Source organism: Eublepharis macularius, chromosome 12 (assembly GCF_028583425.1).
Source record: "Eublepharis macularius isolate TG4126 chromosome 12, MPM_Emac_v1.0, whole genome shotgun sequence".
In the NCBI taxonomy this organism is placed as follows: Eukaryota; Metazoa; Chordata; class Lepidosauria; order Squamata; family Eublepharidae; genus Eublepharis; species Eublepharis macularius.
Window position 1 is genome coordinate 74,567,441 of NC_072801.1, and position 65,114 is coordinate 74,632,554.

The following is a 65,114-nucleotide window of genomic DNA, read 5'->3' on the forward strand; positions in this document are numbered from 1 at the left end:
GAAAAATCTCTCCAACAGCCATGCATATAATTCAGCATTTTATAACTTTGCTCAATTTCTTTTAAAAATTATTTCTCCCCCTTCTGCTAGGTGTATTCTCTGAAATTCGCTTGACTGAGTCTGGCCCTGCAACAATTAAACCTGGGGAGTCCATCCGACTGACCTGCACCGTCGCTGGTTACGCCATCACCGCCAGTGTTATTTGGGGATGGATCCGCCAGCCTCCCCGGAAAGGGCTCGAATGGCTAAGAAGGGCATATTATAGTGGCTCCACCTGGGTCACTGATTATAACTCAGGCTACTGAAACAGGGTCTCCATCACTCCAGATGCCTCCAAGAATGAGTTTTCTCTCCGCCTGAACTCCCTGATAGTTGCAGACACGGCCACCTATTCCTGTGTACGAGAACTACAGTAACCACAGTGACACAGAGCCAAGCTGGCACCTGAACAAAAAGGGAAGGACTGCTTCTTAAGCAGAGAGTTGGCTGGTGCTGCAAGTTCCTCCTCTGAGGCACAGCTTTTGTTTTTGTTCAGGCTACATTCCATAATGGCCTTTTAAACCATTTGTGACATTTGGCTGAGCTGCTGTAGCACAGTGGTTAAGTGGTTGGGCTGTGAATTGGCACTCTACTGGTTTGAATCCCACTACTGCCATGAGCTCAGCAGGTGGCCTTGGGTTAGCCCCTCCTCTCAGCCCCAGCTCCCCAGCTGTATTGTGGGGATAATAATAACGCTAGGCTAACTTGTTCACCACTCAGGGTGAGGCACTGATCTGTCTAGAAGAAAGGCATAGAAAAGCTATTATTATTTTATTCTTATTCTTATTCTTATTCTTATTCTTATTCTTATTCTTATTCTTATTCTTATTCTTATTCTTATTCTTATTCTTATTCTTATTCTTATTCTTATTCTTATTCTTATTCTTATTCTTATTCTTATTATTTAAGCAGGGATTTACTTTTGCTTTGGTATTGATCTGAAATGTAAAATTCTGCCTTATCTCCTTGTAGGGTTCCCAGGTCCCCTTACCCTCCCGATAGGAGGAGAGGACCAGCGCTTAACTTCATTGTTCTTCTTGGATTACACATGCATGCTCCCCAGCCTTGTGCAATGATGTCACTTCCTGGAAGTGACATCATCACAAAAGGCTGGGGAGCACATACACACTTTGCAGTGAGCCATTTGGGGCCCCTGCAAAGCACGGGAGTGCTGTCAGGGTGTCATGATGACATCACTGACGTCATTGCACCAGCCCAGTTAGTGCACCTGGGAGGCCCGTACTCTGCCTTTCTCCCCACCGGCCAGGTAAGCGGTGGCAGGGGGTGAAAGGTGAGAGTGGGAGATCTGAAATGAAACATAGAACAGACTGGGCACACTGAAGCAAAGAGCAATGAAACCTTGTATACATTGCTAGCTAATTGCCACCCAATAAACAGCCTCATCCAATAGACATTCCTAGATTCCCTCATTAAGACTAAAGACTCTCACTTTCTCTGGCGGGAACTTTTGCTTGACGTCTAAGTGGCCCTATGCTAGCTAGCTATCTGACTAAACAAACAGAATAACAATATAACTATTTCATGACTGAACAAAGGACGCTTGCAAACGAAACCCTAACAGATATACTTTTACTTAAGTATTTATTTAGACTGTTTAGCTGCTGCCTTATCTCCTTGAATTCATAGTTACTAAAAATGCAAGAGTAAGTCAGAAGGACACCAAACATCATAATAATCCATTAGCAAAGTTTTTTTAAAAAAGCACATTAAAACACAGTTAAATTTGCCAAGGAACACCTCTGCCTTCACCACATATGCTCTGAAATAAAGCTCTCTTGTGCACTTTCCTAAAGGCAACATGAAAAGTCTCTGTCTGTTAAGCCATCCTGGAAATCTGGACCTGCCAAAATGCACCAATAACCTAACTACTACCACAGACCATCTTAACTTGATAACCCACCCCCCCAATACTGTGGCACAGAATCCCAAAAGCTAATTGCATGCTGAGTATGAAGAAGTCAGGTCTTTTCTGTTCACTGAATACAACAACTGTGTGTGGGGGACTCATCATAAGAAAATAAAAAGAGATGGGAAGGAGTAAATGAGGTGTGCATTCAACAGTCCTCCTTATATCTGAACACCAAGTTAAAGTGGAATATGCAAAGCAGCCTTTTTTTGCCAGTCCCTCTTTAAATAGAAGTCTCATTCACTGCAGGGGCCACCTTGGGAAACACAATGGAGATCTTACTCCTCTTTCTTTGCATCTTTTCAACACTTAAGCAGGGTAAATATATGTTCCTAATAGGGATTTCATTTACTTTAAAGAAAGATGGAGTGATGGGAGAAAATACTATCTGCCTCCTTTCATGGATGCTTAGAAGCCCATTGCAGAATTTTAGATGTTAAAAACATTTACTAGTTTCATGAAAATTAAAGTTCTTATCTATAACACCTACCAGTTAAGGGGAAAATTCAGCAACTACAGTACAATTCTGTAAATTATTGGGAAATCTCTTCAACAACCAAGCATATAATTCAGCACCGTATAACGTAGTGAAATTCTTTTTTAAAGGTTTTGTTTTTCTTTCTATCTATCAGGGGTCCTTTCTGAAATTCATCTGACTGAGTCGGGTGCTGCAACAGTCAAACCTGGAGAGTCCATCCAACTGACCTGCAAAGTGTCTGGTACTTCCGTCACAGATGGATGGGCGTACAGCTGGACCCGCCAAGCTCCCAACAAAGGGCTGGAATGGATTGGAAGGAGACACTATGGCAGCTCTACCTGGTACACTTACTATGCCTCTGCCTTCCAGAGCAGGGTCTCCATCACTCCCGATACCTCCAAGAATGAATATTATCTTCAACTGAGCTCTCTAACAGCAGCAGACACGGCCACCTATTACTGTGCACGAGAAACACAGTGATACAAGATCAATCTGATACTAAAGAAAAAGGGGAAACTGGATTCTTAAGCAGAGAGTTGGCTGGTACAGCAAGCTCTTCCTTTAAGTCATGACCTTGTTTGTTTGTTTTTTTCCAGGCTAGAATCCAAAATGTCATTTTAAACCCCACGATAATGTGACATTCACAAAACATAGACTTATTTTCACTTATTTATTTAAAGTTTCAGATACTTCCTTTTTTCTTTCAATTTAAAGTGCCTAACAGCACAACAATAAGTCTAATAACACGTAAACATTGTAACAATTCATTAGGGTGGTTGTTGTGGATTTTCTGGGCTGTATTGCCGTGGTCTTGGCATTGTAGTTCCTGACGTTTCGCCAGCAGCTGTGACTGGCATCTTCAGAGGTATAGCACCAAACGACAGAGATCTCTCAGTGTCAAACTGTGGATTTTTTTTTTAAGTTTGCCAAATCTGCCCTAAAACAGCCCAGCCTCCACCACATCTTCTATAACTTAAAAATGTCTTGCTAAGGTTGCCAACTTCCAGGTGGGTCTGGAGATCTCACAAAATGTCAACAAATTTCTAGAGTACAGAGATCAGTTTCCCAGAAGAAAATGCCTGCTTTGGAAAGAGGACTCTATGACCTCATGCTCAGCTGAGGTCCCAAATGTAAACTTACCACAAAAACATAAATTCTTGACACTGTAGAAAGGAACCAAACATTTCCATAGAGAAGAAGGAAACTCAGGCTGATAATTTCTCACATTGACCAGCAGGGGGAAGCAGTTTCACACAGCCCTACTCTTCTGTTGAGGAATCATGCTTGATTTCATACTGCAGCAATTTATTTTATCTTCTAATTTCGCCACCTACCCAGTGATTCAGCTGATTTTATTTTTAACTTTGTAATCTTGTAGACTCATACATTGTGATGTATTTAGCTGTTAAACCAGAGAAGTATGAACAGACTTATAAGGTGTCAACCTAGAGATATTTCGCACTCACAGTTTAAAGCGCCTTTTTTTTAGCAACCGCAGTGGCATCGGCTTGGCACTGATCCTTTCACACTTCTCAGCAGTTTCGATTTGGCCTCTTGTGATTCTGCCTGGAAGCCTCTGTTCAGTTTCGGACTTTCGGGGCATCGCAGTGCACGTCAGCTTTTTTTTTTTTTAACTTTGAGCATGCGTGGTAATGACCCTGCCTTACGTCTTAGGACAGACAAGCCTCCTCCCATGGTGCCCCTTCAACCACCCCCTCCCACCTTACTCTTCCTGGGGTAAGGCAGGACTTGCCTCCCCAGTGGTTTTGCATGGTGTGTGGGGGGGAGCACACTCATACCTGCCTCTGGCTCTGCTGAGACGCGTTGAGCCAGCGCTTGGCGTGCTTTCTGAGGGGCTGGAAATTCTCTCGTGTGGGGATTGCATGTGCACACTCCAGAGAGGAGAGGCTGCAGCAGCTCTTGAGCCCAGAACAATTTGGCTGAGCTTAGCAAGTTGGCTGCGAGAAGTTGAGAGCCTGTGTGTGTGTGTGTGTGTGTGTGTGTGTGTGTGTGTGTGTGTACACCTCTCTCTCTTTCCCTTTCCCTCACACCAGTAATGTAACTTTAACATCCCCGCCACCCAATCCTCCGCCCCCACTTCACGCTCTCTCGCTGGCTTGAAAGGATGGAGAGGGGACATGAAAGAAAAGCCTCGCCACTCTGACTGACAGCATTTTGAGAGACGCTTTTGAGGGAGGGAGAGAAAAGAAAATTGATCCACGCTGAGGAGAAGGGGAAGAAAACAACCCGGCTTAAAGAGTAAACAGGCAGCGCTCGCATGAAACGCGCTGGGGCACAGAGATAGCACATAAAGCGGAGAAAGGGGAATGAAGTTAAAACAACGCCCCCCCCTCGTCCCTTGCAGGTCCCACCCAAAGGAAAAGTATCTGAGGGCCAAGCTACACATGACGAATGACACTTGAACAGCAAGTGTATTTCTCCCTGTTCACTTGCCCTCCACTCAATCCACTTGCTGTTCAAGTGTCATTCGTCATGTGTAGCTTGGCCCTCTCTTCCTATCAACTCTGGGCCAAGCTACACGTGACAAATGACACTTGAACGGCAAGTGTATTTCTCCCTGTTCACTTGCCCTCCACTCAATCCACTTGCTGTTCAAGTGTCATTCGTCATGTGTAGCTTGGCCCTCAGAGTCGTAAGAGAGACGTGCAGCCAAAAAAATGGTGGAAAAGAGGAGTTCAGAGAGCTATTATGTGGGTGTGGTTAATTTCACACAATCCAATCAGCAACCAAGGAAAAGAAGAGGAGGGGGGAGCGCCGCAGAATGTTCACATTGGCATTAATCGCGTCTGCCCCGACTGGGCAGCTGATTAAAAATTAACATCGGGCTATATCAGCAGGGAGAAAAATCGAAGTAATGGGGGGAAAGAGCGGCACTGCGTCCTATGAGCTGCTTGCAAATGTGAAAGCCCTGAAAACATAGGATGTGGAACAGGTACAGACACGCTTTAAAACCCGAGTGCGAAAAGTCTCCTAGACTCACAATCGTATGGGAAGGCATCAGAAGCCATAGCAAGAAACATGGTGAAATTCTGTGCCATGTACATTAAAGAAGCTGATGCTTGGCTCTCTCCCTCTTTCACAAAACTGAGAAATCCTTTATACAGTGGGTTGATTTTGTTATAGAGTACCATGCAGTCTGGCTGGCACTGTCTCAACGGCTCGTCTACCTTTCTACATGCTTTAGCCACTTCAATTTCACACAAGCTGAGACAAGAACTTACTAAGAAAGAACGGGATGTAGGCAGTCAGAAGCAGTCTTAGTGATTGTGGGTCAGAGAAAAAGCTAAAAATGGGGGCCCAGAATCACTGGGCATGGAAGGCAAGGTAGCGCCATCACCCAACTGCTGCCTGATTGCCTTGCGGGTGTCAGCCTCATCCCCACACAGCCTCCATTGGGGGAATGGCCTGTAGTGGCTGCAGAGCATGGAAGCATGACGGAGCAGGTAAGGCCCTGCGGCACCAACCCTGAACTGCCCACGGCTCGTGTCATGTGTCCTGTATGCCCCATGGCTAAGAACTCCCTTGAGGAGCAGGATAATCTGAGACCTACTTTGCCCAATTCATCTCTTTTGGTGTTGCCAACTCCAGGTTGGGCAAGCCCTGGAGATTTGGGGGTTGTAGCCTGGGGAGGACAGGCTTTGGGGAGGGGAGGGAACTCAGCAAGGTATAATGTCATCGAGTCCACACACACGCCCCAGCAGCCATTTTCTCCACAGAAGAATCTCTGGAGATAAGTTGTAATTTGAGAACAGTTACAGGGCTCAAATGGAATCTGGTAATTCTATCCTGTTATATTGTGCACTCAAAACCAGACACAAGCAATCACTCACAATGACGCTTAATGGAGATTATTTTGGAGGGGGGAGAGTCAAATTCTATCTGGTATTTCACACAAGGAATGAGGATGGGTGTGATAACTACCTTCCAACATACAGTTTAAACCAACTCTAAGCTGCAATATATTAGAAATTGTGTGTGGACGGGCCTGTAGTAATGGATCGTATAGCCCAGGAATTGGAAATTTCCCTCTAATGACTGAAGGAGCAGAAGGTGGAAAGACTCTGGGGTTAGTTAGTTGTATTTCTCAACATAGCATTGTCTGGGAAAGAGCCCAGGTAGAAAGATAATACAAGAAAAAGTTAGAATAGACAGAGTAAATGAGGTGTATGTTCCACAATCCTCCATATATCTGAGCACCAAGCCAGAATGGAAATATGCAAAGCAGCCTTTTGGCCTCTCCCTGTTTAAATGCAAGTCTCATGAGCTGTAGGGGCCATATTGGGAAACACAATGGAGCTCTTACTCCTCTTTCTTTGCGTCTTTTCAATGCTTAAGCAAGGTACGTATTCCTAACTTCCTTCTAAAGAAAATACGAGTAAGTGGAAGAAAATATTTGCCTCCCTTACATAGAAGCCTCTTACAAAATTTCAGATGTTAAACCATTTATCAGTTACACTGAAAATTTAAAAACAAAATCTTTTGAGGAAAATAGTAACTGCGGTTAGTTCTGTCAATTATTGTAGGGAAAACGAGAATCTCTTCAACAGCCAAGCATATAACATTGTTTTTTAGCCCTAAAAAATTCTTTTTAAAAGAACACTTTTCTTTTTTTTCACCAGGGGTCCTCCTCCTGAAATTCAATTGACTCAGTCTGGCACAGGAACAGTCAGACCTGGGGAGTCCATCCGACTGACCTGCACAGTTTCTGGTGCTGTCATCACTGATGGATACGGTTACCACTGGATCCGCCAGCCCCCAAACAAAGGGCTGAAATGGATTGGATGGGGATACTACAGCAGCTCTACGTGGCGCACTAATTATGCCTCAGCCTTCCAGAGCAGGGTCTCCATCACTCCTGATGCTGCCAAGAATGAGTTTTACCTCCAGCTGAGTTCCCTAACAGCTGCAGACACAGCCACTTATTACTGTGCACGACAACCACAGTGACACAGAGCCAAGCTGGCGCCTGAACAAAAAGGGGAAGCTTGCTTCTTAACCTGACAGTTTAATGGTGCTGCAAGTTCTGTCTCTCAAGCACAGCTTTGTCTTTGTTCGGGCAAGAATCCAACAAGACATTTTAAACCAGTGTTCCATTCATGAAATAGAGACTTACTTTTACTTATGTACTCATTTTGATCCTCCCTTATCATGAGTTTTAGCCCCATAGTGCGAGCAAGCAAAGGGTAGCTATGCATGCACAGATACACCCTGTTCTTTGCAAGGGCTTTGGGAAATCAAGCTTCTAGAGCAGTTGCTTTTGCACATAATAGCACCAAAATTACACATAACACAGTCTTCCCTCTCAACCATTGACCAAGTTTCAGAGCACATCACAATGGGGGTGGTGTTTACAGACCCTGAAAAATGCTTTGGAAAGATGCACACCAAGACAGAACACGGTCCTCCCTGTGTAATAAGAAAAACAGCAACAACAGTGTACTTACATATCGCTCTTCTAGGCAAATGAATGCCCCACTTAGAGCAGTGAACAAAGTCTGTGTTATTATTATTGCCACAATAGAGCAGGGCAGCTGGGGCTGAGAAAAGTGGCTTACCCAAGGTCACCTGCAGAGCTCATGGAAGAAGTGGGAATCAAACTAGCAGAGTGCTGACTCACAACCCAACCACTTATGGCTCCACTCAGAGCAAACAAAGTCAGTGTTATTGTTATCCCCATAATACAGCTGGGACTGAGAGGAGCAGCTTAGCCAATGCCACCTGCTGAGTTCATGGCAGTAGTGCACATCAAACTAGCAGAGTGCTAACTCACAACCCAACCAGTTACCTACTGCACTACAGCAACTGGGCACAGCCCTTCTATCTCCACTCTCTCCTCTCCTTAACTTTGGGTTAACAGTTTTAATCTGAAATTCCTAAAACAGATTGGAAGTCCTTCTGGGCAAGCTGAAATTTCTCCTGGTGCTCCTGGACCCATCATCTTATGAAGACTTCTTTCATCACAGTACCAGATCTCGTACCTAAAGAAACAACAGCAGTGGGAAGCCACAGGGTAATCATCTCAGCCCCCATGCGAGTCACAGTGTGAACTGTAACAACTGTTCTTCCCCCCACCAAGTGCTTAGGATTACACTATTAGTCCGGCAGCAAGCAGGTGTCAGGTACACATGCTAACATGCCATGAAGGTGTTTTGTATTTGATGCTGATCCTCTGAGAATATGCTAAATGTATGTTACATTCTGGACTGATGATATATGTGTGTGCCATGGTTTTTGCAGCTAAGCTTGTAGCTATTTCATGGATCTCGCAGTTGGCCACTGTCACTCTTGGAACAGACTGGAGAATGGAATTGAAAGCCGGACGAAGCCTCAGAGCTAAAAATGACTTCATTCTTTCTTTCTCAGGCTCCTTACTTCCCCCGCCCCCCACTCCTTTGCACCAGAATCTGAACCATCCCTATCCTAAAAGACTGGAAATTTCCCTATATCTAACCTGACCCTTCATACTCACGTCCTGCCAATGCTGTAGGTTGTAGTCAAGTGTGCACTGAACTGATAGATCCTGAATAAAGCAACTTTAACTCAGGGCCAAGCTACACATGACGAATGACACTTGAACAGCAAGTGTATTTCTCCCTGTTCACTTGCCCTCCACTCAATTCACTTGCCGTTCAAGTGTCATTCGTCATGTGTAGCTTGGCCCTCAGTCACAAATCATTAACTTTCCCAACTTGCCACTTGGGTTGATTTCATCCCCAAAGTGAAACAGAGCTCTTCCACCATCCCTTCTCTCACTGTCTCCTCTCACAGTTACAGATACCAACTGTTTCCCTCAGAACACTCTCAAAAAGCTTTCAGGGCCAAGCTACACATGACGAATGACACTTGAACAGCAAGTGTATTTCTCCTTGTTCACTTGCCCTCCACTCAATCCACTTGCCGTTCAAGTGTCATTCGTCATGTGTAGCTTGGCCCTCAGGCACTGAAGTGTTTGATGTGAAGTAATATTTGGGTCTAACTGCCAGAACCTGACTGCAAGAGGTGAGAAAGCCCTCTCAAGTTTGGAACACAAGGCCCAAAAGAAGTCTTTCCCATTTATTTCCCCTTTTTTCCCCTATCACTGCACTGATAAGTGGAAGAAGGTCTGACTGTGCACCTTCCACTGTGAGTTAACTGAAGGTTAGAGTGCAGAGACTTAAGAGTGGAAAACATGAAAGAAGATTAGTAGAGAGACTGGAGCTATACATACATTTGCTGCCCTGCTCCTTCTCCCAAAAGACCAGAATTAAAAAAAAATCCAAAAATCATGGCTTGCAAAAATTTCCATTCAAAGAAGGAACTGTGGGTAGGCTCTGGGGGTGTCTGACTGCTTCACTGGGTTGATGTAGACATGATACTTATGGGTAGTTTCCCATGAGTACCATGTCTACATGTTTCCCATGTTCAATTAATTGTGATTTGCTTCATCTCTCTATTCTTGTATAGCTACATTCAGGACTTTTTTTCTGGGAAAAGAGGTGGTGGAACTCAGGACTGCACAATGACGTCACTTTGGGTCATCTGGAACAAAGGAGGAGTTTTTAAAAGTTTAAATCGCCCTCGGCGAAAATGGTCACATGGCCGGTGGCCCCGCCCCCTGATCTCCAGACAGAGGGGAGTTTAGATTGCCGTCCATGCTGAGCAGCCATGTGATCATTTTTGAGAGGTGCCAGAACTCCGTTCCACCGTGTTCCAGCTGAAAAAAGCCCAGTATTAGAATGTATGCTTCTGTATTCTCTTATTTCAATGGAATGCTGCTTTTCAAATTTCATTCATGTCTGTGTGGCCAACCCTCCCTTCTGGCCTGTGGTAGTGGAAGGTAAAGAGCAGGATTTAGACAACTTGCCTCTGGTAGGAGGAGAACGAAAGAGCTGAAAGTGGACTACAGGGAGAGCTGAATATTTCTCTACCCGGCATTGCGTGGCAAAGAGGCCTGATGAAAATAAAAGAAATCAGATGTAAGAAGAAGCAAATGAGGTGTGTGTTCCATGGTCCTCCTTATATTTGAGCACCAATCCGAATATGCAAAGCAGCCATTTTCGCCAGTCCCTGTTTAAATAGAAGTCGCATGAGATGTGGGGGCCACCTTGGGAGGCACAATGGAGAACTTACTCCTCTTTCTTTGCGTCTTTTCAACTCTTGAACAAGGTACGTGTTCCTAACAGGGATTTCCTTTCTTCTAAAGAAAATTGGAGAGGGTGGAAGAAACTACTATCTGCCCTCTTTACTGGACATGGAGAAGCCCATTGAAGAATATCGATGTTTAACCGTTTAACAGTTACGGTTACATCTAAAGTTTTTTTTTTTTATCTGTTTAGGAAAATAATCAGCAAGTACAATAAATTCTGTCAATTATTATACAGACAACTGGAAAATCTCTGCAGCAGCCAGGCATATAACATCGTTTTTTAACTCTGCAAAATTCTTACTAAAGGAATATTTTTCATTCTTTCTACCAGGAGTCCTCTCTCAAATTCAGCTAACTCAGTCTGGGACAGGAACAGTCAAACCTGGGGAGTCCATCCGACTGACATGCATTGTATCTGGTACTGTCATCACTGACGGATATGATTACCACTGGATCCGACAGCCTCCCAACAAAGGGCTGGAATGGATTGGGAAAGGATACTACAGCAGCTCTACCTGGTACACTAATTATGCCTCAGCCTTCCAGAGCAGGGTCTCCATCACTCCTGATACCTCCAAGAATGAGTTTTACCTTCAGCTGAGCTCCGTGACAGCTACAGACACTGCCACCTATTACTGTGCACGACAACCACAGTGACACAGAGCCGATCTGGCACCTGGACAAAAAGGGGAAGCTCATTTCTTAAGCAGACACTTGGCTGGTGCAGCAAGCTTTTCTTGTGGAGTATGACTTTGTTTTTCTTTTGGCTAGGATCCAAAGTGGCATTTTCAACCACGTGACAATATGGCATTCATAAAACAGAATTCTTTTTACTGATTTATTTATATTTTCAGATACTTCCTTTCACCCATCAATTCAAGATGTCTAACAATGCAACAGTAAGTCTCTAAGGCACAAACCCCCATAACAATCTATTAGCAAAGTAAAACAAACTAGCGAATGAACACATTAAAAACTCAGCTAAAACTGCCAAAAAAAAAGCCACCACATCCCCTCTGAAATAAACCTGGCTTACTAAGGTTGCTGATTTCCAGATCGGACCTGGCGATCCCCCCAAATAACAACTACTCTCCAGACTACAGTTATCTACCCCTCCCCCAATGACTGCTTTACAGGGTATTGTACCCCACTGAGGTCCCAAATATAAACTCACCATAACTATTATGGGGCAGGAAAGAAACAAACCCCTTTGTGGAGACTGAAACTCCTGTTGACAATTTGTCACATTGGCCAGCAGGGGGAAACAGATTCACACAGCTGTAGAATTCTGTCCCAGAACCATGCTTGATCTCACACCATGATGATATTTTTATCTTCTCATTTCTCTATCTACCCAGTGACTTGGCTGATTTAATTTATGAATGTTTAAAATCCGCTTGAAACTTGAAAACTGATAAACTATGATGTGTTCAGCTGATAAAAGGGGAGAAGTTTGACCTGGACAATAAGGTGTGAACTCAAGATCTCAGGTTCCCTGGTAGGCTTGGGGGATCCCTCGCTCCCACCCTCTGACCCTCAGCACTACTCACCTGGTCAGAAGGGGGAGGGGAGGCAGAGGAATAGGGTAAAAGTACCTGGCAATCTTACTGTCAACCTAGACTTGCAATTCTATGGTATAGTATCAGAAGCAACATTTATTTGGGGAACGTGGGGAAATACTGTGCCTTGTATACAGTGGCGTAGTGTGCCCGGGGCAAGAGGGGCAGTCACCCCGGGTGAAGAATTTGGAGGAGCGCAAGACATGTGCCCTTTGGGAGGGCGGCCATGCTGCCTGCACGTTGCCAGGCAGCCAGTTCACTGGGCACCCAGTCAGCCAAGCTCACTTTGGTGATGCGGCGGCAGCAGCGGCATCTTTGCATGATGGTGTCGCTGGAAGTGATGTCATCATGTAGGCCTGGGAGTACAGGGACAAGATGTCCCTGCCCCAGGCGAACTGCAGACACGCTACGCTGCTGTTTGTATAACAAAGGGCCAAGCTACACATGACGAATGACACTTGAACGGCAAGTGGATTGAGTGGAGGGCAAGTGAACAGGGAGAAATACACTTGCCGTTCAAGTGTCATTCGTCATGTGTAGCTTGGCCCATAGAAGCTAATGGTTGGTTCCCTCTCTTTTTCTCAGAGCAGAGGAAGTCTTTCTTAGGTTGGATGATTTTGTTGTGGAGTATAGAGAGATGGCTGAGGATGCAGTCTAGCCTAGATTTGGGCACCTCCTCTCCAAGACAATGGCACAGGGTACATTATTAGGAAAATAGAACTCAGGAAGGAAGCCAGAGGCAGTCTTAGGGCCAAGCTACACATGACGAATGACACTTGAACGGCAAGTGGATTGAGTGGAGGGCAAGTGAACAGGGAGAAATACACTTGCTGTTCAAGTGTCATTCGTCATGTGTAGCTTGGCCCTTACTTATTCTAGAGCCTTAGGCAGAAGTGAAGAATTTAGCCTAGTGTCACTGCAAATAGCAGTGCCAGTCTCAACTGCCATCTGATTACCTAGCTGGCAGCATCCTTCTTGTCTGCCCAGGTGGATACCTGGTCCCTGCCTAGCCTCATTTGAGAGACCTGCCTGTAATGGCTGCAAAGCATGGACGGAGCAGACAGGAGCAGGGATATTGTATATTGTGATGGAACAAGTGAGGAACCCGTGGCACCAAGCCAGACCACAGCAACCACGTTGCCTCCTAGCTTGAGTCACAGCATCGCTGACAGAGTTAGCAAGCCATATGGGGGCTACCAGAAGCATGCCGACACCTGCAGTTTGATCTCTGGGTTGCAGTGCCCTGGAGTTGTCCTTATATCTGAACACCAATCCAGAGCGGAATATGCAAAGCAGCCTTTGAGATCTGCAATTGTTTAAATAGAAGTTTCTTGACTTGTAGGGCCCACCTTGGGAGACACAATGGAGACCTTACTCCTCTCTCTTTGCATCTTTTCAATGCTTAAGCAGGGTACGTGTTCCTAACAAGGATTTTGTTTCTTCTAAAAAAAAAAATGGGGTGTGTGTGAGAAAATACTAGCCACCTCCTTTACTGGATATCTACAAGCCAGTTGTAGAATTTCATATATTAAATCATTTAATAATCCCCTATAATTAAAGTTTTTATCTAGAACACATATCTTTTAAGGAAAAATCACCCGCTTCAGTCAAGTTCTCTCAATTATTATTCCAGGCAGCTGGACAATCTCTTCAACAGCCAAGTACATAATTTAGCAATTTGTAAATTTGTTCTGTTTCCTTTTAAAAGGATGTTTTTTCCCCCTTTCTATCAGGGATCCTCTCCAAAATTCAGCTGACTGGGGGCCAAGCTACACATGACGAATGACACTTGAACGGCAAGTGTATTTCTCCCTGTTCACTTGCCCTCCACTCAATCCACTTGCCGTTCAAGTGTCATTCGTCATGTATAGCTTGGCCCTTAGTCTGGCACAGGATTAGCCAGACCTGGGCAGTCTATCTGACTGACCTGCACAGTATCTGGCGTGGCCATCACTGATGGAAATACTAACAGTTGGATCCACCAGCCACCCAACAAGGGGATAGAATGGATTGGGATGGGTTACTACAGTGGCTCTACCTGGAGCACGAATTATGCCTCAGCTTTCCACAGCAGGTTCTCCATCTCTCTTGATGCCTCCAAGAATGCCTTTTATCTCCAGCTGAGTTCCCTGACAGCGGCAGACACTGCTAGTTATTACTGTGCCCGAGACGCATAATGGCACAAGGCAAATCTGGCTTCTGAACAAAAAAGAGAACTGTGCTTCTTAAGCAGAGAGTTGTCTGGTGTTCAATTTCTTCCTCCGAGGCACGACTTTCTTTCTTTTTTCCAGGCTTGAACACAAAAATGGCATTTTAAACCACATTACATTATGACATTCATGAAGCAGAGACTTCGGCAAAGGGCTGGGAGGTGCGCCTTCCCGTCTTGCTGCCTGCCTTCTGCACTCTGTGGCTGGAGGCTGAGCAAGTGGATGAGCCTTTCCCTCTACCACCAGGAGCAGCCAGGAGTGAAGGGAAGGGAGGCTTGCCTGCCCATTGGGCCTTCTTGTCGCCTGATTCAGGGCCAGCAGCTTGACAGGCAGGTCGGTCCTTCCCTTCACCAGCCTGTTGCAGTGGTGAAGGGATGTGAGGCAGCCCTTCCTTCCCGCAGGTGTGCAGACTGCATAAAAGGGTGGGTCATCTGGAACACAGCTTCCCTTTTATGTTTAAGGATAAATCCCCAAAGCAGGGAGAGCAGGGGGAGAGATTGGTGGGTGAGATCACAGCCCTTTGCCTCCATGAATGTCTGGGAGGCACATTTGCCTGCCCAGCCTCCATCCCCAGAGCATGAAGGGCAGGGGGCAAGGTGTGCCCATCCACCTGCCAAGCCAATCCATGGAGGGCTGGGAGACACAGCCACCTGCCAAGCCTCCAGCCCTGGAGCAGGGAGGGGGGGGCAAGGTGTGCCTGCTTGACTGCCAAGCTTCCATCCCTGGAGTGCAAATGGCAGGTGGAAGGATGGTACCGGAGAGGGGGCAATGCCTCGCCCAGCTGCCTTGCCCTCCCCCATCTTGATTGGGACACCAGGGAAGGGGCAATGCCTGGCTTGGTCCATCCGCCCTGCCCTGCCCTCCTCTCACCCCATTTGGAAAGATCCCTTTGCCTAAGTCCAAACTCTTTTGAGAGTGAGTCATGGAGTACAGCTTCACTCTAAACATGGGTCTTTTTTGTTTTCCCATTTAATTGAAGTTTACAGACACACACGCCCTCACACACGCACACGCACACACACTCACACCCAGTGGAGGGAAAGGAGGGTGCCCGGTGAGAGCCCGATGCATGCACTCCCCTTCTGACCGTATGTTCTCCCAACCCATAGATTACCACTCTGTAAACTTCAATTAAATGGAGAGCCAAGCTGCAAGACCAGGACACCTTCATTTCCCTTGAGGGAAGCTGACAAGGGTCCAACCTGTGTCAGGCGTCACTTGTAGCTTGGCTCTCAGACACAAACACTAACTAGCAAAGAAACATAAATGGAGAGGGTGGTGTGTGTGTGTGTGTGTTTGCTAAACCTTGTCTGGTGCTTCGTACAAGGCACAAAGAGGGGCGGAAAGATCACTTTGCCTAGGTCTAAACTCTTTGGAGAGTGAGGGCCAAGCTACACATGACGAATGACACTTGAACAGCAAGTGGATTGAGTGGAGGGCAAGTGAACAGGGAGAAATACACTTGCCGTTCAAGTGTCATTCGTCATGTGTAGCTTGGCCCTCAGTCAATGAGCATGGCTTCACTCTAAACATGGGTCTTTTTTGTTTTCTTTTGTTTTAAAATAATAACCAGGGTAGCGGATCATGCTAGAGACTTCCGCTTTTCCAGTCAGTCCAAAAGTAACTTGAAAATATGCACAGGCAGAGAAGGGACAATCTCAGGTCCAGACTCTGCAAGGCCTTCCTCAGCTTAGAAGGAAAGCTTTAGGCTGATACATACCTTCCTTCAGTTGTATGAACACCCTGCTCTTCAGCCACACGTCGCTCTCAATGTGGCTTAAAAGAACCCAACATTCTCGTCATACCAAAGCAAAGCTGTAATGCATTAGGAAGCTACAGAGCAGAATTTAGACAACTTGCCTCCAGTGGGAGGAGAATGAAGGAGCGGAAAGCGGACTACAGGGAGTGCTGATTGTATTTCTCTGCATGGCATTGTGTGGCAAAGAGCCCTAGTGAAAATAAAAGAAAAACAGTCATAAGAAGGAGCAAATGAGATGCGTGTTCCACTGTCCTCCTTATATTTGAACACCGATCCAAAGCGGAATATGCAAAGCAGCCCTTTTCGCCAGTCTCTGTTTAAATAGAAGTCTCATGAATTGTAGGGACCACCTTGGGAGACACAATGAAGACTTTACTCCTCTTTCTTTTCATGTTTACAACTCTTGAGAAAGGTACGAGTTCCTAACAGGGATTTCATTTCTTCTAAAGAAAATTGGAGAGTGGAAGAAAATACTATCTACTTCCTTTATTGTATATGTAGACGCTCATTGCAGAATATTCAATGTTTAACTATTTAACAGTTACAGATAAGTCTAAGGTTTTTATAATAAGTTTTAAGGAAAATAATCAGCAAGTACAATGATTATACAGACAACTAGAAAATCTCTTCAGCAGCCAGGCATATAACATCATTTTTTAATTCTGCAAAATTCATACTAAAGGAACATTTTTCTTCCTTTCTACCAGGGGTCCTCTCTCAAATTCAGCTGACTCAGTCTGGCACAGGAACAGTCAGACATGGAGAGTCCATCCAACTGACCTGCAAAGTGTCTGGTTCTGCCATCACCAATGGACATGCTTTCCATTGGATCCGCCAGCCTCCAAACAAAGGGCTGGAATGGATTGGATTGAGATACTACAGCAGGCCTACGTGGCAAACTGCTTATGCCTCAGCCTTCCAGAGCAGGGTCTCCATCTCTCCCAATGCCAACAAGAATGAGCATTATCTCCAGTTGAGCTCCCTGGCAATAGAAGATACGGCCATGTATTACTGTGTACAGGATGGATCCACAGTGACACAGAGCCAAGCTGGCACCTGAACAAAATGGGGAAGCTTGCTTCTTAAGCAGACAGTTGGCTGGTGCGCCAAGCTCTTCCTCTAAGCCATGGCCTTGTTTTTGTTCAGGCAGTAATCCAAAAAAGGCATTTTAAACTACTTGGCAATGTGAAATTCAAATATCAGAGACTTCCTTTTACTTATGCATTTGATTTATTTAAAATGTTTTGATCCTGCCTTCTTTCCTTGGATTCACTGTAGCTTAACAATGCACCTATATGTAACAAGGATACAAAACAAGGGGTGGGAGTCAACTTCAACGTATCCTGTTTTCCATAGACTGAGGGCCAAGCTACAAGTGATGAATGACACTTGAATGGCAAGTGGATTGAGTGGAGGGCAAGTGAACAGGGAGAAATACACTTGCCGTTCAAGTGTCATTCGTCATGTGTAGCTTGGCCCTGACACTCATGTTGACAATTTCTCATCAGCAGGGGGAAGCAGTTTCACACAGCTGTACTATTCTGCTCAAGAATCATGCTTGATTTCATTCTGTTGCCAAATCTTTTCACATTTCTCCATCTGCCAAGTGACACCTGGTTTTATTTATGACTTTTTGAATCACAGAGACAGATACATTCTGATGTGTTCAGCTGTTAAAAGCTGGAGTAGGATCAAGAAAATAAGGTGTCAAATCAGAGTATCTCTAGATATGCAGTTTTCTACCACAGGCTGAGGGCCAAGCTACAAGTGACGAATGACACTTGAGCGGCAAGTGGATCGAGTGGAGGGCAAGTGAACAGGGAGAAATACACTTGCCGTTCAAGTGTCATTCATCACTTGTAGCTTGGCCCTAAGAGAACATGCAGATGCCCAAATGATAAAATTGAAAGCACTGAACGTATGATTATAGTGTGTTTCATATTTAATGAGCTGAAGGCTAGCTTATTAAAAATATGGAACTACCTAATATGAGAGTCCAGGTGACGTGGTTACTATTGAATAAAAATGATTCCATTACTCTTTCTGTGGCAGAATATATAGGGACAATAATTAAACATCAGAGACGTGATATCAAGTAAGGCTTTTCCCATTCTAATTTCTGCTTAAGACAATAGCCGTACAAGCGGTACTAAGACAGACAGACAGACAGACAGACAGACAGACAGACAGACAGACAGACAGACAGACAGACAGACAGACAGACAGACAGACAGACAGATAGATAGATAGATAGATAGATAGATAGATAGATAGATAGATGATATGCAATTTTTAAAAAGTTGGGTTGAAGTTCCCCAGACCCAGGGCCAATTCCAGACGGCCCTCCCCATCCCGAAACGTTGCGCGTCGTCGCACGGAAAATGCAAAATATCGCGTTTTCCGTGCGACGACGTGCGACGTTTCGGGATGGGGAGGGCCGTCTGGAATCGGCCCAGCTCAGGTTATCTGCAGCCACACAGCAGATGTGGGGAATGGCTCTTAAAAAATAAAGGGGAACCCAAATGGCCTCAGAATGACACAGCAGGAGGAGAAGGTGTTCCTCCCTCCCCTCTCAATCCATTTTGCAAAATAGCGATCAGCTTTTGCTGCTCCACATGGAGAATTCTGTGCATGTAAAACAGCAAAAAGAGGAGAAGCCCTTCTCCTGTGCAATTTTGACATTGAGAAACATCTCAGGACAGAAGGTAGGATCTCTCCTCTATTTACCAGCCATTCCTCACAGCTCCTGTGTGGTTGTAGGGAACCTGAGCTGGGTTTGGACAACCTGGATGCAACTCTTTTCAAACTAAGTCGGGGCTCCACCCTACAACTGATTGCCTGAGTAAAGCTGCAGAGACTTCAGAGCCTGTAAAGTTGGCCGTGGCTTCAGGGAGTGCCTGGGACAGCTAACTGCATTGCGGTTCAGCCCCAACTGCACAGGCCCTGGGACAGCTACCACATATATACAGTTGCCACTCTTCTGGTGTGGGCAGGGGAGCCCCCATTCCCAGTCTCCTCCTCCCAGGATCCCTCATCTGGCCAGTGGAGGAAAAAAACACAGAAACGGGCCTCCAGGTGTACCCAGGAGTGATGTCGTCGCACAGGAATGCTCTCAGGCATTGTGTCAGCTTATTCAACCCATTTGGGGGATAAAATTGGCCCAGTACAAAGCCCAGGAGCACTCTCAGTGCCTGCGTGATGACATCATGCCTGGAAGTGATGGGAAGTGATGGGAAGTCAACCCCGGAAGTGATGTCATTGTGCCTCACTGAGGACATCCACTAGGTAAGTACCGAGTCCCCTCCTCCCACTGGGAAGGTAAGGGGACCTAGAAACCCTACCCAGATGCACATATCTAGGACTTTTCTTGCGGGGAGAAGGCAAATAAGAGACTTTATCTGTCCAATTCATCTCCTAACTAGGGTCACCAGCTCCAAGTTGAGAAAGTCTGTGGCATTTGGGGGAGGAGCCTGGGGAAGTCTGGAATTGGGAGGGGAGGGACTTCAGCAAGGTATAATGCCAAGATCCCCCCTCCACCCCAAAGCAGCCATTTTCCCCATGGGAACTCATCCCTGTAGTCTAGCAATCACTTGTAATTTGAGGCAAACTCCCAGGAGCAAGTGGAGGCTGGCAACACTTTCCTCTTATGGAACCAAGTGGCTCATTCAAAACCATACACAAGCAATAATGAGCAAAGATAGATAGATGGAGATTTTTCTTCCCAAATCCTGCCTGGCGGTTTTCACGGGGCAAAAGCAGCAGCCTGAAAAATCCCTTTCCCTGGATTGAAACTCTTTTGGGAGTGAGTCAATGAATGTAGCCTGAATCAAACTATGGGTCCTATTTTTGTTGTTTTAATATGAAAGAGATAGCAGAGCATGCTGGAGACTTCTGGCTTTACAGGAAATCCACTGGATATTTGGAAATCTGATTAGGCATAGAAAGCCCCAACTCAAATTCCCATAATGTCCGCACCATTCATTCCTTGCCTTATATTACATGCAATATTAAATCAAAGCTGCAATATTTTAGAAATACTTGGCTGTGTGGCTGACCCTTTCTTCTGGCCTATAATAGTTGATGGTACAGAGAAGGAACTAGCTACGTCCCTCCAGAGGGAGGGAACTGAAGGACATGAGGGTTGACTCTGGTGGCTGACTGTATTACTGTGCACTACCTATTAATGTAGAAATGATTCCCCTCTGTACTTTCCACTTTGCTTAATAGGTCATGTTCAAATTAATTATTCTTTTTATTTTCACCAATGTCTCTTCTTTCTCTATATTCCATTAATTTATGGTTCTGTATTCCTGTATTTGAAATTATGTTTCTTTTCAAATTTTAGTCATACATACCCTAATGGATGGTTTATTGAATGTCTTACCTGGTGATCATATGGACTTACCCTTTGTAATCCACCTTGAATCTCAGAGCCAAACTACAAGTGATGCCTGATATTGTTGGACACTTGTCAGCTTCCCTCAAGTTTTGATGGGAAATGTAGGCATCCTGGTTTTGCAGCTTGGCTCTCTGACTGCTGTCCAATGGACTTCAACTCTTACTTGTCCAACATTCCACAAAGCTGCCTACATTTCCCATCAAACTTGAGGGAAGCTGACAAGTGTCCAACTAGTGTCAGGCATCACTTGTAGTTTGGCTCTCAGTGAGAAAAACAGGTTATAAATAACATGGATAACTTAAGTAATTATAAAGTGTTATTGCATAGTAAAGTGCTCTAGTGATAATAAAAGAAAAAAATAGAGATGAGGAGGATTAAATGTGGTGTGTATTCCGCAGTCCTCCTTATATCTGATTGCCAATACAGAGTGGAATATGCAAAACAGGTTTGGGTTTTTTTTTGTCTTCTCTTGCTTTAAACAGAAGGCTCAGTTGGAGTAGGGGTCACCTTGGGAAACACAATGGAGATCTTGCTCTTCCTGCTTTGCATCTTTTCAACACTTAAGCAGGGTACGTAATCCTAACGGGGATTTGTTTTCTTCTGTACAAATTGGGTGGGTCAGAGAAAAGAATATGTCTCCTTTGTTTGATATGTAGAAATACACTTCAGAATTCCCAGTGTTAAGCCCAGGCTGATTCTGCACATGTTGGATAATGCACTTTCAATGTGCTTAATCAATAATCTGAGGTGGATTTTTTGTTCCGCACACAAAAAAATCTGTTCCAAATGATCTATAAAGAGGATTGGAAGCGCATTATCCAACGTGTGCGGAATCACTCCCAGTGTTAAATCTCAACAACAGCCTTGAATAAAGTTTCATATTTTATACCTTGGTTCAATTTCTTTTAAAAAGACCCCCCCCCTTTTTTTTTACCAGGGTTCCTCTCTAAAATACATCTGACTGAGTCTGGTGAGGAAACAGAAAAACTTGGGGAGTCTATCCGATTGACCTGCACAGTATCTGGTACTTCCATCACTGATGGATATGCTTACCACTGGATCCGCCAGCCTCCGAACAGAAGGCTGGAATGGATTGGAGTGAGATACTACAGCAGCTCTATGTGGCAAAGTGCTTATGGCTCAGCCTTCCAAGGCAGGGTCGCCATCTCTCCTGATACCGCCAAGAATCAATTTTACCTGCAACTGAACTCCCTGATAGATGCAGACACGGCCACCTATTTCTGTGCACAAGAACCACTGTGACACAGAGCCAAGCTGGCACCTGAACAAAAAGCAGAAGGAAGCCAGCTGGGTGGTACTGCAAATCCTTTATCTGGGGCATGGCTTTGTTGTTATTCAGGCTAGGATCCAAAAATGGCATTTCAAACTGAAGGTGGCAGTGATGAAACAGAGACTTAATTTATTTATTCAAAATATTTTTATCCTGTCCTATCTCCTTGAGTTGAAGGGGGGGGGTAGCAATGCAACTATAAGTGGCAATGTTATAATGTCCTAAAATAGTGTAACAATCCACTATGAAAGTGGAGTTAAAAAGCACACCTTACAGACACAGCCAAACCTGACAAAAATAGCTCAGCCTCCCACATCTTCCTAAATGCAGAATACAAAATCTCCTTGTCTGTTAGGCCACCTTCTAAATCTGGGCCTGTCACTGAGACACCTTTGATGTAACTATTGCCATATGGACCATCTTAAGTGAGGGCCCCACAAAGAGAAGGCTGTCTGAACAACATAGCTGATGGAATGTACTTGAGAGGCCCTGGGTGTCGGTAATAAGCCAGACTTGAATCTATCTCCATGTCAAGGTTGCCCGGAAGCAATTGTTGTGAGGCTATGGACAAGGAATGTATGCGTGTGTGTGTTGTGTTGTCAGCATCAGTGTTACATCACTTGTGGTTAAAAATCAGAAATGAGAAATGAGTAGTTCAAGGAATCACAGGAAAGGGTATGGTTTTACCAGAGTTTCCAGTGATTCCTAGAGCTACCCCTGAAGTGACCAAGAGTAGCTATAGGAGTTGCAGGAGACTTTCTGGTAAAGCTAACATTGCAGATATTGTTGTTTTCTCCCTCCTCATTTCTACTCTTAGCAGCAGCCAACTGGAGCAAGAGGTGGAGTATTCCCCGCCTCGACTAGTGACATGGTAATCCCATCCCACAGAAGCAGAGATATAATTATCAATTAGCACAGTTCTGGAGTTATGGGTTATGAGCTGCTGAGGTAACCTAAGAAGGGTGGTGTTTGGGGAGAGGAGAGACCTCAGCTGAAAATAACACTATAGAGCCCACCCTCCAAAGCAGCTATTTTCTTTGGGGCAACTGATTTCTGTCATCTCGATAGCAGTTCTCATTCTTGGAACAATTGTGATTTCCCCCCCAATTCCTGTCTGGCATTTCACACAAGGTCACCCAGCTGGCTTTAAGTGGAGGAGTGAGAAATCAAACCCAGCTCTCCTGATTAGAGTCCTGTCATTCATAATACACCAAACTGGCTTGGTATAGAGAAGGTTCTAGACTTTTCCCACCAGAGGGAGTCGAGCGAAAGAACTGAGGGTCAACTCTGCTGGCTGACTGTATAACTGGGTACTGTCTGTAGATTTTATACTCCTGATTAGAGATGGGCACGATCCGCATTACAATCTATAAAAACCACGATAATGGCGATCGCGCAATCATGACCCGGCGGATCATGATCGGCCAAGGCAAACGATCCAGCAATCGGGAGAGGCCTGGATCAGTGCGTCCGGGCTCGGATCAGGGATCCAGACACTCAGGCGCCATCAATCTATTCCCCTGGCAACGGAGCCAGGGGAATGCCTGAGCTCTGTTTGCCCTCATTCTGTCACCCTGGAAACCCGAATGGAAGCCCAGCTTTCCTTGATCAGCAGGGCTTCCTTCCAACCACGAAGCAGCAAAACAGTCACAAGTTGGGAGAAGACATCCAGGGGATGGAGGGGGAAGGGGGTGTTCTGTAGCCATGGGCACCCCAATCTCATCCCTGCAAACCCTGATAGGCAGCTCTGACAGCCAAACACAGCAGTGGAGTGGGACAGAGCTCTTTCTTGCCCTTGCTAGCCTTTGGGGAGAGAGACTGAGAGTACAATTGAACTTGGCATCACCCACCGTTCCTGTATCGCTGGGAACAGCGGGGCGCCCCTCCGCTGCGTTTTCCATGAGCCACAGCTTGGGAACAGGAGATGGCGTGGATTGTTAATTCAGGATCATTGTCTGCACCGATCCACAATCCACTGGATCATTAAAATATTTTGGATCGTGCCCATCTCTACTCCTGACTGAGAAGTTTCCACTTTGTTTAATATGGCATGTTCTAATTAATTGTTCTTTGATTTCAGCAGTTTTTTCCCTCTATATTCTGTGGTGTAATTATGGCTCTGAAATTATTCTGCTTTTCAAATTTTAGCCATTTGTACCATATTGTATTATTTATTGAATTTTTCACTTGGTTATCATAATGACTAACACTGTGTAATCCGCCTTGACTCTCAATGAGAAAAGCAGACTATATATAACATGAATACATGAGTAAATAATTTTTTAAAATGTTATTGCATGATAAAAAGCCCTGGTGAAAATGCAACAGAGCTGAGGATGAGTGAATGTGGTGTGTGTTCCACAGTGCTCTTTATATCTATACACCAAGCTGGAGTGGAATATGCAAAGCAGCTTTTTTGTCTTGTCCCTCTTTATATAGAAATCTCATGAGTTCGAGGGCTATCCTAGAAAACACCATGGAGACCTTACTCCTCTTTCTTTGCGTCTTTTCAACTCTTGAACAAGGTACGTGTTCCTAACAGGGATTTCCATTCTTCTAAAGAAAATTGGAGAGGGTGGAAGAAACTACTATCTGCCCTCTTTACTGGACACGGAGAAGCCCATTGAAGAATATCTGATGTTTAACCATTTAACAGTTACAGTTATGTCTAAAGTTATTTTTTTTATCTGTTAAGGAAAATAATCAGCAAGTACAGTAAATTCTGTCAATTATTATACAGACAACTGGAAAATCTTTGCAGCAGTCAGGCATATAACATTGTTTTTTAACTCTACAAAATTCTTACTAAAGGAATGTTTTTCATTCTTTCTACCAGGGGCCCTCTCTCAAATTCAGTTGACTCAGTCTGGGACAGGAACAGTCAAACTCGGGGAGTCCATCCGGCTGACATGCGCTGTATCTGGTACTGTCATCACTGATAGATATGGTTACCACTGGATCCGACAGCCTCCCAACAAAGGGCTGGAATGGATTGGGAGAGGATACTACAGCAGCTCTACCTGGTACACTAATTATGCCTCAGCCTTCCAGAGCAGGGTCTCCATCACTCCTGATACCTCCAAGAATGAGTTTTACCTTCAGCTGAGCTCCGTGACAGCTACAGACACGGCCACCTATTACTGTGCACGAGAAGCACAGTGACGCAGAGCTGATCTGGTGCCCGAACAAAAAGGGGAAGCTCATTTCTTAAGCAGACACTTGGCTGGTATGGCAAGTTCTTCCTCTAAGTCGTGGTCTTGTTTTTGTTCAGTCTGTAAACCAAAAAGACATTTTAAACCACACGGCAATGTGAAATTCATACAAGAGAGACTTGCTTTTACTTATACATTTACTGAACATGTTTTGATCCTGCCTTCTCTCCTTGAATTCAAGGTAGCTTAACAGTGCACCTATATGTAACAAGTATACAAGACATTACAATAATCCATTAAAAATAAATTATACACACATTACAAGCACAGTCAAATCTACCGAAATACAGCTCAGCCCCCACATGTCTTCTGAAATAAAACTGTGGCCCACGTTCCTAAATACAGCATGCAAAGTCTCCCTGTCTGTTAGTTCATCCCAGAAGACTGGACCTGCTACAGAGATACCCAGGACTAATTGCCACATGGGGCCAAGCTACACATGACGAATGACACTTGAACAGCAAGTGTATTTCTCCCTGTTCACTTGCCCTCCACTCAATCCACTTGCCGTTCAAGTGTCATTCGTCATGTGTAGCTTGGCCCATGGACAATAATAAGTGAGGGATTCTCAAGGAGAAGGCTGCCTGAACACCATGACTGAAGAGATGTGCATGAGAGACCCTGAGTGTGAAGGGCTTTTTAGGTAATAAAGCACACCTGGGCCGTTTCGTAACACGCCGGAAGATCGCGAAAAAAATGCGGAAGATCGCGTTTATTTATTTAAATTTATTTATAGTCTACCTTTCTCTCTAAGACTCAAGGTGGATTACAGTGTGAGTTAGTGGAGTGACTGCAGAATGGGATTAATATTAATTCTTCTAGCTCCCGATAGTAACTGAGCTGCAGTGCTCTGCACCAACTGGGGTCTCTGAGTTAACTTAAAGGGGAGACCCATGTACAGTACATCGCAGTAGTCAAACCTCAATGTTACCAGGGCATGGATCCAGGTGGCCAAACTGGTCCTGTAGAAGTAGGATGCCATCTTCCAGGCTAGACTGAGTTTGTAGAAAGTCTTTTTTGCAACTGCCTTAACTTGCTATTCTAGCAGTAGTGTTGGATCCAGTATAACCCCCTGACCCTTAACTGCGTCTGCAAGGGTCAGATAAATTCCATCCAAAATTAGAGAATAAGGTTGTCCAGCACCGCCTGTCAAGTATCATGCAGCTATGCGTAGGGATGCCATCCTCAGTGTTACGTATCTTCCAGTTCAAAGTCGAAAGTGACAAAGGGTAGAACTTGGGATAATTGGAAAATATATGGTTTTACCATAGAGTTTCCAATGATTCCTACAGATACCCCAGAAATGTCAAACAGTAGCTCTAAAAATTATTAGAAACTCTATGGTAAAGCTAGGATCATAGATTTTGTTGTTTCCAACCCCACCACCACTCTGAGTAGGAGTGGGCAAAAGGAGCAGGGGGCGAGGGGATTAGTGACTCAGCACTTCAGTTATGTGTTCCAAGTAGCTGACCCAGGAAGGAATCTTGCTCTTACATTTTGGACCAGCTGAAGCATCTGTGATTTCTGCAATGCAACTGCAATGTATAGCACATTACAGTAGTCCAATCTGTAGGTTACAGTAGCATGAATGAGTATGGATACATGGGCATGTTTTAAATAAAGAGGGCAATTTATGTAGCAGCAGCAGCTTGTTTATTCTTCATCAAAGCTAGCTCCAAGAGCGCCTGCAAGCTCTTAACTTGATCCTCTAAAGAGAGATCCCATCTGTGTCTTATGCATTTATCTAAAATATTTAGATTCTGCCTTATCTCCTTCAATTGAAGGTACCTAACAAAGCAACAATAAGTGACAAGGGCATGGAGCATCATAAAGTTGTTCTGTGTCCACATCTCTTCTGAAATAAATCTGTCTTGCTAGTGTTGCCAACTTTCAGATGGGGTCTGGGGTTCTCCTGGAATGAGAACTGATCTCCAAACTACTGAGGGCCAAGCTACAAGTGACGAATGACACTTGAACACCAAGTGTATTTCTCCCTGTTCACTTGCCCTCCACTCAATCCACTTGCTGTTCAAGTGTTATTCGTCACTTGTAGCTTGGCCCTGAGATTGGCTCCCCTCGAGAAAAAAAATGGCTACTTTGGAAGGTGGCCTCTAAGGCATTATGCCCCACTCAGGGCCAAGCTACACATGACGAAAGACACTTGCCTGGAAACAGATTGAGTGGAGGGCAAGTGAACAGGGAGAAATACACTTGTCGTTCAAGTGTCATTTGTCACTTGTAGCTTGGCCCTGAGTCCCAAATATAAATGCATTATAAGAATATAAGTCCTTGACAGGTAGGGTCGCGCTACAAGTGACGAATGACACTTGCCTGGCAAGTGAACAGACTCACGTGTATTCCTCCCTGTTCACTTGCCATTTACTTGCGCTCCATTTGATCAAGTGGAGAGCAAGTGAATGGCAAGTGAACAGGGTGGAATACACATGAGTCTGTTCACTTGCCAGGCAAGTGTCATTCGTCACTTGTAGTGCGACCCATAGAAAGGAATGGAATGTTTCCTTTGAGGAGATTGAAATGCATGTTGACAATTTCTCACCACCAGGGGGAAGCAGTTCTATGGGCCAAGCTACACATGACGAATGACACTTGAACGGCAAGTGGATTGAGTGGAGGGCAAGTGAACAGGGAGAAATACACTTGCTGTTCAAGTGTCATTCGTCATGTGTAGCTTGGCCCTACACCTCCGTACTATTCTGCTCAGGAATCATGCTTGATCTCATTCTTCTACAAAATCTTTTCACATTTCTCCATCTACCAAGTGACAGCTGATTTTAGTTATGACTTTTTGGAACTCTCTTGATTCTCCTAGACTGATACATTCTGACGTGTTCAGCTGTTCAAAGCAGAGAAGTAGGACCAAGAAAATAAGAAATCAAATCAGGGTATCTCTAGATATGTAGCAGCTTTGGGGAACGGCTGTTAAAAAGTGAAGAGGAGGCCAAACAGCCTCAGAATGCCATGGCAGCGGGAGAAATAACTCCCCCACCCCCTCAATCCATTTTGCAAATTAGCGACCAGCTTTTTCTGCTCCACATGGAGTATTCAGTGCATGCAGAACAGTAAAAATGGGAAAACCTTCTCCTGTTCTATTTTGCCATGGGGATAGCAGTTTTCATTCTTGGAACAGCTGTGATCCCCCCTCCCCAGTTCCTGTCTGGCAATTCACACAGGGAAGAAGACTGAAAAAACCCTTTGCCTAGATCTGAACTCCCTTGGAGGTGAGCTAATGACTGAGGGCCAAGCTACAAGTGACGAATGACACTTGAACAGCAAGTGTATTTCTCCCTGTTCACTTGCCCTCCACTCAATCCACTTGCCGTTCAAGTGAACAGGGAGAAATACACTTGCCATCCAAGTTTCATTCGTCATATGTAGCTTGGCCCTCATAGAGCTCTGACAGAGCTGTGACTGACCCAAGTTCACATAGGGCCAAGCTACAAGTGACGAATGACACTTGAACGGCAAGTGTATTTCTCCCTGTCCACTTGCGCTCCACTCAATCCACTTGCCATTCAAGTGTCATTCGTCACTTGTAGCTTGGCCCCCAGCTGGCTTCAAGTTGGGGAATAAAACCCAGTTCTCCAGATTAGAGTCCTGTCACTCTTAACCACTACACCAAACTGGCTTGGTATAGAGAAGTTTCTAGACTTTTCCCAGCAGAAGGAAGGATCTGAGAGCTGACTGAGGGCCAAGCTACACATAACGAATGACACTTGAACGGCAAGTGGATTTAGTGGAGGGCAAGTGAACAGGGAGAAATACACTTGCTATTCAAGTGTCATTCGTCATGTGTAGCTTGGCCCTGCGGGCCAAGCTACAAGTGACAAATGACACTTGAATGGCAAGTGTATTTCTCCCTGTTCACTTGCCCTCCACTCAATCCACTTGCCAGGCAAGTGTCTTTCGTCATGTGTAGCTTGGCCCTCAGCTGGCTGACTTTATAACTGGGTACTGTCCATTGATGTAGACTTTATGCTCCTGAGTAGACATGGGCACGAACAGCATTACGAATAGAAAAAAACAACAAACAGTCTAATCTGCTGTTCTCGAACAAGCTGTTCGTGAGGCCCCATCCTAAACAAAAAGGTGGTTATTGCAAGCCTTGTTCGTTGCCCTCGGCAGCCATTCTGCAAACCAGACAGTCTGACACCTGTTGCAATCAATCCCCTTGGTAACCGGAGGCTGGGAGGGACTGAACTCTGTCTGAACTCCTTCTGGCTTTCCTTCTGGCTTTAACCCTTCAAAGTACTTCCAGCAGAGAGTCCCGGTTTTGCCTCTGTGAAGAGACAATGACAGCCAACGGTGAGACCCGTGGATCATGCCTTTTATGGGGTGCAATCTCTCTGAAACTTGGGGGGTCTTCAGAGGACAGTGAGAACTATGTCCCCTGAAAATTTGGTGGGTATTGGACATTGGGAAAGTCAGGTTGTGGGCTGTTTAAAGGGCCCTGCCCCTTGCACCTGGCAGGAAAGGGCCTTTTAAACTATCAGCTGGCAGGCGGCAGGGGGAAATCCCCCCTGCCGCCTGCCAGCTGATAGTTTAAAGGGATCTTTAAAGGGCCAGGCAAGTGGGTTTGAGGGGAGGGGGGTAAGTGGGGGGGGTTGGGGGGGGTTCTGACCCCCACGAACAATAAACAACGAACATGTCCAGGAACAGTTCATATTCGTCCATGTTTGTTGTTAGTTGTTCTTGGATGGCACCCAACAATGAACATGGTGTTTGGGTTTTTTCCCCCATTCGTGCCCATATCTACTCCTGAGCAGTTTCCACTTTGTTTAATATGGCATGTTTTAATTAATTGTTCTTTGATTTCAGCACTTTTTTCCTTCTGTATTCCTGTAGTGGAATTATCGCTCTTTATTCCTGTATTCAAATTTATGCTGCTTTTTAAATTGTAGCCATTTGTACCCTATTGTATTATTTATTGAATTTTTCAATTGGTAATCATATTGACTAACACTGTGTAATCCTCCTTGCCTCTCAATGAGGAAGGCAGACTATATATAACATGAATACATGAGTAAATAATTTTTAAAAATGTTACTGCATGGTAAAAAGCCCTGGTAAAAATACAACAGATCTGAGGATGAGTGAATGTGGTGTGTGTTCCACAGTCCTCTTTATATCTATACACCAAGCTGGAGTGGAATATGCAAAGCAGCTTTTTTGTCTTGTCCCTGTTTAAATAGAAATCTCGTGAGTTCTAGAGGCCATCCTGGAAAACAAAATGGAGATTTTACTCCTCTTTCTCTGCATCTTTTCAGCGTTTAAGCACGGTATGTAATCCTAACGTGGATTTGTTTTTGTCTATGAATCGGTCAGAGAAAATATTTTCTTCCTTTATTGGATGTGTAAAAACTTGTTGCAGAATTTCAGATATTAAAACATTTGTTTCACTTAAAATTAAAGTTCTTATCTGTGACTCAGATTTGTACTTCAGTCAAGATATCTCAATTATTGTACACACACCTGGAAAGTCACTCCAACTGCCATGAATATAACTTAGCATTTTATAATTTGGCTTAATTTGTTTTTCCCTTCTACCAGGAGTCCTCTCCGAAATTCAGTTGACTCAGACTGGCCCAGGAACAGTCAGACCTGGGGAATCCATCCGACTGACATGTGCAGTCTCTGGTTACACCATCACTTCTGGCTATTATTGGAATTGGATCCGCCAGCAACCCAACAAGGGGCTAGAATGGATTGGAAGGGGATACTACAGCGGTTCTACTTGGTACACTAATTATGCTTCAGGCATCCAGAGCAGGGTCTCCATCTCTACTGATTCCTCCAAGAATGAGTTTTACCTTCAGCTGAGCTCCATGACGGCTGCAGACACGGCCACCTATTACTGTGCTCGAGATCCACGGTGACACAAAGCAAGCTGGCACCTGAACAAAAAAAGGAAGCTCATTTCTTAAGTAGACAGCTGGCAGGTGCAGCAAGTTCTTCCTCTGTGGCATGACTTTGTTTTTCTTCAGGCTAGGCTCCAAAATGGCATTTTAAACCATGTGACAATATGGCATTCATGAAACAGAGTTATTTTTACTTATTTATTTATATTTTCAGATACTTCCTTTCACCCATCAATTCAAGATGTCTAACAATGCAACAGTAAGTTGGAAAAATATAACATTCTGTTAGCAAAGTTTTTTTTTTTAAAAAAGCACACATTAAAAACTCAGCTAAACCTGCCAAAAACCTGCTCATCCCAGCTTATCTATTCTGAAATAAGACTGTCTTGCTAAGCTTCCAACTTCCAGCTCGGGCTTGACAACTACTCTCAAGACTATGGAGCTCATCCCCGCCGTCCAATGGCTGCTATGGAGGGTATTATGCCACACTGAGGACCAAGCTACACATGACGAATGACACTTGAACAGCAAGTGTATTTCTCCCTGTTCACTTGCCCTCCACTCAATCCACTTGCCGTTCATGTGTCATTCGTCACTTGTAGCTTGGCCCTGAGTTCCCATATATAAACTCAGCATAAGTTCATAAGTCCTTTGTGGGGTAGAGCAGAACTGAACATTTCCCACTGTGGAAACGGAAACTTGACAATTTCTCATATTGCCCAGTAGGGGGAAGCAGTTACACACATCTGTACAATTCTATCCAATGTTGCAATTTTTATTTTATTTTATTGTGGAAAAGCTAAAAAAGATAGAAGAGAAAGGAAAAAGAAATATGTATAACTAATAAAGGCCTACAGTGGCCTACACAAACCAATAGACTAAAACCCAACTAAAGCCCACAAGCTTTCCAATCCAGTCCCTCCACTGTTGGTAAATAAACCATTTCAGTATTTCCCCATATGACATTAGTAAAAACATACTTTCCCCCCAGTATTTGTATCCATATTTCCCAACTTATAAAATTCTAGTCTAAACTATAAATTAACTTTCAAATCCACATTAACCAAGATAATAAAATAATCCTTCCTTCTATTCTATGATTCACCTTTCCCCAGCCTATCCATAGGACTTTGCGAACAACGGGATGTTCCAAACTAAGTGGGGAGGGGTGTTGTGTGTATTAGACTGAGTTAGGACAGACAAGGCCTCTTCGGTATTAAATGTTATGCACTGTGTTGAGCTTCATGATATGCCAAAGTTCCTAATTCATTTCATTCCCATTGGTTACAATTGCCTGCACTTCACTATCATTGGTTACATTTGCCTGCGCATTCATTGGGTACTTTCTGTAGGCAGCAGCCAATCTGTCCTCTCCAATAAAGACCAATCAGTGGCTTGCCTGTACAATACATTGTATATAGTTCATGCAGATGATGGCATTCGAAAGTAAACATTCTTATTGGTTGCTGGCTATTCTTGGGGCGTGGTTTATGTGTATAAATTGAGGGCTTCTGTTCTGCTGTCTTGAGTTGTGTGTTGGATTTAGTGTTTGCTGTTGTCTGTCTTTTCTGGCTTGCAATAAAGAACCTTGTTTTGGCTGAAATCACTCTGGGCTGAAATCATTTTGAGCTCCAGGCTCAGTACACAATATATACCATCAATAATTTTGCAGGGAATTCTACTTAAGAATTTAACACACAATAAGTTTGGGGCCCCTATGTTTACCATTCATCCCTTATTTATTTATGCCCAAAGTTCTTTGTTCAAGTTCTCATAACCACTCTGTTTTTGTTCCTCTTCCTCTTCCTTTATGCATTCCAATTTCACATTTAATAACATTTTTTTTAATAACATTCGATTTATATACCACCCTTCAGGATAACTTAACACTCGCTCAGAGTGGTTTACAAAGTATGTCATTATTATCCCCACAACAAAACACCCTGTGAGATGGGTGGGGCTGAGAGAGCTAGAAGCTGTGACTGACCGAAGGTCACCCAGCTGGCTTCAAGTGGAGAAGTGGGGAATCAAACCTGGTTCTCCAGATTCGTGTCCCGTGCTCTTAACCACTATACCAAACTGGCTCTCACTTTAGATTGTAGATCTAATATAAACTTTGTCCATTCCAATTTCACATTTGGGTTGCAAATCTGATATAAACTTTATACTGCCCATTTCCACTCTTTGGGTATATATCCAAAAGAGGCCAGTTTCTTCGGTCCCACAGAGTAAATTCCTTCTCTTTTAAACTCCAATAAAGTCAAACTATTTTACTGCACAAAAGTCCGATTTCATAGTGTTATTTCTCACAAATCCAGAAGGTAATTTTCTTATTTATAACCAGGAATATAAATTAGATTCAGGGAGAAAAAGAAGCAAAGACTTTTCAACATGAGTTTGTTGTTTGCATGGCTTATCTCCTTTCAGGAATGTTCTGTCACTTTACTTTTCACCTTCTCAGGCCAAACTATTACACTGGCCAAAACAAAAACATAGCCTTCATCAGACATAGCAAAGAGTCACCCTATGTCCGTTTTAAAACTTCCTTTTTTCCCAATATAAATAAATCATGTTCCTGCATATATTCATTTCTTTTAATTCTTATTTTTCAACACAGAAAACACTTCCAAATTAGACAAGAGACTATTTCTCACTCAAGATGTATAAACTTCATTCTGTGTTTCAGGTTCCAAACTGTAGTTAGAAGATCAAAGAGAAAGGTTAATAGATAAGATTGGGAGGGGTCGTCCTTCACTCCAGTGCAGCTTTAGCTTCAGTGATGTTCCATTCCCGGTTCTCAACTCTTCGACAGCCAGACACTGCCCCGACATGGCCCAGGTAGTAAATCTTTCAGTCGAACTAACCAAATGATGCAGAAGTGGGTATCTTCCGATCACTATCAAGAGTGATAATGGAGATTGGCTCTCCAGCCACAAAAAAACAGCTGTGTCTCTCACCCACAGCCATGGGAGCATCAAGATGCCAGTGCCTCCCTAAAGGGCCTGTACAATTCTATTCAAGAATCATGCTTGATCTCATACTGTGATGATATCTTTTCTCATTTCTCCACCTACCCAGTGAGTAGGACGATTTTATTTATAACTTTTTAAAACCCTCTTAAAAAATGTACGCTGATAAATTGTGATGTGTTCAGTTCTTGAAAGCAGAGAAGTACGACCAGGAAAATAAGCTGTCAACCTAGACTCGCAATAATGTGATACGGTATCGGAAGTGATACTTATTTGGAGAATGTCAGGAAATACTGTGCCTTGTATAACAAAGAAGCTGATGCTTGCTTCCCTCTCTCTTTCTCAGAGTAGAGGAAGCCTTTTTTGAGTTGGATGTTTTTGTTGTACAGTACAAAGAGATGGCTGAGGGGGCAGTCTAGCTGGTACAGCATTAAGGTCTCTTCCCATTTTGAACATGGTTTGGGCAGTTCCTCTCACCTAAACCAAGGCAAGGACACAAAAAATTTGATTATTGCAGAGATAAAAGTAGGGAAAGTGAGCCAGATACAGTCTAAAGATTCTGGGGCCCTAGGGAAAAATAAAGAATGGAGCCTAGAATCACTGGGAATTTATTTATTTATTCAACTTATTCGAATGGCAGTGCCAACCTCAACTCCCATCTGATTACCTAGCTGGCAGCATCCTTATTGTCTGTTTGGGTGGATACCTGCCTTGTCATTTGAAGTTGCTGCATGTAACAGATGCAAAGCATGGAAGGAACAGACAGGAGCAGGGATATTGTGTCTTGTGGTAGAACAAGTGAGGCCCCATGGCACCAAGCCAGACCACAGCAACCACAGTGCCTTCCGACCTGAGTCGCAGAGCCTGCAAGCCATCGGGAAGCTATCATAAGTATGCCAAGACCTGCAGCTTGATCTCTGGGTTGCAGTGCCCTAGAGTCCACAGTTCTCCTTATATCTGAACACCAAGCTGGAGTAGAATATGCAAAGCAACCATTTGCTCTGTCCCAGTTTAAAAACAAGTCTCTTGAGTGGTAGGGGCCACCTTGGTAAACACAATGGAGACCTTGCTCCTCTTTCTTTGCATGTTTTCAATGCTGAAACAGGGTACGCGATCCTAAGAAAACCCATTTAATATTTTCACCTATAATTAAAGTGCTTCCCCATCACCAAATTCAGTCAAATACTCTAAATTATTTTACAGGCAGCTGGAAAATCTCATCAACAGCCAAGCATTTAACCTAAAATATAATTTTGTTCAATTTCTTTTTTAAAGTTTTTTTTTTTTACTTTCTTCCAGGGGTCCACTCTGAAATTCAGCTGACTCAGTCTGGCACAGGAGGATTGGTCAGACCCGGGGAGTCCATCCAACTGACTTGCAAAATAACTGGCACTTCCATCACTGATGGATATGCTTACAGCTGGATCCGCAAGCCTCCCAACAAAGGGCTGGAATGGATTGGGAGGAGATACTACAGCAGCTCTACGTGGCACACTAATTATGCCTCAGCCTTCCAGAGCAGGGTCTCCATCTCTCCTGATGCCTCCAAGAATGAGTTTTACTTTCAGCTGAGCTCCGTGACAGTAGCAGACACGGCCACCTATTATTGTGCACGAGATGCACAGTGACACAGAGCAAAGCCGGCTTCTGAACAAAAAGGGGAAGCGTGCTTCTTAAGCAGGGAGTTGGGTGATCTTCTGTTTCTTCCTCTGAGGCATGACTTTACTTTTGTTCGGGCTTGAACACAAAATGGCACTTTAAACCACACAATAACATGACAACACATAGAAAATAAACTCAGCATAAGAGCACGAGCCCTTGATGGGGTCGAAAGGAATCAAACATTGCCCTTGCGGAGAGTGATACTCATGTCGATAATTTACCAGTAGGGAGAAACAATTTCCCAGAGCTGCACTATACTGTTCAAGAATCATGCAGAAATCCCTGCCCCCCACTGGGGGACCTGCGATCCCTATTAGCAACCCAATCCTTTTAAGGAGCCAAGCTGCTCACTCAGAGCCAAGCTACAAGTGATGCCTGACACACTTGTAGCTTCCCTCAAGTTTTGATAGGAAATGTAGGCATTCTGGTCTTGCAGCTTGGCTCTCCATTTAATTGAAGTTTACAGACACACACGCCCTCACACACACACATGCACACGCACACACACTCACACCCAGTGGAGGGAAAGGAGGGTGCCCGGTGAGAGCCCGATGCATGCACTCCCCTTCTGACTGTATGTTCTCCCAACCCATAGATTACCACTCTGTAAACTTCAATTAAATGGAGAGCCAAGCTGCAAGACCAGGACACCTTCATTTCCCTTGAGGGAAGCTGACAAGTGTCCAACCTGTGTCAGGTGTCACTTTGAACTTGGCTCTCAGACACAAAACACTAACTAGCAAAGAAACGTAAATGGAGAGGGTGGTGTATGTGTGTGTGTTTGCTAAACCTTGTCTGGTGCTTCTCACAAGGCACAAAGAGGGGCGGAAAGATCACTTTGCCTAGGTCTAAACTCTTTGGAGAGTGAGTCAATGAGCATGGCTTCACTCTAAACATGGGTCTTTTTTGTTTTCTTGTTTTAAAATAATAACCAGGGTAGCGGATCATGCTAGAGACTTCCGCTTTTCCAGTCAGTCCAAAAGTAACTTGAAAATATGCACAGGCAGAGAAGGGACAATCTCAGGTCCAGACTCCACAAGGGCTTCCTCAGCTTAGAAGGAAAGCTTTAGGCTGATACATACCTTCCTTCAGTTATATTAACACCCTGCTCTTCAGCCACACATAGCTCTCAAAATGGCTTAAAACAGTCCAACATTCTTGTCATAACAACTCAAAGCTGTAATACTTTAGGAAGACATGACTGTGGGGCTGACCCTCCCTTCTAGCCTGTGGTAGTTGATGATACAGAGCCGAATTTAGGGAATTTGTCTCCAGAGTGAGGGGAATGAAGGAGCTGAAGGTGGACTCGAGGGAGAGCTGATTATATTTCTCTACATGATGTTGCATGGTAAAGAGCCCTGGTGAAAAGAAAAACAGTCATAACAAGGAGCAAATGAGGTGTTCGTTCCATAGTCCTCCTTATATTTGAACACTGACCCAGAGCAGAATATGCAAAGCAGCCTTTTTTGCCAGTCCCTCTTTAAATAGAAGTCGCATGAGATGTGGGGGCCACCTTGGGAGACACAATGGTGCTCTTACTCCTTTTTCTGTGCATCTTTTCAACTCTTAAGCATGGTATGTGTTCCTAACAGGGATTTCCTTTCTTACAAAGAAAATGGAAAGAGGTGGAAGAAAATACTATCTGATTCCATCATTGTATATGTAGAAGCCCATTGCAGAATATCAGATGTTTCACTATTTAATAATTATCGTTACACCTGAAGTTAATTTTTTTTTAATCTTTTAAGGAAAATAATCAGCAACTGCAGTCAAATTCTGTCAATTATTATACAGACAACTGGAAAATCTCTTCAGCAGCCAGGCATATAACATCATTTTTTAATTCAGCAAAATTCTTAATAAAGGAATATTTTTCATTCTTTCTACCAGGAGTCCTCTCTCAAATTCAGCTGACTCAGTCTGGGACAGGAACAGTCAAACCTGGGGAGTCCATCCGACTGACATGCGCTGTATCTGGTACTGTCATCACTGACGGATACGAATACAGCTGGATCCGCCAGCCCCCAAACAAAGGGCTGGAATGGATTGGGAGGGGATACTACAGCGGCTCTACCTGGCGCACTGCTTATGCCTCAGCCTTCCAGAGCAGGGTCTCCATCACTCCTGATGCCTCCAAGAATGAGTTTTACCTTCAGCTGAGCTCCGTGACAGCTACAGACACGGCCACCTATTACTGTGCACGAGAAGCACAGTGATGCAGAGCTGATCTGGTGCCCGAACAAAAAGGGGAAGCTCATTTCTTAAGCAGACACTTGGCTGGTATGGCAAGTTCTTCCTCTAAGTCATGGTCTTGTTTTTGTTCAGGCTGTAAACCAAAAAGACATTTTAAACCACACTGCAATGTGAAATTCATACAAGAGAGACTTGCTTTTACTTATACATTTACTGAACATGTTTTGATTCTGCCTTCTCTCCTTGAATTCAAGGTAGCTTAACAGTGCACCTATATGTAACAAGTATACAAGACATCACAATAATCCATTAAAAAATAAATTATACACACATTACAAGCACAGTCAAATCTACCGAAATACAGCTCAGCCCCCACATGTCCTCTGAAACAAATCTGTGGCCCACGTTCCTAAATACAGCATGCAAAGTCTCCCTGTCTGTTAGTTCATCCCAGAAGACTGGACCTGCTACAGAGATACCCAGGACTAATTGCCACATGGACAATAATAAGTGAGGGATTCTCAAGGAGAAGGCTGTCTGAACACCATGACTGAAGAGATGTGCATGAGATACCCTGAGGGCCAAGCTACACATGACGAATGACACTTGAACAGCAAGTGTATTTCTCCCTGTTCACTTGCCCTCCACTCAATCCACTTGCCGTTCAAGTGTCATTCGTCATGTGTAGCTTGGCCCTGAGTGTGAAGGGCTTTTTAGGTAATTAAGCACACCTGGGGCGTTTCCAGGCGGCTCCCTGCTGCTCATATGGTTGCCACTGGATCCGCCAGCCCCCAAATAAAGGTCTGGAATGGATTGGGAGGGGATTCCTCAGTAGCTCTACCTGGCACACTGATTATGCCTCAGCCTTCCAGAGCAGGGTCTCCATCACTCCCGATGCCGCCAAGAACGAGTTTTACATCCAGCTGAGTTCCCTGACAGCTACAGACACAGCTGCCTATTACTGTGCCCGAGAAGCACAGTGGCACAGTGACTCAGAGTCAAGCTGGCACCTGAACAAAAAGGGGAAGCTGGCGTCTTAACAAGACAGTTGGATGGTGTTTCAAGTTCTTTGTCTGAGTCATTTGTTGCCCCCTCAGTTGGAAGAATGAGACAGACACAATTTCTTGGAATAAATGGCCGCTTTATTAAATATAACATCAACACTAAACTGCGGCAAGGGCAAACTATGCGGTACAGGTCAGGCCACGGGGTTCCTCAGACCACCGCCCTGACCTGTCTGGGCGAGCCCCACTGCCCTGGGCGTAATCTATTCATGGAATGGCCTCAGCCTGGCTGGCCAGGCAAAGGGTTCCCCCTCAAGCTCCTAAAGCCTCAGCCGTACAGCATGAGGGAAGGACTTGCACCTGGGGTTCCCTGGTGGCAGTCTGCACAGGTGGTGGTAGCCATGAAGCATTACCCTCCATCCTGAGAGACCCCAATTTCCCCACCATTGGGGAATTGCCAAAGGGGTGCTCACCAGCCCGCTCCCTATCTCCCCACTTTCTCCTGCCAGGGGAAGCCTACTAGGCACCACCCTTAAAACATCACCATCCTCTGCTGCAGTACAAGGTAGGCGAAAAACCTACCCCCCCCCGCCAAGGCCAATCAGGGGGAGCAGGAAAAAATTCCTACCTGGCTCAAATGCAACCGGCTAATCCTGCACTGAAACAGGGAGAGGAGGGTGGGCCGATCGCTTGGATCAACTGCGAGGTAGGAAGGGCGGAGATAGAAACGGCTCTATCTCCGCCCGCCCCCTGAAAGCCCCGGATGGGCGGGAAAGTCCCATCCTCCATCTGAGGCTGCAAACCCGGCCCCCCGGCCATAGCCGTGGCTGCCGGGAGTGGCCGAATTGTTGTTGTTGTTGTTGTTGTTCAACCTAGGATCCCAAATGGCATTTTAAACCATCGCCCTTTTCACACTGCTTACCAGGACTCGCAACTACGTGGAACATCACGCTACAATTGTGGAAAATCGCGTTTTCTCGCGTGAGATTTGTGCGATGTCGTGAAAATCTCGAGCGAAAAAATGCGATTTTCCGTGTTTGTAGCACGACGTTCTGCGTCGTTGCGAGTCCCGGTAAGCAATGTGAAAAGGGCCCATATAACAATGTGACTTTCATGAAACAAATACTTTCTTTTACAGGGGGCCAAGCTACACATGACGAATGACACTTGAATGGCAAGTGGATTGAGTGGAGGGCAAGTGAACAGGGATAAATACACTTGCTGTTCAAGTGTCATTCGTCATGTGTAGCTTGGCCCTTAGTTGTTTAAATTTTCAGATACTTCTTTTTTCCTTTAATTCAAGGTGCTTAACAACAAAATGTCACAAAGACATAGAACATGATAACAATCCATTAGTATAGTAAAAAGCCATACATGCACATTAAAAACTCAAGCAAATTTTCGAAAAAACCCAGCTCATCCTCCACTATATGCACTCTGAAATAAAACCATCTTACTAAGATTGCCAACATCCAGGTGGGGTCTCAAGATGCCCCCAAATGATAACTGCTCTCCAGACTACGGAGTTCAGTTCTCCTGGAGGAAATGGCTGCTTTGGAAGATGGACTCTATGGCATCTTTTCCAACTGAGGTTCCAAATATTAACTCACCTTAAGAACCCCTTTATGGGATAGGAAATAACCAAATATTTCCCATGTCAACTCATGTTGACAATTTATCACATTGACCAGCAGGCGGAAGCAGTTTCACACAGCTGTAGAATTCTGTTCAAGAACCATGCTTGATCTCATACTGCGATGATACATTTTCTCTTCTCATGTCTCCGTTCACCCAGTGACTTCGCTAACTTTATTCATGACTTTTTAAAACCCTCTTGAATCTTGTAGACTGATATAATGAGATGTGTTTGGTTGTTAGAACCAGAGAAGTAGGACCAGGAAAACAAGGTGTTCACCCAGTCACAATATATGGGATGACTTCAGAAGCCACAACAAGAAATGTGGGCAAATGCCATGCCTTGTATACCAAAGGAACTGATGCTTGGATCTCTCCCTCATTCTCAGAGTAGAAGAAGCATTTCTGGGGTGTGTTGATTTTGTTGTAGAGTATAAAGTGATGGCTGAGGGTGAAGATTGGCCGGTACAATCCCAGTGGGTCTTTCCCCTTATTGCATGCTTCAGCCATTTCAATGTTTCAAGCTAAAGCAATGGCACAGGGAACTTAGTCTTTCAGAGAGAGAACTGGGAGCCTGAGGTGGTCTTAATACCTTTGGTGTGGGCAAAATCCAAGAATGGGTTCCCAGAATCACCGGGTATGGCAGGTAGGGATGCCATTCCCCAGTGAGGGATCCCCCTCTCCCAGCTTCCTCCCCCTGCCATCACTCACCTGGCTGGCAGGGGAAAAAGCAAGATATCAAGACACCTGCAATGCGCTCCCAGACCAGCATGATAATGTCACTCCCAGAAGTGGCATCATCACATAGGCCCCAGTAGTGCTCCTGGGCTTTGTGCCAGGCCAATTCAGCCCATTTGGGGGCCCCAAGTGACCTGGCATGAAGCCTGGCAGCACTTTTAGGGCCTGCGCGATGATGACACTTCTGGAAGTGACATCATTGCACCACGCTGGGAGCATGTACGAGGGAAGACGCTAAAGTTAAGTGCTGCCCCCCCACACACACACAAGGAGGGTGAGGCAACCTGGCAACTCTAATGGCAGGCATACTATCCACTGTACGACCATATTGCTTTTCTGATGTATCTCACAAATGTAGTTTCCAGAGCGGCTTTATCTAACTGAACTAACCACCAACCTTGGAGGAGCTTCCCTTGCCTTCCCAGTCCTCTGCTATGACTGGGCAGATGGGGGGAATGGAAAGGAGGTTCTGATATATTGTAACATGTAACTAACACGTGATTCTCAACAAAGCCTTGTGTTCAGCCAGAAGCTCTCTATTATTTGGATTTATTATGGACACCTGTACTTTGAATATAATCTTTCAATGTTCCAGTATAGACAGATTAAAGACCTGTATGATTCGGATGGTCAGAGATTTGGATTTAAACTAAAAGACTCTGAATTGGAAGAATGCATATTGCAAGAAGAGAAAAAATTGATATCTAAAGTTTACAAGGTTTTGTTAAAATGGCATACAGAGGATGAAACTGTTAAAGTCCAGATGGTGAAGTGGGCTATAAATTGTAATAGAGACATAACAATGGAGACATGGGAATACTTGAGGAAAAATACGTGGAAGATATCTACGTATACCAACTTTAAAGAAAATATTTTCAAGATGATGTATAGATGGTACTTAACGCCAAAGAAGATAGCAAATGGGAATAACCAAGTGTCAGATAAATGTTGGAAATGCAAGAAGCATGAAGGGTCGTTTTACCATATGTGGTGGACTTGTGAAATAGCAAAGCAGTACTGGGGGAATATTATGGAAGTTATGTCAGAAATTTTACAAAAGCAAATAAGTAGAAACCCAGAATTGCTGTTGCTAAATTTGAATTTAGAAGGAATTCCCATACAAGACAGGACACAAATATTTTACATGACAACGACGGCAAGGATTTTATATGCTCAGCTTTGGAAGACGCAAGAAGTACCATCTATAGAAAATTGGATACAAAAATTGCTGTACATGGCAGAAATGGACACATTAACAAGGAAGCTAAGAGAACAAAATTCAGAAGAATTTTTCAATGATTGGGGGAAATTGAAACAATACTTAGAGAAGAAGTGGGACGTGAAGGGGGAACTATGGTTGTTAGATAACTACTAATTGGACAATAAGAGAGGAGATACTGATCTTTACAAGAAATACAGATAAGTTAGAAAAGTAATCTATAGTTTAGGAAAGTATTTTATTAAAGAAAGCATTTAAAGAAGTAGTTAAGGTTACAAGAATTAATTAAAGAAGTTTTTTAGAGATTTAAGAGGTAGAGGTAGACAGCGGGCTGGAGAACTGTTGGAAGTCTAAGATAAAAAGGGGGGAGGGGAAAGGGGGGGAATAAGAAAATGAGGGGATTATCTGAAAACTTGTATTATTGTTGTTTTTTTCTCACCTAATAAAAAATCTTTTTTAAAAAAAAGAATATAATCTTTCAATAAAGACCCTTTTGACTCAAGAGACCTTGGAGTTCTTGCAGCAAGGGGTGGGAGATGAAATCAGAGTAACTTGAATTCCATAAACTGACACATGGTGGTACCAACCCCAATTGCTGCCTGATCACCTAGACAGTCTTCCCGATTGCCCTGACTGCCTGGCACTGGTCCAGCTCCATTAGGGAGAGCTGCTTGAAGAACCTAGAAGAAGGAGATGCTAGGACAGAGGCTTTCTCCAGGACAACTGATCTATTTTGTCTGAAGATCATTTGTCATTCCAGGAGAGCTCCATCCCCACTTTCAGTGCACAGGGCCCATGGCAGCTGTCCGAAATACCCCATGTCTTAGGGCCATGCTACAAGTGACGAATAACACTTGAACGGCAAGTGAATAGACTGAGGGCCAAGCTACAAGTTACAAATGACACTTGAACAGCAAGTGGATTGAGTGGAGAGCAAGTGGAGGGCATGTGAACAGGGAGGAATACACTTGCTGTTCAAGTGTCACTCGTCACTTGTAGTTTGGCCCTAAGATTGATCTTAAAGTGAGAGAATAATGCCTTAGAGGGAGAATCTCTGTATTCTGGAGACTTGTTGTAATTTTAGGAGTGGTCCAGAGCATACACAGAGTTTGGCAACTCTATCCCCGTATGGTGTGGTGTGCACTCAAAGCCAGATACAAACCATCACTAGCAAAGATAAGCATAGCCTGATTCAAAATATAGGCCCGTTTTGTTTTATATTACTAACCAGAGTATTAAAACATACAGGAAATGTCTGTCTTTGCAGGCAAGCCAGTGGCTATTTGAACACGCAGGAAGAGAAGGGCCATCTCAGGTTCCCATAAGCCCCACACAGACTCAATGAGAGTTTCCTCCCCAAGGGAACCCTATCACTAATTCCTTCCTTCCCTTGTATTAACACCCTTCTCCTCAGCCACAATTAGCTCCCAAAGTGGCTTAAAACATTCAGTTCAAACAAACTCAAACATGACTGCATGGCTGACCCTCTCTTCTGGCCTGAGGTAGCTGGTGCTACAGAGCAAGTTATAGACATTTCCCTCCAGAGGAAGGGGACTGAGGGAGGTGAAGGTGGGCTCTGGGGGACAGCTGATTGTATTTCTCTACATGGCATTTCATGTTAAAGAGCCCAGATGAAAAGAAAATACAAGAAAACAGAGGTGAGAAGGAGGAAAGAACGAGGTGTGTGTTCCACAGCCTGACTTATATCTGAGCACCGAGCCAGAGTGTAATATGCAAAACAGCCATTTTGTCTTGTCCCGCTTTAAATAGAAGTCTCATGAGTTGTAGGGGCCATCTTGAAAAGCACAATGGAGACCTTACTCCTCTTTCTTTGTATCTTTTCAGCTCTTAAGCAGGGTACGTGTTCCTGACAGGGGTTTCATTTCTTCTAAAGAAAGATGGAGAGGGTGGGAAAAAATGCTATCTGCCTCTTTTATTTGATGGGTAGAAGCCCATTGCAGAACTTCAGACGCCAATTCATTTATTTTTTACCTAAAATTAATTTTATTTATCTATAACTCATATCTTTTAATCAGCAACTCACTCAAGTTCTGTCAGTATTATACAAAGAAACCCTGGAAAATCTCTTCAACAGCCAAGCACGTAACTTAGCATTTTATAACTTTGTGAAATTCTTTTTTTTTTCTCCTTTCTATCAGGGGTCCTCTCTGAAATTAAGTTGACTCAGACCGGCACTGATACAGTCAGACCCGGAGAGACTATCCAACTGACATGCACGGTATCTGGGGCTTCCATCAGAGATGCATACGGTTACCACTGGGTCCGCAAGCCTCCAAGCAGAGGGCTGGAATGGATTGGAAGGGGGTTGTACAGCCAGTCTAAGTGGAACACTGCCTATGACTCAGCCTTCAAAAGCAGGGCCTCCATCTCTCCTGATTCCTCCAAGAATGAGTTTTACCTCCAGATGAGCTTCATGACAGCTGCAGACACGGCCACCTATTATTGTGCACGAGAAGCACGGTGACACAGAGCCAAGCTGCCACCTCGATGAAAAGGGGAAGCTTCTCAAGCAGAGAGTTGGTTGGTGTTCAACTTCTTCCCCTGAGGCATGGCTTCTGTTCAGGCTAGTTTTAAAATCATCCCTTTAAATCGAATGTGACATTCATGAAGTAGAGAGATTTCCTTTTATTTGTGAATTTACGTAAAATGTTTAGATTATGCCTTACCACCTTGAATTCAAGGTGGCTAACAATGAAACAATAAGAAACAAGGACAAAACTTTATAGCAATCCATTAGAAAATGGCAGCAAAGGAGGATGGACTCTATGGCATTATACCCTGCTGAGGTCTCTCTCCTCCCCAAATCTTACCTTCTCCAGGCCCCACCTACAAATCTCCAAGAATTTTCCAACTTGGAGTTGACAATCCGAGTTCTGAACTGCTGACCCAGACCAGAGTCTTGCTGCCACATATTGTACCAATGGAAGCTGCAAAGGCAGTCCAATTATAGGAGCTGGAGGTTATGGCAGCATGGAAGCCATGCACATGGATGGCAATGGGCTTCGCCCATTCAGGCCAAGACAACCTGTACCACTCGTTAGATCCCTTGCGATGTTTATGTCAATGTTTGCAGATAATGTTGTTGTCAAATAAAAGTGGCCCATTACTTCCCAAGCCTTGTGTCTACCTCTTTATTCCAAGTTGGGGAGGGGGAGTAAATAAATGTTTCTGAAAGCTTAGATAATGTAAAGCTGGGTGTTATCTGCATATTGGTGACAACCCACAATAAAGCTCCTGATTAAAAAGGTAAAGGTAGTCCCCTGTGCAAGCACCGAGTCATTACTGACCCATGGGGGGATGTCACATCATGACATTTTCTTGGCAGACTTTTTGTTACGGGGTGGTTTGCCGTTGCCTTCCCCAGTCATCTACACTTTACCCCCAGGAAACTGGGTACTCATTTTAACAACCTCAGAAGGATGGAAGGCTGAGTCATCCTTGAACCGGCTGTCTTAACCCGGCTTCCGCCGGGATTGAACTCAGGTTGTGAGCAGAGCTTGGACTGCAGTACTGCAGCTTACCACTCTGTGCCACGGGGCTCTGATTATCTTGGCCAAATATATATATATACAGAGTAAAGTATATTAGTGATGAAATAGACCCTTACAGTACCCTCACACATCTGGTCCCACTAAGTGATGCTACCTCTCCTATTAATCAGAGTAATCAATTAACCAGTGTAATCTGCACAATTGTAGTGTAAAAGCAGCTGGAAAAGATACTGTTCACCCAAAACTGCAAGATTTCTGGACCATTCTTCAGCCTGTAAGCCAACAATTATAATAACATTATAATAATAACATTTGATTTATACACCACCCTTCCGGACAACTTAATGCTCACTCAGAGCGGTTTACAAAGTATGTCATTATTATCCCCACAATAAAACACCTTGTGAAGTGGGTGGGGCTGAGAGAGCTCTGAGAGAGCTGTGACTGACCCAAGGTCACCCAGCTGGCTTCAAGTGGAGGAGTGGGAAATCAAAGCCGGCTCTCCAGATTAGAGCCCCGTGCTCTTAACCACTACACCAAACTGGCTCTCAATTGCAAAATAGATGCAAAAGCTTGTGTCTAGACAGTTTTTTCCAGTTTTGTTTTGTACTATAAAGTAAGCCCAAGCAAAACCTTTTCTTCTGTTGAAAAGGATAGAGAGGTCCCACCTGGCTGGATCCAATCCCTTGTATTTATTTGTGGTACATCAGTGAAGTGGATTAAATGGTCCTAAATAGTACCTCAAGATGACTCCTAGATTATTTTGTATTTCACAGGTACAAGAAATCAGATGTATACAATAACACATTAAGGTCCTTTAATTGATTCTCCTCATTAGCTGCTCCCTTTTGTTCAGCTCAGGCCTCAGCAGAATAAGGTAACATTTGGGGATGAAGATACAAACCAGTAACCCAGCACTGGAAGCTAATATGGAGAATATCTCCACAGCTACCATGTATTTCCCCTTGGTGCTCAAGTAGGTTGGAACAAAAGACAACCAAACACTGCAGAAGACCAACATGCTGAAGGTGATGAACTTGGCTTCGTTAAAACTGTCTGGCAACTTCCTTGCAAAGAAAGCCACAGTCAGGCAGATGAGGGACAGAAGTCCCATGTAGCCCAGGACAATATAAAACATGATGGCAGAGCCCTCGTTACATTTTACTATGATTTCTTCAGTCAATGACTGTGTGTCAAAATCCAGGAATGGAGGAGATGTTCCTAGCCATACTATACAAACACCTGATTGAATGGCGGAGCAGATAAGAACAATGGAGTTGGCGAGTCTTTTCCCCACCCACTTCCTCATGTTGGACCCTGGTTTGGTGGCCATGAAAGCTACAACCACAGTGATGGTCTTGGCCAAGACACAAGAAACGGCCAATGAAAAGACAATCCCAAAAGCGGACTGCTGGAGTAAACAGGACAACTTCCTAGGTCGCCCAACAAACAGCAAAGAACAGAGGAAGCAGAATAGCAGAGAGATGAGGAGAATGTAGGTGATATCCCGGTTGTTGGCTTTGACTATTGGGGATTCTCTGTGCTTAATAAAAGTTCCAAGCACTAAGACTGTGGTCACAGAAAATGAAACAGCAGCTGAAGCCAAAGTGATTCCTAAAGGATCTTTGTAGGATATAAAGCTTATTAACTTGGCGACACAACGATCATTGTCCTTGCTTGGATATTGATCTTCCGGGCATCTGATACATTCAGCCATGTCTAAAGAAAGAAAGAGGTCCCATTTCAGCTCCATTTCTTCTGATCCCTCTGACACACCATCTGTTGCTAATGCTGCCTAGCCTGGCATTGACTCCCAATTTCCTCTCTTGGATGCTCACAAAGATCTGCAGTGGGAAGCCTGGCTAGACCCTCCAAACATTTAAGAGTTGTGTGAGAGAGACACATAGACCCTAATAGTAAAGAGTCCAGTAGCACCTTTAAGACTAACCAACTTTACTGTAGCATAAGCTTTCGAGAACCATAGTTCTCTTTGTCAGATGCATCTCTTCGTCTCTTCGTCGAGAACTGTGATTCTTGAAAGCTTATGCTACAGTAAAGTTGGTTAGTCTTTTACTCTAAAATTTTCTTTATTTAAACTATAAACTACACACCACAAGACAATAAACAACAAACATAGAGAACAAGAAAAAAACACATATTTCTAAACATAACACACTAACAATACATATATCTATAAAATTAAGAGGAAAAAAAAGAAAAAAAACACCTAGATTACACTACAAGGTGAGTTCCGATTTTCTCCACCACAAGTATATATCATTTCTAGAGTCCCACTTATTCTCAGGGCCAAGCTACACCTGACGAAAGACACTTGCCTGGCAAGTGGATTGAGTGGAGGGCAAGTGAACAGGGAGAAATACACTTGCCATTCAAGTGTCATTTGTCACTTGTAGCTTGGCCCTAAATTAGGGCCAAGCTACACATGACGAATGACACTTGAACAGCAAGTGTATTTCTCCCTGTTCACTTGCCCTCCACTCAATCCACTTGCCGTTCAAGTGTCATTCGTCATGTGTAGCTTGGCCCTGAGTCACAAAACTCCTCTTTTTTTCTATTGCCCCTGTTTTAAAGTTGGTTAGTCTTAAAGGTGCTACTGAACTCTTCACTATTTTGCTACTACAGACGAACACAGCTAACTCTTCTGGATCTATGAACATAGATCCTAAGAAGGACTCAGGTCCTTCAAACCAAGTATTATGGAGAGACTGGTCTAGGAAAGATCCTTTTACCTTCCAGTAAGAATCCACCTACATCCTCCGCTAATTTAATCAAGATGGGTTTGAAGGAGCTGAGGTCAATATGCAGAAATGTGATAAACGCATCTAATCATTTAGGGAAGGAACTGTGGCTCAGTGGAAGAGCCTCTGCTTGGCACACAGAAGGTTGCAGGTTCAATCCGCAGGAACTCCAGTTAAAAGGACCAAGATGTAGGTGATGTGAAAGACCTCCACCCGAGACCCTGGAGAGCATCTGCCATTATGAGTAGACAATATTGGCCATTCAGTATAGAGCAGTTCATGTGTGTTCACGTATATGAAAAAGATGTACCAACTGGTAATTCATGTTCAAATGACCCCTTTGGACAGTGGTCACCTATCTCTATCTGATACTGTCATGCAACCTACCCTTTCGGTTTGAAATCTTGCCTTCTGGACATGGAACACAATCATAGCAGCAAAATTTCTTGCCTTCTTTTCTTTTCTTTACATAACCGAGCTGGCAGTTGTCATTACATACAGAAATGGGCAGTACCTATTAAACACATGAAATACATTTTAGACAGAAGAAATAATTAGAGAACAATAAGAGAATAAAGAATAATTAGCATTATTTGTTAATTCGAGAGTTGAAATGTGGAGACAAAAAATGCATACCAAAAATGTTGATTATAATAACCTTCTAATAGCTTTCTGGTCATGAAAAATATTATAATTAATCTGTTTTGAACTTGATAGCGGAAAATAGGTAAACCGGAAAAACTGGATACTCTACTCAGGGCCAAACTACAAGTGACGAATGACACTTGAACGGCAAGTGTATTTCTCCCTGTTCACTTGCTCTCCACTCGATCCACTTGCCGTTCAAGTGTCATTCGTCACTTGTAGCTTGGCCCTCAGTATCAACTCAACTGGATATTCAACTCAAAAGGAGATTTTTTTAATGTGGCTGTTGCACAAATTTATCAAATGTTAATAAAGGAATGGGCTATGTTTCACCTATTTACCCTGACCTGGAGTAATTTAAAATAAGTGCTTTCAAATACATTGAGTAAAATGATTATCCACACTTTAAAGTTATATCTTTTTAAAAATATTGCATATTAAGTAGCAAGAGCCCCGTGGTGCAGAGTGGTAGGCTGTGGTACTGCAGCCCAAGCTCTGCTCACAACGACCTGAGTTCGATCCTGGTAGAAGCTGGGTTCAGGCAGCCAGCTCAAGGTTGACTCAGGGCCAAGCTACACATGACGAATGACACTTTAATGGCAAGTGTATTTCTCCCTGTTCACTTGCCCTCCACTCAATCCACTTGCCGTTCAAGTGTCATTCGTCACGTGTAGCTTGGCCCTCAGCCATCCATCCTTCCGAGGTCGGTAAAAGTAGTACCCAGTTTCCTGGGGGTAAAGTGTGGATGACTGGGGACCCCATAAAAATTCTGCCAAGAAAACACCATGATGCAATGTCCCCCCATGGGTTAGTAATCCCTCGATGCTTGCACAGGGGACTACCTTTACATTTTCCTATATTAAGTAGCAAAAAAAGAAAACCATTGTGGTCACAAATCTGAAGAATGACAATACCACATAATCCGCACCTGATTAAAATTTGTTTGCCATACAATCATATCCTCATTGATAATAAACCTTCTTCCTTCAAGAGCACTGGGAACCAGCCTTCCAACTTCCACCCTGTGGAAAGACTGGTTTGAGAAGGTGATCAAGTTTGTAATGTCAAATCCAGCGCCCATTTCCATATTATGATCAAAAGACACATTTTCTCCAGCTGAGTTGTTGAATGAAATGCCTTGAAGAAACCTATGGAGCTTCTTGGAAGAGAAACAAACCACAATGAAGAGATACCGACCTATTACAGATCAAGATGGGTAGCTGCATGAGTCCCTCTATAGCAGTAGAAAAGAGCAAGAGTCCAGCACCACAAAATTTGTAGTAGGGTAGGAGCATAGAGTAGGGTAGGAGCTTTTGTGAGTCACAGCAGCTGAAAAAGTTAAGCTGTGACTCACGAAAGCTCATACCCTACCACAAATTTTGTTAGTCTTATATGACCTATCACAGTCATCATATTTAACTTTACAAATGTATTTCATTGCTGATAGATTTCTCATACATATGCAGACCTTTCATGAAAATATGACAGTGATGCACAATTGAACATGCATACCTTACTCCTTAAAGGTGCTAAGTCTAGGAGGAAATCTGGACCTAGATCTTTGTCAAAGAATTAAGTTTCAGGTGGGTGGTTGTGTTCGTCTTCAGTAGAACAGCAGGATTTGAGTCCAATGGCAACAACATTTTTCAAGGGTATAAGCTTTTGAGAAGGGTATCTGAAGAAGGGAGCTTTGACTCTTAAAAGCATATACACTTGAAAAACCTTGTTGGTCTCTTAGGTGCCACTGGACTCAACTCCCAACGAATAATGCCTATACCACCATATATATCCAGTTATACGTTGGGGAGGAATTTCAAAAGTATGTCATATGGTACAAACCAACTGGTTATAATAAAACCAATTAATCAAGGACAAATCACCTGCCAGGGCTGGGGATCTGGAATTAGAACTCTGTTACCCCCTCTGTTGAAGGATCTAGAAGAGTACATGGTATGCAAAGCATGTGCTACAGCGTAGACAGCATTGTAGATGCCATAGCTATGACCAGTCATGCGCATTTCAAAAAATGATCCCGGTAGACATTCTAAGCTCTCCTCTCCAGTACATTTTTCACCATTATTCATTAGCTCCTCTGGATTTGGATATAAACAGTTGAATGCTTGTTCCCAGAAGTCTTTGAGAAAACCATGTTCATTTGTCCAAGAGGGCCTTATGGTTTGAACAAAATTCTGGAACCCAGGAAGCTCATTTGAATGAATTGTGAAGGAAAGAGCACCACAGAAAATGAGAAGATCAAAGCCCTTTTGAAAGCTTGTCAATGTTAAATCAACCTGAGCTGTCATAATCCATACTTTTCCAATAGATATGGTTTCAGGAAATCCTAATAACATAAAGGTGCTTATCCACAGAATAGTCCTTGATTGTCCATAGATGATAAATACACTGGTTTTGCTATCTGTGAAATGCTTGTAAACGGTTGAAGCAATATCATTCATTTCATTTCCAGTGTGCAAAAGAGTTTGTTTTGTGATTCTTTCTACGAAGGCCGAACAGATTCCATTTTGGGAAAGAAATGGTTCCAGGAGGTGTAAGAAGTGATCTCCTTCCTCATCATCCACAGCAAAAAGCCCAACCCATGTCCATTTGAAATACTGAAGTAATTGGATAAGCCCCATATGCTGATAGTCTTCATTTGGGGCCATGCGATAAAAAGAAGGGAACTCTGTTCCATCTCTGTCCCCTGGAGCAAATGAGCCATATGTGAGCTAAAAGAAAGGTAAATATATTTTAGAGATGAGTGAGGGCTGGAAGAATGCATATGCGTGCACACACTTAAATATGCTATGACTTTATTTTTATTTTCAAAAGGATCTACAGGTTTGGATAGTGTTAAAATCTAGGAAAATCCTGGGTGAATTTTCTTATGTTATGAGAATATGAAACAATTTGGGAGAAACAGTCATGTGAAAGAGTAAGATTTGGGTCCAGTGGCATCTTAAAGGCCAACTAGATTTCCAGGATACAAGCTTTCGAAAACCAGAGCTCCCTTTCATCAGATCTGAAAGTTCATCCCCGGGAAATCAAGCTGGTCTTTAAGGTGCTACTTGACCCAAATCTTGCTCTTCTAGTACAGACCAACACGGCGACCCACCTGAAATGATGGTTGTGTGAAAGACATCTGATAAAAGTAGCTATAACTCTATGTACTTTCTCCTCTCTCCGCTGACTATGCAAAGTATCACTCTGTTAGACTTAAACTTCTTAGTTTCAGGTTGGAATGTCTGTTCCTGCCAGTCACAGATCTTTCTTTGTGAACTACAAGATCAGTTCCAGAATAAAAGAATGTGTGAAATAGTTCGCACCTGTGGAATCTTATATAGTCCTAAGATGTCTGCCATACGAAAGGAGATATCGGCTCCGAGTCCCCCAATGACAGCTATTGGTGATTTCTGGGTGTTGCATTTGTAGCTGGGGACAAATCTATGTGATCTGAAGAGCAAGTCTAGGATGGCATGATAGACCAACCGCTCATCATTGTAGCTGTCATAGATGTGGAAGCCCAAAGTGACATTGGGCAAGATCTTCGGGTTCTTGTTGATCTCATTGATGGCAAATACCAATGTTAAGATGTGTTGGAACAACTTGGTCAGTACACTGCAAACACACACACACAAAAGTTGTGCGTTCTTTCATTAGAAACGTTTTTAATGCATTAAAAACATTTAGCCAGAAATATCGGTGTGCTCTGGCTCTAAAATTATTTATTGGCTCAGTGTGTGAGTTTTCTTTAAATCGTCTCTGACGTTTTTGAACTATTAAACACCTTCCTCTGAAATACACGTTGAAATACTCATTAAACATCTGAAATATACATGGTATTAGCATATATACAGTGCACAGGGAACAATCCTCAACAGGTCTACTTGGAAGTAAGCACCATTTTATTCCATGTGGTTTGCAGCCATGAAAGACAATTGCACCCGTAATATGTCAACGCATCTTTCCTTATCTCCTGCATTACTTAACTTTGGGGAGATGCATCCAGTGGTTTCATTCCACTAATGGAGGAGTCTTCCTCAAGCACACAAAGCGATTCGCCAGTGCAATAAGCTCTGGGCCATTTTCACACTGCTAACTGTCCACGGAACATCGTGCCAAGCTCCTGGAACGACAGTGTCTTCCTACCATTCTCGCGCAAAATCGCACCAGGAAGACTCTGTCGTTCCGGGAGCTTGGCACCATGTTCCGTGGTCAGTAAGCAGTGTGAAAACGGCCCTGCTCTAGTGGAAGAGGGTGTTCTGCTGGTGGAAGGCTTCTTGTACCTGATGAAGATTTTGCCATTAGCAGAACAGAACCTTTGCATCCAATCCTTTTTTCTAAATTCCCCCCTCCCATTTAGGGAATAAATACCAAGATAGTTACTTCGTGCATTTGACAAAACATACGGAAATTTATAACAGAACAATTCATTAGTCTTTAAGGAGATGCTGGATGTTTTGTTGATATTGTTACATGGACAAGGCATGGGCTTCTGTCATGTTTCTTCCAACCTTCAGTTCTGAATCTGGTTAACTTTGCAGCAACATTAACTAGCATCCTGCACATATTGCTAAGACTTAATCACTGTGCTATGCATAATCAGAATGGCATCAGTGGGCAATGCCCACCAAAGGCTTCTTAAATGCCAGGTCTTTTTTAACAACGTGGCATGATTCCATTTAAAGAATGAGCACATGTATTTAAAATACCAATACTTCTGAAAGATGCCCTCTCTGTTTGTATCGGGGGTTACTTGTGCCCTCAAATCTATCTTTGGAGTAAAAGTATGTAGCTTCAAGCTGTGTAAGAGTGGAGACAGCCTCTAGGAAAAAATGGGTGAAATCTTGCCAAATTTTAAAAAAGTTTTGAAGAGGACAGTCCAATTTCAGTGATAAGCTATCCAGATATAGTGAGATTCACAAACATTATTAGAAGGGGGAAAGTGGCACCCTGACTGACAACTATATAGAGAGAAACCATGAAGAGCAGGAGGGGAGAGCGGGAGGGGCAATAGAAAGCTGGGTAAAAGAGCAGACAGAGCGACAGAAGGCTCAAGAGAAGGTGGAGAACAGAAAGAGGAAAATGAGAAAATCTGGGAGAGGAAAAAACTGTGCAAACTAGAAGAAATTCACAAGCTACATTTGGACTCTAGCAGATGTCTACTAATGATGACACGTTTAGGTATAGGTAGACGAGTGGTATGCATAATATGCTACGAAGACTTTGTTTCTATTTCCAGTCATGAAAACATGCAAAAATTGGGGCACCTATAAATTGCAATTTGTACGACTGCTTTCTAATCAACATGGATCATTTTGACACATTTTCAGAATCCATTCCATCGTCTGTGTATGGTTCTACCTTGATATTCACGGTATTTCTATAACAATATTTACAGTTTTATTTAATATCTGCTTGTCCATTCACAACTGTGCACAGTAATTGTCCATTCACAACTGCACACTGTAATTCCCCCCTCCAATTTTATCATATCTTCCACAAATTTTCCCCATGTTCTCAGACTGTAGGATTTCTCAGGAGGCAGACTTTCAACACTTTTAAAAATCGTCTTTACTTTCTTGGGATCCCACCCCCCACCGTCCACACAAACAGTTGCACAACTACAAAGATTGCTAAGAGAGCCCTTCCAAAAATAGATGGGGCTCTAATAATTAATGAGAGATAAAAGCCTATATGTCCCATAACACCAATCAAATGTTATAAATTGAATGTTACTATCATCATCATCATCATCATCATCATCATCATTATTATAAAACAGCAGAAGGCACAAAATGCGAAATGTGATTGAGAAGGCTGAGTGCTTGGGTGGTGGACCAACCATAACATGTTCATTCTTTGAGCATCCTCTCATGAGTATAAGCAATAATTTGACTTTGAGATCTGGTCAGGCACACACAATACGGGAAAATTAAATAATAGCTTACAATGGAAAATTTGACAGTTCCTGAGATGGATGTTTGCAGAAGGATAAGTCAGAAACATGGTAAAAGACCTGAGAAGCAATTCCCCCAATGAGGAGGCCTCCCGGCTGGTACCATTCATGTGGAACAGGGAGAGGATCATTCAGGAAACACTTCATTTTATCTAATTCAAAGGCCAAGAGAGGTGACAGAAACAGCAGCACTGCCAGCCACATCATTACGCAAGCAAAAGTTCCCTCTAGATGTGGGCTATCAAAGTAAAACCTGGCTTTGAAGGCTTTGTTGGACTGTGGCTGACTCTGTTAATACACTCGGTAGCAAGAAATCTACCAGCATCCAGAGGATGAGAAACGCAGAGTTTGAACACCTGCTGAGATTGCCTGTTCTAGGATTAAAGCCAAAGAGGAAAATATCACTGATCACAATGACAGAAGCTTTTCTTGTCTCTCCTTCCAGTTCTCAATATAGCTGCAGTTTTTCTAATAGATTTTAGACCTGTCTCTTGATTTTTTTCAAGTGAGAGTCACTGGTGTTTAGTGAAAGAAAAAAAATTACAGGATAATTACATAATTACAAGGAAGAAAATCACTCCTACCTCTCCAAATGGTTTTTGCAAATACTAAATAATAAGAGTTTGAGGGAGAAGGGATAATTATTCAGCCAGAAATCTCTTCCACTCTTTAGTGTGTGTGCACGTGTGAGGGGGTAATTATTCAGCTACAAATCTCCTCTGCTCCATAGTGTGTTCCAGACTTTCATGATGAGCAAATGTCAGTAAGAAAAGCTAAACTGAAGTATATACTACTGTTCCAAATATATGTACGAAGAGAGGTTTTCAGTTTTTTGGGGAGGGATCCCAATTATGCTCCTCACAGCAGCTATGTGATGGGGGATGGGTGGGAATTTTAACCATTTCCCTTAGCCAATTGTAGATTTCCCCCATTCTTACTACAAGTCTGAGAAAACAACTCAAGGCACTTAAACCTAGTGACCATAGACATGATGTGGTCAATTTGGCAACTGAATACATACAGGAAGGTGCCAGCAGAATCCATTTAAACCTTTCAGTCAACATGTAACAAATTGTTTACAGTACAAACGATCTCATACGGTTCTATAAACAAGTCCGTTCAGAAGGACATGATCTTCACAGAATGATGGACTGACAGGTGATAGTTTACATTGAAGAAGTGAGTGAGTGTTTACTGTTAGATATATATACAGATATATGATTTTATCTTTTATGTATTTACCCATTTTAACTATTTAAAAACTGTTCTTTTTATCTGTATTTTACTTGGCTGGTCTTGTGACCGTAATAAACCCTTTGAGTTTGAGACATTGACGAATGAGAGCGGTCAAACTGGCACCCACAAACCCATGGCAAAACTGAGAAAGCAAGCATCCAAGGTCAGAGCTAGAGGATGGGTAGGTAACCCCTTGGCCCTTTCAGAATAAGATAGAGATCATCTTTGAGGAGATATGAAGAATAACAGTGGCTCTGGTAGCTTATTTATTTATTTATTTATTTATTTATTCAATGTATAGCCTGCGCTCCTTGCAAACGGGCTCAGGGTGGGTTACAATAAAATGTTTAATAGGCATTAAAACATATAAATACAGTTACAACCAAAAAACAACCATAAATACATGGAAATCAGCATTTCGGCTGGCAGCTCCCCCTCCAATTCCCAAATTATTATGTAAACAAGCAGAACAGAACAGAAGGGGTGGGGTGGGACCACAGTTTATAATAATCTGCTGACTGCTCTTATAGGAGGCAGATGATTTCATTGCCCCCTGGCGGGAGACCAGTAGAGAGGCTCCTAAGATGATCAAAGACTGGCCTCATCCATGTGTCTGGCAGAACATCTCTGTCTTACAGGCCCACCGAGAGGATATAAGATCTTGGCAGGCCTGGGTGTCCTCGGACAGAGAGTTCCACCAGGTTGGGGCCAGGACTGAAAACACCCTGGCCCTGGTCGAGGTCAGCTGGGCCTCCCTGGGGCCAGGGACCACCAGTACGTTCTTATTTGCTGATCTTAATGCTCTCCAGGGTACAAATGGGGAGAGATGGTCCCACAGGTATCATGACATTTTTGGAACTCACCCTCTTAAGGCTGAGAGTGGAAGAAACACATGTAGTTCTGTGTGCGTGTATATGTCCCTGCAGACAGAATAGTAGTGCTAGCATCTCTCTTTGCATGCGGGGCTGTTCCCCCCCCCTTTCATGCAGGTTTTGACATAAAGGAGCTTGTCATTATCTGATTCACCATGACCACCCACCTTCAGTCTGAAGCAGTGCTGTCTATTGTACTAACTCAGGTCTCCTGCACACATGAAGCAGGCCTTAGAAAAGAAAGCCCACAGGGTTACTGATCAGCTGCTAGAAACCATTCATCACTCACAAGCCACTATTCTGCCACCATCACAGATTGATTCTCCGCTTGTAGGATGGTGCTTAGTTGCAAAGGAAGAAATTGACGCTAGAAGACCCTGTCCAAGTAATAACCGTGTGATTCTCTTTCATCCACTAGGGGGCACTGGTGGCACACCTCAAAGTCAATTTGCTTTTCAGCTATTCAAAGCTTTTCTACATTATCTTATTCATCCTGAAAATATGCCTCTAAAATACATTCATTAGTATGAATGAGTGGACTTGGCTGGTAGCAGTTTGAAAGGAAGAACCCCCAAATGATGCATTCTTATTATACAATAGCAGGGCTTTTTTTCTGGGGAAAGAGGTGGTTGGAACTCAGTGGGTTGCCATCGGAGAAAATGGTCACATGGCTGGTGGCCCCGGCCCCTGATCTCCAGACAGAGGGGAGTTGAGATTGCCCTCTGCACCTCCCAGCTGCATGGAGGGCAATCTCAACTCCCCTCTGTCTGGAGATCAGGGGGCGGGGCCACCAGCCATGTGACCATTTTCAAGAGGTTCCGGAACTCCATTCCACTGCGTTCCTGCTCAAAAAAACCCCCTGATACAATAGTATTAGGTTTCTGCAGAAAATCTGCTGCACATTCCCTTTACACACAAACACACACCCCGCCCCACACTCCCAGCATGAAGTATTTTTGGAGAAGCAATTTGGGGGAATTATCCATGAGATTTTCCCAAAATAGTGGCAAAGAAGCAGCACTTATTTTAAAAAAAAAACTTGTCTTTTAGCTTATGAGACATCTTACACGAGGACACTCAAATATAGGGAAATGTAATGTTAGCTGGGAAGCATAGTTTGAAAAGACAGAGCCAGCAGAGGTTGCTCCTCGGAGAGTTTGTTAATTCCATCTTCTCCTTCCTGTAGGCTCTGTCAATTTCACTCCCTCCTTTGGCAAGGCAAAGATAAAATGATCAATCCTCTGAGAAGCGAAATCTAGCGGAGTCTGATATTTAAAAATATACTTCCTGGTTAAGATTGTGTCTCCCTACACTTGAATGCCCTTGTGTAAGATGTCTCCTATAGGGACACTCTTTGGAGGACAGTGAGTGTGTGTTTGTGCATGCATGTGCATGCATGTGTCAGATTTCCGCAGCCCTTAAAACATGGAGCCCATGCAAATCAGCAGGACCAGTCTACCTCCTTAAAGGCTGTGCTTACATTTCCCCCTTCCATCCGTGAGCCATCTGCGAGATTGGACAATTCAAGTCATTAACCCTTCATACTCAGACACCTGCTGGAAACATCATGACCCTTTGGCTGAACCTCTTTCTGTTCTTTGCAGCTCTTTGGGGTATCTTTTATTCATCTTTGGGATGGGATCTTGTCTCTATTCCTGCACAGGTTTCCCTTGACTGATCATTTGTCTCTCATTTGCAGGCTGCCATTCAGAGGTCCGGCTGGTGGAATCTGGAGGGGGAGTTGTCATGCCTGGAAGCTCCCTCCATCTTTCATGCAAGGCTTCAGGATTCACCTTTGATGATTATGGAATCCATTGGATCCAGCAAGCTGCAGGGAAAGGACTAGAGTGGGTGGCTTTAGTTAACTGGTCAGGCAGCAACCAATACTATAACTCCAAGGTCCAGGGCAGATTCACCATCTCCCGAGACAATCCTCAGAACTTTGCTTATCTGCAAATGAATAGCCTGAAGCCTGAAGACACGGCCTTGTATTACTATGCAAGAGACACCGTGACATAGTCTTACTTCCTGCTGGTACAAAAACTTCACAGCAAATAAACAAACCACAAGAACTGGGGCCAGAATGGAAGTTCCCAAATTACAAGAAGACTGTCAGGAATATGTTCTGCAAAATCAGAAGGCTGATGATGATAGGAAAGAACTCTTTGGCATGTGCAAAAATAAAGTCATTGAGTTGGATCTATCCATCTTTCTCACCGGTTTCTTCTACCTTTAGAGGTTCCGTTGAGTGCTTTTCCATTGTCCTTGCTCTGAGCGACTAGCACCTTCATTTGCCCAAAAGAACAATGAGGGATTTAACTGGGATTTAACGCCCCCCCCCTCCCCGTGTCTCTCTTTGGATATACATGATTTATTGGGGCAAAGGGCAGGTGATACAGTTCAGCATTCAAAATAAATGTTTTTTAAAAAATTGAAAAGCACACATATCTTATGCTGTTACAGAAATTGAGCCAACTCCATTTAAAAAGTGATAAAACCTCATATCCACTTTCCCTGAATTCTATACATTCTACATTCCCAAAAGGATGTTAGCTTAATGTAAGCTATTTATTCGTAAAGTTTTTGCAGCCAAAAGTAGATCATTGCCTCAGTTCTCAGAGTTGGGACTTCTCCTACTGTCCCTTGACACATAGTCAAGATGGTAAAGAGTCCAGTAGCACTTTTAAAACTAACCAACTTTACTGTAGCATAAGCTTTCCAGAACCACAGCTCTCTTTGTCAGATGCACTCTTTACTGTTTTGCCACTACAGACTAACACATAGCCAACCAATAACCAAATAGAGAGAGTGCGGTACTATAGACAAGCAAAACCAAAAATACCCGCGTCAACTTACTAATTCAATAAAGTAACATATACCACAACCAGTATGTAGAACCACACAATATTGGAGATCAACGTGCAAACTATACAATTTTAATAACAATCATCCCCAACAGTCAGATTGTTTGGGATGATTGTTATTAAAATTGTATAGTTTGCACGTTGATCTCCAATACTGTGTGGTTCTACATACTGGTTGTGGTATATGTTACTTTACTACAGACTAACACGGCTAACTCCTCTAGATCTAAGGTCAAGATGGAGTCCTTATGTAAAGGCTTTGTCCTTCATGGCTTAATTCAAAATGGCCAAGAGCAACTAACTGTTTCTTCCTCATGGCCAGGGAACATATCATCTTCTCTTGCCCACCTCCTTGTGGTTCATCCTTCTCTTCCTGTTAAAAAGAAAGGGATACTATCTACCCTTTGAATATTTACAGGCAGGGCCGGCACCACCATTGAGGTGGTGAGGCGGATGCCACGGGTGCTGGGGGGTGCTGGTGGAGGCAGAGGGGGCACCGGAGGGGGTGCCGGTGGTTGAGGCGCATGCCACAGAGCTCGCATGCCTGGCCTGCAGCTGCTGCAGCCAGCCAGCCCCACACCGCCGCTGCCACTGCTGCCGCCACACACCCCTGGCCGAGCACAGCAGCCGCAGGTCAGGCACAGCAGGCAGCCGGGGCGGCGTTTGGAGTGTGGGCAGCCTCCGTGCACCGCCCCAGCCACCCACCAGCCAATGGGCTCAGCTTTGCTGCATGATGACGTCATCACATGGTGACATCATTACGCAGTCCGGGGCCACACATGGGGGTGGCCACGGGCACCAGAAACCATGGTGCTGGTGGTGTTTACAGGGCAATTCTCAGCAAAGTTACTCCAATCTAAGCTTATTGACTTCAGGAGCATAGATGGACATAGGATTGCAGTGATAAGACTGTATTTCTAAGCATGTCTCTCTAGCTTATCACTTTGTTCTCCCCAGGCAGAAGCCATCTGCATATTTATGGTCCTGAATTGCCTTGTGTCTATCAACGAGGACTCTCTCTGTGGAGAAATGCCCTCCACCCCAGAATGTCACAGTAACATTTCAATAACAGGGTCTGTGTTCTTCGCATGCCTTTCTACATGCTAAAATCTATCAACAAGGACTCTTTCTCATTAATAGATTTTAGCATGTAGAAAGGCACGTAAAGAGCACGGACCCTATTATTGAAATGTTACTGTGACATTCTGGGGTGGAGGGCATTTCTCCGCAGAAAGTGTCCAGAGAAAAGGGAGAGGGAACTAGGCTCAGCCCATATCGGCCTGCCACCTGGGCAAAGAGGAGGGAAGCCCTGTCATCAGACCTCTTTCCTTATAAAATGGATTGTATGCAAATCGGTGGAGCCGCTTACACTATTAAACCCAAAGCACTCCATGAACCAACAAAGACTTGAACCCGAGACATGTGGCTGGACATCCTTCTTTGCTTTGTCGCCCTTGCAGGTAATTGTGCTTTCACTGAAAGGCTGGGGAGTGTCATGTGTGGACTTGCCCTGGTGTAAACCTGCCTTTCTTTTGCAGGATGCCAATCAGAAGTTCAGTTAGTGGAGTCTGGTGGAGGAGTTGTCATGCCCGGTAGCTCCCTGCGTCTCTCATGCAAGGCTTCAGGGTTCTCCTTTGCTAGCTATGAGATCCATTGGATGTATCAGGCTCCCGGGATAGGACTGGACAGAGTGGCTGGAATTAGCTCTGATGGGGGGTATACCTGGTACAACTCCAAGGTCCGGGGCAGATTCACAGTCTCCAGGGACAACTCGCACAGTTCAGCCTATCTGCAGATGAATAATCTAAAGCCTGAAGACACTGCTTTGTATTACTGTGTGAGAGAGAGGAACGTTCACAGTGATTTCCAACCATTCAAATACCTGATGAAACCAGTAACCCACTACTTGAGTGAGTAGGGATCCACCACCACCCCAGTCTCACAGTCAGTCTCTCTTATCTATTCATTGAAATGGATCACTGTGGCTTGTTATAGCTTTTAAGAGAACAGTGAAGTGGGGCAAAGAAAAGTCAGGGATACAAATCATGGCGATCATCCATAATTGGCTACGTTAGGAATTGTAGCTTCAAGCCAATACAAGCATCATAGTCCTTATCCAAGCAGTAGAAAAGAGCAAGAGTCCAGTAGCACCTCTAAGACTAACAAAATTTGGAGTATGGAATCAGCTTTCGTGAATCTGAAGACGAGAACTGTGACTCATAAAAGCAAACAGCCAACTACAAATTGTGTTAGTCTTATAGGTGCTGCTGCACTATCGCTCTTTTCTACTGCCACTGACAGATGAACACGGCTATCCATCTTGAACTAGTACTAATCCAAGTGGATGCTTTGGAAAGAAATCTGATTAGAATCAATTAGCACCAGTCAGATTTATTTCCAGTCATTTCCAACTGACACGTTCAGGACAGAGTTTATATCCCCCAATTTACAGCAAAATCCTAAGCTGAGTTACTCCAGTCTAAGCTCATTAACTTTAAACTGGAGTAACTCTGCTTAAGATTTCACTGTTAATGGGTGAGCATGGGCTATTCAGCCAATAAAGACTCTCAACCAAATCTGGAAATTGATGGTTGGCAGATGGTAAATAACATAACAAAAGCTTCCCCCTTATTTCTATGCATTTGCATTTCATCTATGTATAGAAAATATTTCACAAAGAGGATAAAGGTGTAAAGGATAGCGAGGGAACAACGATCTTGCTGACATAGAAAAATCAAGGAGGATCAAACAGGCAACAAATATCTCACCTTTTTATCTGGATGGAGATCATCAAAGTGAGAGTTCATGTTGATGGTCTCCTCTAGCAAAACAGAACAGGTTCCAAAAATAGTCAATTAATTTTTTATTAATCCTAAACCACCACATTATTGCGGTAGTGATCTATTGTGAGGCACAGTAAAAAAAAATTGCAGATAAATGCACTTAAAACTCTACCAAATCATTCAGTTATCCATCACAATTGTACCTGCACGTACCTATCAGTGTAATCCTAAACAGTGTCACTCTAGGATTTCACTGTATATTACCGTATGGCCCCATCCATCTCAAAAGACCATTTGTCTGTCTCAGATATACCCTGTATCTTCGGCGATACAAACTTAGTGAGCTTGCTACTCTGATGATTGTAATGTAACACAAAATGGAGAAAAAAAAAACACCCTGTGTAGCTTTCTCGGGGAATTTACAGCTAATAGTGGACGGGACGCCTGTTCTATTTCTGTTTTCTACTACAGTTTAAGCAGGAAGTTGTTAATTCCCCCTGAGAATCGATGGGAAGGTACAATGAGAGGCAGGAAATCACTGGCTTGGGATAGAGCCAGAGCTGAGGAGACACTTCATAGTTTTGCAAATGTATATATCACTTGCAGAAATGAAAATATGGACAATTCACACAAGCTTTTTTTAAAACAGAAGGCAACTTTTCAGGGAACTACCTGCTCAGTTATCATGTGGGCAGGACACAAGAACCCGAGAAATCAGTTCCTGTAAGGAGAAGATGATTTTGACATGCAGAACTGCAGTTCTCTCTTGATAGCATGAGTGTGGTGTTTTAAATAATTGTATGGATCTGGGAAGCAGTCTCTGCCATGAAGAGGCAACCAGGCTGTTACCATTCGTGTGGAACAGGGAGTATTTTAACTAATTCAAATGCCAGGAAAGGTGGCAGAAACAGCAGCACTTCCAGCCACTCCGTTATGGAAGCAAAGGTACCCACTTGATGTCGGTTCTCAAAGTAACAGTTTTGACCGGCTTGCTAGAACTGTGGTTGACTCTGTTAATACGGCTTGGAGTAAGAAATATAGCAGCATCAAGAGGATGAGAAATGTCTGCCTTGAAAACCTGCTAAGATTGCCAGATCTTGGTTTTAAAGCCAAAGAGGAAAATGTCAGTGAGCACAATGACAGAGCCCAGCCTAGTCCCCCCTTCAAGTTCTCAATATAGAGTGTGACTACAAGTGACTTTCTCCACGTGGAGAACACTAGATTTTTCTCGCAAGGTTTCCTGGGAAATGAAGTCCTAGTGGTTCTTCCCCTTTGTTAGAATCGCTGCCTGAAGAGCCACAAGAGGGCTTCGTTTGGGGGCGGGCAGCTGCTACTTTCTCCCAGGGCGACCTGCCGGCTGTCTGTTCCCGGGGAGCTGCTCTGGAAGTGGCAGCGTCAGTGAAACTTCAGCCACAGCGACAGCGGAAGAATCTGCAGCAGATCCTTCCACTGTCGCTGTGGCTGAAGCTTCACCAATGCAGCCACTTTCTCCAGAGCAGTTCCCCAGGAGCAGGCAGCCTGCAGGACGCCCTGAGAGAAAGTAGCAGCTGCCCGCCCCCAAACGAAGCCCTCTTGTGGCTCTTCAGGCAGCGATTCTCGAGGCTTGAGAGCTGCTGTAGCACATTGATAAAGTGGTTTGGCTGCAAATCAGCACTCTACTGGTTTGAATCCCACTACTGCCATGAGTTCAGTAGATGCCCTTGGGTAAGCCACTCCTGTCATCCCCAGCTCCCTAGCTGTTTTATGGCAATAATAAAAACACTAACTTGTTCACGGCTCTGGGTGGGGCACTATATAGTCTAGAAGAGCGGTATATAAGCACAGTTATTACTATTGTTGTTGTTATAAATTGAATGTTATTATTGTTATTGTTAGTGTTATTAATAATTGGAGCCATCCCCCCCTGAAAAAACCTCTCTTCTATAAAGAAACTTAGAACTGTTTTGTATCCTTCGTTTCATATTTGTCTTCCTGAGAACCATAATTGGGGCATGAGAACATGAAAGAAGAGATAATTCTTTAGATATGAGGGTCCTTGGTTTTAACTGTCAAAAAAACTCATGCCTTGAATTGGACTCAGAAACAAACTGATAACTAATGTAGCTGTTTTTACTTCTGGCAAAATATGTTCCCGTTCACTAGCCCCTGACAATAGTTGAGAAGACACATTC

The 65,114-nt window shown here is 43.8% G+C and overlaps 1 protein-coding gene and 4 gene segments (V, D, J or C); 4 read left to right on the plus strand and 1 right to left on the minus strand.

Annotated features, from left to right (window-relative positions):
* The first annotated feature begins 10,559 nt into the window (after positions 1 to 10,559).
* Positions 10,560 to 11,247, plus strand: LOC129339931 (immunoglobulin heavy variable 4-38-2-like). The segment is given in 2 exon segments: positions 10,560 to 10,610; positions 10,922 to 11,247. Coding segments are annotated over 2 exon segments (375 nt in total).
* Positions 11,248 to 24,279: 13,032 nt separating this feature from the next.
* Positions 24,280 to 24,970, plus strand: LOC129339932 (immunoglobulin heavy variable 6-1-like). The segment is given in 2 exon segments: positions 24,280 to 24,333; positions 24,645 to 24,970. Coding segments are annotated over 2 exon segments (375 nt in total).
* Positions 24,971 to 30,258: 5,288 nt separating this feature from the next.
* On the plus strand, positions 30,259 to 32,582 carry LOC129339933 (immunoglobulin heavy variable 4-38-2-like). The segment is given in 3 exon segments: positions 30,259 to 30,317; positions 30,589 to 30,903; positions 32,518 to 32,582. Coding segments are annotated over 3 exon segments (429 nt in total).
* A 2,338-nt stretch (positions 32,583 to 34,920) lies between these two features.
* LOC129339934 (immunoglobulin heavy variable 4-38-2-like) lies at positions 34,921 to 35,493 on the plus strand. The segment is given in 2 exon segments: positions 34,921 to 34,971; positions 35,165 to 35,493. Coding segments are annotated over 2 exon segments (378 nt in total).
* An 11,152-nt stretch (positions 35,494 to 46,645) lies between these two features.
* LOC129339935 (vomeronasal type-2 receptor 26-like) lies at positions 46,646 to 55,392 on the minus strand. Its single transcript, XM_054994498.1, has 5 exons — positions 55,181 to 55,392; positions 52,556 to 52,847; positions 50,161 to 50,391; positions 48,975 to 49,101; positions 46,646 to 47,547 (listed from the first exon to the last, which is right to left on the minus strand). Exons 1-5 carry the CDS (start codon positions 55,390 to 55,392, stop codon positions 46,646 to 46,648), a joined length of 1,764 nt encoding a protein of 587 aa, XP_054850473.1.
* Positions 55,393 to 65,114: the final 9,722 nt, after the last annotated feature.

What these genes read in the sequence shown, in the direction of transcription:
- LOC129339935 (XM_054994498.1), bottom strand. Translation starts at nt 55,392, where the DNA reads ATGTGGCTGGCAGTGCTGCTGTTTCTGTCACCTCTCTTGGCCTTTGAA. An exon ending in GAACTGTCAAATTTTCCATT is followed by an intron (nt 52,848 to 55,180) that starts GTAAGCTATTAT and finishes GTGTGTTTGCAG; the next exon opens with TGTACTGACCAAGTTGTTCC. An exon ending in CAAGATTTCAAACCGAAAGG is followed by an intron (nt 47,548 to 48,974) that starts GTAGGTTGCATG and finishes TTCTTTCTTTAG; the next exon opens with ACATGGCTGAATGTATCAGA.